Source organism: Lynx canadensis, chromosome D4, assembly GCF_007474595.2.
Source record: "Lynx canadensis isolate LIC74 chromosome D4, mLynCan4.pri.v2, whole genome shotgun sequence".
NCBI classification, from domain to species: Eukaryota; Metazoa; Chordata; class Mammalia; order Carnivora; family Felidae; genus Lynx; species Lynx canadensis.
In genome coordinates this window covers 46976244-47048332 of record NC_044315.2, presented here as the reverse complement: position 1 = coordinate 47048332, position 72089 = coordinate 46976244, and positions in this window count along the sequence as shown.

Below are 72089 nucleotides of genomic sequence, written 5' to 3'. Positions count from 1 at the left end.
AAGTAAGGGGCGCCTGGGTGGCTCAGTTGGTTGAACATCTAACTTCGGCTCAGGTCATGATCTCGAAGTGTGAGTTTGAGCCCTGCATCTGGCTCTGTGCTGACAGCTCAGCCTGTTTTGGGTTCTGTGTCTCCTTCTCTCTCTGTCCCTCCCCTGCTCACACTCTGTCTCTGTCTCAAAAATAAATAAACATTAAAAAAATTTTTAATAAAAAAAAGAATAAGGAAAGTAAAATCATTTATTCCCTTTTCATTCTCTTTTTGTCTTTAGGTAGATCTAAGTTTCTGACTCGTATCATTTTCTTTTTTCACGAAAATCTTCTTTTTGGATTTCAGGCAAATCTGTCAATGATGAATTCCCTTAATTTTTGCTCTGGGAAATACGTTATTTCTCATTCCCTTGTAAAGAATAACTCACTTGCTATAGAATTCTAGGTTGATGATTTTTTCTTTCAACACTTAAAATATTTTACTGCACTCTCTTCTTCATTATGTCATTTTGGTAAGTTATTATTTTTTTTCCTCTGTCACCTTTCAAAATTTTCTCAATGTCTTTTGTTTTCTGCAGTTTTAATATGATATGCCTTGGTGTGTGTGTGTGTGTGTGTGTGTGTGTGTGTGTGTGTAAGCACACATATAGAGGGGTATGATTATTTTACTTTGTGTTTGTTGAGCTTTCCTGGACCTGTAGTTTGGAATCTGTCATCAGTTTTGGAAAGTACTTGGAAAGTTCTCCATTTTTTTTCTTCTCATTCTAATTTTCCAATTATGTGTATGTTATACCTTTTGAAATTATCCCACAGTTCCTGCATGGTTCATTCTGGTTTTTTAAATTCTTCTTTCTCTTTGCATTTCAGTTTGTAATTTCTTTTGTCCTATTTGCAAAATCACTGATTCCTTCCTCAGCTGTGTCAAATCAATGGCTAATCTTATCAAGTGCATTGTGCATTCTTCATTTCTGTACTCTGTTTTTGATCTCTACACTTTCCTTTTGATTCTTTCTTGGATTTTCCATCTTTTGCTTATACTACCCATGTGTTTTTGCATGCTGTTTACTTTTCAGTTAAAATCTTTAACATATGGGGGTCGCCTGGGTGGCTCAATTGGTTAAGCGTCTGACTTTGGCTCAGGTCATGATCTCATAGTTCATGAGTTTAAGCCCCATGTCAGGCTCTGTGCTGACAGCTCAGAGCCTGGAGCCTGCTTCCGATTCTGTCTCCCTCTCTCTCTGCCCCTCCCCTGGTCATGCTGTGTCTCTCTCTCTCTCTCTCTCTCAAAAAATAAACATTAAAAAAAATAAAAAATAAAAAATGTCTCTAACATATGAATCATAGTTACTTTAAATTCCTTTTCTGATAATACCCAAATTTGTGCCAGATATACTTCTGGTTCTGATGATTGTTGTGTGTGTGTGTGTGTGTGTGTGTGTGTGTGTGTGTGTGTGTATATATAATTTTAGAGAGATAGAGAGTGTGGGAGTTGGGGAAAGGGGCAGAGGGAGAGAGAGAATCTTAAGCAGGCTCCACGCTTAGTGCAGAGCCTGACACAGGGCTTGATCCAACGACCCTGGGACGCTGACCTGAGCCAAAATCAACAGTTGGATGCTCAGGGTACCTGGGTGACTCAGTTGGTTAAGTGTCTGGTCATGATCTCATGGTTTGTGAGATTGAGCCCTGCAACAGGCTCTGGGCTGACAATGCAAGAGCCTGCTTCGGATTCTCTCTCTCCCTCTCTGCCCCTCTCCCACTTGCATGCACGCTCTCTCTCTCAAAATACATAAATAAACATTAAAAAAAGAATTTCTTTTTTTTTTTTTAATTTTTTTTCAACGTTTTTTTATTTATTTTTGGGACAGAGAGAGACAGAGCATGAACGGGGGAGGGGCAGAGAGAGAGGGAGACACAGAATCGGAAACAGGCTCGGAGCCATCAGCCCAGAGCCTGTCGCGGGGCTCGAACTCACGGACCGCGAGATCGTGACCTGGCTGAAGTCGGACGCTTAACCGACTGCGCCACCCAGGCGCCCCAAAAAAAGAATTTCTTAAAAAAAAAAGGCAGGATGCTCAACCAATTGAACTCACTCAGGTGCCCCTACTGTTGTTGTTGAAAGCCAGATGTGTTTTAGCAGGTAGCAGGAACTAAAGTATATAGGTTCTATGTAATCTGGCTAGGCTTTTGGTTGGATTTAGTATTTGCTTGAGCTGTAGGTGCTAGAGGTTCAAATCTCTCTTGTGTCTGTGTTTTTGTCTCCCTATTTGGCCTTGGACTTCCCTAAGTAAAACGCACAGAATTTGTCTCTTGCTGCTCTTTCTGCTGCACTCCATTGTTACTATATTGGAGTCTTGGTCTGACATGTGGTCTGATGATATGTTATGGGGACGGGGAACACTGTATAATCCTTTGACTAAATCTCCGTTTGCACAGCCTGTATCTTGGGGCTGTGACTTTTGAAGGGTCCTTCCAGTGGTAATAGCTTCCCCACCCCCCCCTCCCAAACCGCCACCTTCTGTATCTTTGCCTGGCTGCAGTGTTCCCAGTCTACTTCCTTTGGCCCTGGACCCCTCTTCACCATGTTTTCATCTTCTTAGATGAGACCAGAAGGCTAGAGGAGGCCGCAGTGCTGGGGAAGGCCTTTCCCCAGTAGGGAAAATGTTCTGAGAAACTCTTTTCTCCCAGACTTGGGAGCTTTAATTATGGAGAAATCTCTGCTCATATTTCACAATTATTACTCTTTCCCTCCTCCTGCCAGAGTCCTTCAGGGGATCTTTCTCAGAGCTTAACCATGAGAACGCAGTGAGTTTCTCAGTGGTAAAACCCATGAAAGTGTTTCCCCCAAATCCCAAGACTGCAGTCTTCAGGAATTTCTCATTCTTTAGCCCCACCCCCAGCCTCCAGCAGCTCATCAAAATTACCATTTCAGTATTATTGCCATTTAGGCATTCCTACCAGTTTATGGCTCCAGTGGGCTTCTCCAGATAAGATCTTGGCCATGTTTGTCTAGATGAGCCTATTTCTCCTATTTGTTCAGATCTTACCTTCAACATTGTAGCTTGCCCCGTGACCTCAGTTCTCTGATGGTTCCAAGAAAAGTAATTTTCAGGTATTTTTAGGTTTTATTTGTTATAAGGACAGGAATAATGACTTCTAAGCTCTTTACTCTGTTGGGAGTTGAAACTGGAAGTCCAAGGACATAATTTTCATGTCACTGGAACATAGGAGGTATGAAGAAGGCAAGGGGAAGCAAGGCTGGAAAAATAGGTGTGGTCACGCTTCTCCAAAGCATTTTGTGCCAGGCCAAACATTGGGACTGTGTGCTGCAGGCCAGAGAGGGGCAACCGTGGAAGAATCTTAGCTGGGTGGCGACACAGCTGAAGGCTTACATTGGTGGCAGCATAGGAGTGCTTCTCTTGGGGACCAGAGGCTGGGGACAGACATGACCTGGTCAGACTGAGAGAATCGCATCACACATTTATTTCCCATTTGGATATCCGGAGTGGACCTCATGCTATTGTTCAGTTGTTATTTCAACAGGGCACATGTCATTGTTTAATTGAACTAGAAAGAAAACCTTTTATGTTGTCTTGTTCCACACTGCCTTCCCAATAAACTGGGAATAGCACATACTTAAATAGCAGTTGAACTGAGTGAACTGAATCATTCAGGAGTTTTAATGCAATTCTCAGCCCAAGGTATCCCCAGCAGCTATGTTGGTGGAAATACAGGTTAGAGGTGAATTATATATTATTTTCTGTAAATCTTACAGAGTCATGTTAATTTTACACTTACGGTTAAAACGGAGGCAAAAAGAGATAGTTCCTGTCCTGCTGCCTTTTCAGGGATTATTATGTGCAAAGCTATAATGAGAACAATTTATAACACCATATATTTTTATGTTGTTAAAGTAGCACACCTATTTTGGTGCACATGAATCAACAGTTGTGATATAGTGAAACATTATCTCAGAAAAGTTCAGGAAATCATTGTATCAAATACAGGCTGACTTTATTCAATAAGTAATAAACTGGCACCATCAGTGAGTCAGGTCCTGTTCTAGGCACCATGGATAAATATATGACTATCACATACCCGCCTTTAATGACTGAAAACCTAGTGGGTTGGGCAGGCATACAGCTATCAGTATCAATCAGATTGTGATAATAAGATGATAAAAAGCAAGGTAAATACCTTCTTTGAGTTTTCACTATGTAGCCAAGACTTATGCTAAGCATTTTGTATACATGATCACAGTTTTCATAGGGCCCCTGATACGTTGATGTTATTATACCCACTTTATAGATGAGAAATATGAGGCTCAGAGATCTTAAGTGTTTTGCCCAAGGTCACACAGTGAGCAGAGGAATCAGGAATGGAAATGAGATCTTTCTGGCTCTAAAGCTTTCACTTCCATCTGTTCACTCTACATTAAGGTATAAGAGCACAGAAAGTGTGATTTAATTCTATCTAGATGAGTCAAGAAAAGCTTCACAGATAAGGTGGCATTTAAATTAGATTTTGACAGGAGTCGGATACTGCCAGGATGAAAATGAAGAAAGGAGCATATATAACAGAGGAAAGAGCAAAAGCAGAGGTATGGAAGGGTTCAGGAGGAAGGAAGCCAGCAGTGCAGGAGTGTGGCTCATGGATGGGACCTGTGGATAAGGAAGAGGAAGGGCGTTTGCTTCCGTATGAAGGTATGAATTCTGAGCCATGAAGGGATTTTGGAACAGAAGCACTACTGACCTGACCCAATCTGAGTTTTAGCAAGGTTTATACACTGGAGACGTGTAGAAGATGAAGTGCCAAGGTAGCAAGGCTGGAGGCAGGGAGATCGCGTTGAAAGCTGTTACGAAGCACAGGAAAAAGAACTTAAAGACCTAATTCTTAATACTAAGTTAAAAAAAATGTATACAGAGGATCAGAATATCTTAAGTGCCTTTATAAGAAAAAAACTTTGATTCCCCTGAGATTTCTGGACATTTGATCCTGATGGTTGTCTTCAGACTCCTATTGTTGCTTTCTTTAGACAACACTGGAGCTCAGGATCCTGAACTTTGAAAGTTAAAATATGCCTGCTACTCGTATCTTTTACACCTGTTTTTGTGAAAACTTAAATGGATTATATTCACTTAAAGTGTGTTTAGAGAGAGTAGTTAATTAAGCCCATTTCTGTGGCAAAAGGAAGTCGAGACAATTCTCTTATGTTTAACTCATGTCTTTGAAGTTCTTTACAAAGCACAGACACATTTCTTTGTTAGGGATTAAGCTAGAAAGGGTCTGAAAATAAAGTGTCACCTGGAACTGGAGTGAGAATTTGGGAGAAATCCAGATACTCCCTAGTATGTATCCACGGAATATTCCATAGAACTGGCCATGAGGGGCCTCTTCATTTCTGGAGAGGGCAGTGCTGGAACAGGTAGTGGGCAGAGTCTGAGAAAAATAATAAGCTGATTCTGTGTCACAGGAAAATACAGATCCCTCAGCCAAGACCTTTTTTAATTGGCAACTGGTCTGCTTGGGGTTGGAGCCGTCTCTCATCAAGCGAAGGCAGACCATCGTAGATGGGCCATCTGCTCTTTTCCTTAGCAATGGCACTTGTTCAGATCTTACCTTTAGAACCTGCTCCTCTTGATGAGATAAACAATATGTTTGAAGCACCAGAGATGCTGTGCAGCGTAGCAGAGAAATGATGTTTTATGAAGTGTCATCCTGTGCAGCCATCTGCAGAGAATCACATTTGACCATCCTTGGGGACTATTCCATTTATCCCAGGGTTCTGATTCCATCCATTGAAAACTGTCACTTTTTTTGTTTGTTTGTTTAAAGACGAGCATACCCCACTGCCCCTTTTTTAGATGGAGAAAAGTTTCTCCATTATTGAAAGATTTATGGATAAAAGAGTTATTGGAGATGAATTATTTCATGGGAATATGATATAAAACATGATAATGCTTCACACCCAAATAAGAGTTACTAGTCAACCTGTTTACTGTCTCCTGTAAACTCATTGTTCAGAACTATACTCCACCTCAAGATTAGCTAGAAATTGGGTCAGTAAATAAATGTGTCCTGAAAAGAATTATATTTATATTAGCCATTAACACATAATTTAAAACATTTAAAAATTTTAATTCATTCAAAACGATGTAATGAGACAGACAATATTTAGTAGTGATGATGAATACATCATGTTGTTTCAATCCACTACTGTATATATTTATTTTTAAAACCCATTTTCTCACCGAGCCACGGTACCATTATTATACCTAACAAAGTTAATGATAATTCTCTAATAATTTAGAATACTTTGTCCAATTTAAAATTCCTTCAATGGTATCAAAAATATGTTTTTAAAGTTGATTTTCTTTCATAAGGTCCACTCATTGAATATGGTTGCTATGTCTTTTAAGCATCTTCTTAAATATTTCTCACATGCTATTGACTTGTTAGGAATGTTGGCCCAATTGTCCTGTAGAATCTCCTACATGCTGAACTCGCTTCTTGTGGCATAATTTTACTCATTCCTTCATGCTCTACGTTATTGAAGAGTGGACTTTACCTAAGGCTTGATTAGAGCACGTTAATTTTTTTTTTTTTTTTTTGCAGACCTCATAGATGTGTATTTGATTCACACTTGGAAGCGTACAATTTCTGGTTTTCTCATGATGGGTAATGCTGAGTAATTATTGACCCCTTCAGCTTTTCTCCTAATAGTGTACATTCATGACACACTTGTTTGTAAATTATTTTTCATTAGACTTTGCAAAAGGATGGGTTTCTAATTCTAACACACTTCACGTATTTGTTAGCTATAATTTTTCTCTACAGACAAATTGCCGCTCATTGGCTAGGTCAAATAGGGTATGATCTGTGGTGGGCTTGATTTCAACCTTTCCACAAAGAACTCCCCTTCCTTTTAGGAGGGAATGGGACCCAGAGATCACATTCTGGGTCCCAGGGGTGATCACCGCTCCTGACTTGCCACCATTTTCAGACACATAGTAGACAGAACTAGTCAATATAATAATTTTAAACAAGAGAGATAAAATCATTTTATATGAATCTCTAATTCATTTTTAAGATGTAGAGTTTTTTTTACTTCTTGAATTTTTTTTTCTGAAGCCTCCCAAATCCTTGTTCTCATGGACATTAACACAGTTACTTACTCACAATATACCTGTAATAGTTCAAAAGTAGAAACACTAACATTAGTACTAAAATTAAGTCTACAGAATATAGTTTAAGATTTCTGTCTCCCTAATTATGAATGAGCGATGAGGATTAGACACACACACACACACACACACACACACACACACACACACACAACCCAGATGCATCTTAATTTCTTTTTCTGTGCTTTCTTCCCATTTTCTGCCAATTTTTATATTAGGTGCTTGATCATTTTCTTTTCAATTATGAGGATCCTTTTAAATATTAGGGATATCCAAACCCTATGCTGTAAGTTGCAAACATTTTTCTCAGTTTATCTTATTTACCTACTTCTTTTTAAGGTTTATTTATTTAGTTTGACAGAAAGAGAGAGAGAAGTGCGAGTAGGGTAGGGGCAGAAAGGAAGGGAGAGAGAGAATCCCAAGCAGGCTCTGTACTGTTAGCACAGAGCCCTCATGAGGCGAGGCCTGAACTCACAAACCTTGAGATCATGACCGGAGCTGAAATCAAGAGTCGGTTGTTCAACTGGCTTAGGCATCCCTATTTACTTATTTTTTGAAGTGAACATAACCTCAAGATTTTCTTGTCTTCATAATAGGACAGAAGATGAAGCTTAGAATTGGATCACTTGGCCCTTTCTCTTATCTCCTCTCAGTTTAAAATGTTTACATTTCTTGGGGCATCTGGGTAGCTCAGTCAGTTGAACATCTGACTCTTGATTTTGGCTCAGGTCATGATCTCATGGTCCGGGATCTTGAGCTCCACGTTGGGCTCAGTGCGTGGAACACAGAGCCTGCTTGCTCTACCTGTCTGTCTCTGCTCCTCCCCTACTTGTGTGCATGTGCCCTCCTTCTCTCTCAAAATAAATAAATAAACTTAAAAAAAAAAAAAGGAGAAGATGTTTGGCATCTCTTAATAGCCAGCATTCTTTTAGATCTGTATTTGGGGTCAACACATTCAAGCCTTAGCACAATCTTCTTTGTAGTTTTAGCCGCTTGCCAGAAAATTGACTCAGATTGTCCACCATAGCCACTCCGTTCCCTGTCATCATGGTATTTTTCTTGGGCATACAGAGAATTCGTGCCTTTTGTGTACTGTCTCATTTTATGAGGTTGATGCCTGCCATGCTTTTTATAGACAGGCCAGCAGATTTTAAGAACAATTTACCAAGTATGTGGGATTGTTATCAGCATGGAAAGAAAGCTCATTGATATTTTTACTTTGTATACAGTATTTTATGATGCAAACTTTTTTGTTTTTAATTCTTATGTAGCCAAATTTGTTAAGTTGTTCCTGTATTGCTTCAATTTTGAATTAGAAGAATTATCTACCCCTGGCTTATGAAGAATTCATCCTTGTTTTTCCCTATTGTGCTTGTGGTTTCTTATTCTGATCCACTTGATATTCCTACAGGTGTATAGTGTGAAGAGGAACAGATTCAGTTTTCTCTTACTCCATATGGCTTCTTGGTTGGCAACAAACTTTATTAAAAAATTTACTTTAGACCTCTACTTCTAGATGGAATGGACTAGCTTATATCTTGGTAAGACAAAATGGAAACAGTAAAATAAAAATGATAACAATACAAAATGATTTTTTGGCAGGTATTGGTGAAAAGTCATGCCCTTGAGGACTTAAGGGACCCAGTTACTGGAGAGCGGGAGACGCATTGAGAGGAACCAAATGTTCTCTGCTTTCCTTGCCCTTGAGGAATATGCTGATGTAGAAGTGCCCAGGACTGAGAGTCTGAGAAGCTGAGAAGCCAAGCATAAAGCAGTCTAAAATACTGAGAAGATCTGGAGTTCGCAATTTAGTAAGTTTTGACAAATGCATACTATCTTATAATGAACACTCAAACAAGATATAGAGTATTTCATCACCCTAGAAAACTCTTTTGTGCTTCTTTCCAGTCAATACCCTGTAGAAGCTACTACTGTTATGATTTCTTTCCACATGGATTAGTTTTGCCTGTTCTCAGACTTCTTATAATAGGATCATAGAGCATGTACTCATTTAGGTCTTTCTTAATTTTGTTAAATATACTACTTTTGACATTCATCTATGTTTGTATCAGTATCTCTTGTTTTTCAATTGGCTAGTTTACTTTTGAGGAATAAGGCTCCATCCTAAACTATACCCCAGTTGTTCAGTCCTTGGATATCTTGTATGCCTGTCTTACTTATTTACTTACCCTCTGGGGTTAGACTTTTTCTCTGTGCCTCCACCTGGCCTTATGTGTACTTCTCCTGTGGTACCTATGCCCATCGTAGGCAGAGATGAGGGCTTAACTATCCTTTATCTCCAGGTTTAGCAGAGTTTCTATTACATGGTAAGTGGCCGGCATGTGAAAGACTTGACTAGAATTCTGCTTTTCATGGATTGATCGCCTGTCGCTTTGGCACTGCCCCTTCACATTTGGTCGCCTTCGAACCTCCCTTGTCTTGAACAAACCCCAAATGTGTGTCTTAATTTGACCTATTGCACCATTGCCTAACATTACAAATGGGAATCTAATCTCTGAGTCAGCTAAATAAGACTGTAAACTTATTAGCATACTCCTTGCCATGCATTAGTTGCTTAATAAAGTGGGGAGAAAGAAATGGAGAACCCGAGCCCAATCCTTCTTGGGCCAATCGCCAACACCACAGAGGTCCCACTATGTCCTCCAGCTGAGCCTGGCTGAGGCATAAAACTATTCTTATTGTTTCTAAATTATAGCAAGTTTGTTTTCCTTTCTTGTTTTTTATTAAAAAAATCATTCTCTTTTATATATACCATCTTATCTTCATCAGAAAAGAAGTGCTTTGCAGCAAGGAACTATGTTTTCCAGTACTTTTTTTTTTACTTGCCCTAGGACTGAGCTACAGTTTTGTACACACTGGACACTCAAAAATGTAGAGAATGGGGTGGTAATGAGTTCAGAACAGAATAATGAATAGATCTAATCCTTGAGGTGCTTGATAACATACAATGCCACATAAAAGCATATAATAACTATCACTCTTGATGGCAGAGCAAAATGAGCGAAAAGATAAAAATCAAAGAGAACATCTGGATAAAAAGCGAGGGGCATCAACAGAAGAGAAACTTAGCCATAAGAATGTTCTGAGGCTGTGGATTGCCAAACTCAAGGGAAAGGTGTAGAAAAATATGATAGGCTCCGCTTACAGGGAACTCAGTTTCCTTAGCAAATGGATTTGGTAATTGGAATTTTTGTTCCTTTTTTTCCTCTGGGAGTGTGTGGGTGAAAGTTAATTAATGTGGTAAAACTGCCCAGTGTCTTTGAAAATTGCAACTTCTGAAAAACCCATTGCACTACGTCTGTGTCATTTGGGTGATGACATGGCAATGGTAAAGAGGACCCAGACCTACCCGATGTTTTCTCTCTGAGCTTTCCGACTCGAGACTTGAGATCATGTAACTGGAGAAGGAACAAAATGGAGGAAGACGAATACTACAGATTTTTAACGGATGATTGTGAGCCAAATTGCATAGCTTGGTGCATAAATCTCCCCTCTTAGGCTATTGGGGCAACCTTCAAATTTGCATACTCAAGTTGAATTCCACTGTCTCTAAGTCTCCATCCACTTCATTACCTTTTCTTACTTCTCATGTTTTCACGAGTTGTTCAAGTAACTACGGCTGAGTAATAAATTATCCCAAACTTAGTAGTGTAAAGCGGCTATTTTATAATGCTTACAAATTCTGGGGTCAGAAATTCAGACACAATATTACAGGGATGGCTTGTCTCTGCTCTACAATATGTCAGTCTTCATGTCCCCAGGGGTGAGTGGAACCATGGCGACAAATATCTAGAGGATTTATTACTTGCATGTCTGATGTCTTGGCTGGGGACTCAAAGCTGTGCTTGGCTGGGACTGTCTCCACAGGTTCTCTCAGCATTGTGGGTGGGTTCCAGGAAGGAGAGCCTTGAGACCGAGCATTCCAAGAGAGCCAGGCAGAAGCTCTATGTTCTTCATGGCCCAACTGTACAAATCACGGGTCTTTGCTTCTTTTATGCTCTGTCTTCAGAGCAGCCACAAGGGCCCTGAGCATCTAGGGGAGGGAGATGACATAGACCACACTTTCTGATGGGAGAAGTGTCAAAGGATTTGCAGCAATATGGAAACAAAACAAAACAAACAAAACAAAAAAACTACCACATGTGTACATTAGAAAGCAAACACAAACCAAAATAAAATAAAATTAAAAGGTATTTTATTAATACTTTCTCAGGCTTGCTCAGAGGACAGGCTATGCATTTGTTTCTTGTCCTTTTGCTATAATAGTAGTAAGTCCTGTCTAATAGGGTTCTAGGTTGGATTCTGACAATAAGGCATTTGCATGATATTTGGAAGTTGGAAGAGAGGCCATTTTTAGTACCTGACAACGGTGGGCAGGTGGCAAATCTCTGCTTCAGTGCTACCATCAACTGAGTTCATTAATGACAATTTCCTTAATTGTCCACAGATTCCTAATTTCTTAAATTTCCCAGCAGTCTTTTCTCCCACCTTTTCTCCTTGGCTGTTGCATCAGTTCTGTGAGTACTATTTCCCTGTATTAAGTTCCTTCTTCTTTGAAATGCCTAGAGAAAGTCCCCTGTTTTCACACTGACCCTTTAATCTATCTAATTCACTTATGTGTTTTATATTTGATTGGATCAGAAAATTATTTTGCAAGTAGCGGTTTCTAAAGGTCAGACATATTCCATTTGGGGATTTGCAAAAATTCCCTTTATAAAATAGTAATAGCTAATTTTATTTAGTTGGCTAATTTACATGGAAAGTCTTCAAATAGCTATTTAAAATAGCGAGGAAAATAATTTTTGGAATGAAGTTATTAATATAAATCAGATAATTTTTAGTAAGAAAGAAAAGGAAGAATGTTTTGACAATACCTCATTTTTGGGGTAAAATGCCATGAATACAAGGAAAGCTTAAATAATTTAATAAACTCCTAAGTAATATAATACATACTGAATAAATTATGGTAACTGCCCATAGAATTCTGATATTTAAAGAGACATTTGAAATAGTAAAGAAAAAAGTATGTTTTTTTTTTTTAAGTTCATTTATTTATTTTGATAGAGACAGAGACAGTGCGAGTGGGGGAGGGGCCAGAGGAAGAGTGAGACAGAGAGCGAATCCCAAACAGGCTCCGTGCTGCCAGCTGCCGAACCGGACACGGGGCTGGAACTCATGAACCCTGAGACCATGACCTGAGCCAAAACTAAGAGTTGGTAGCTTAACTGACTGAGCCACCCAGGCCCTGAAAAAAGTATATTTTAATTTAGCTTATTTTGTCCTTTTTTGGTGTTCTCTTGCAGTTAATAGTTTTTATCAGAATGTCTGTCCACATTACACTTAGAAGCATAAATATCTATGGCACTGCTCATCTATATTTACAGACCAGAAAGTGGTAATGAGATATTTCATGCAGATAATGATTAAATGTACATAGAATATAATATACAAGAATGCTACTAATTCTGTCAGAGTCAAAGATAGAACCTACACTGTCTTTGTTCCTAAAGATCATATCATTGTTCAGTAATTTTAAAGACAATAAGAACAGGTGTTTTTTTTCAATATATGAAATTTATTGTCAAATTGGTTTCCATACAACACCCAGTGCTCATCCCAAAAGGTGCCCTCCTCAATACCCATCACCCACCCCCCATCAACCCTCAGTTTAAGAACAGGTTTTAAAGAGATTATAGTCAAGCTTGAATTTAACTTAGAGTTGGGCAATGCAAAAGATTTTGGGCAAAATTTCTAACTACTTGATTTCTGACTACTTGAAAGAAATTCCAAAAAGTAACCCTTTATTCTTGATCCTCTTTATATTTAGACCCCCAGAGGGTCAGACCATTGAAAAAATTTTAACCTGGATTTTGCCAGGTAAATATGCCTTTGCAAGTCTCCAGGGACAAGCATCATTGATGCTAGAATTGCTAAGAGCTGAGGGCAACATGCGCTCATGATGGTAGGCGGCTATGATGTCAGTGTTTTTCACCTAAAGCCATAGAGGTAGATGTGTGTGGGGGGAGTGGGGGGGGGAAGTCTTGTTCTGCTGGAGGGAAAATAAGTTTGAGGGTTAAAGGAAGATGAGAAGATAGTATTACAGCCTGGGAAAGAGAGAGAGAGAGAGAGAGAGGAAGGAAGGAAGGAAGGAAGGAAGGAAGGAAGGAAGGAAGGAAGGAAGGAAGGAAGGAAGGAAGGAAGGGAAAGAAAGGAAGAAAGGAAGAAAGAGAAAGGAAAGAAAGAAAAAGGAAAGAAAAGAAAGGAAAGAAAGAAAAGAAAGAGAAGGAAGGAAGGAAGAAAAAGGAAACAAGAAAGAAAGGAAGAAAGAAACCTTGAGTTAGGTAAGCATCTGTGAGGTTTGGTTACTGCTGCTTTTAATTCTGAATAATCTGGACTATTTCTAAAAGTTCTTAATTGCTAACAGTTCATGCGTTGAGCTTCCTCAAGCAAGGAACAAACTCAGGCAGGAACCACAAAGTCAAAAACTGAACCTCCTAGGAGTGACCAGTAGTCTACCACACCTAAGTCCAAAGTTCACAGAAAATGCACAGGTGATGGGACGCAGTGTGACTATTCCTATGTGCTGAGCCAAGGAGAAATTGCTGCATGAAGCTTCCATGTCCATTTGAAAACTTTTTTTTATTTACTATGGTCCTGTGAGACATGAATGCTGAGCCCCATTGACTATTAGAGCTAGGTGACTTGGGGGCCTGTCTCTTGGATGGCAGCCACAAAAGTTGGGGTGCTGGATGTATGGACAAGCTCGTTCCAGGGAGAAGCTGGAGAACTGGTTTTATTGTTGGAGTGACCAGAAGGAGAATTGGTGTGGAGATTATTGGTGGTGTAGAGATGAAATCATCATGCACATATTTCTACAAAGTGCATGAGTACGTTATTGGTTTGTAAACCCACTCCAGAAGCTATTTTATCTACTAAAGGGATCAGAACTGATCGTGTCTTCCGTCGCAGCCACGTGCAGAATTCATGCCCAACATCATCACATGGGGCAGTCAGATGTGGGAGATGCACTGTAGCATCACAGAAACAACATGAGGACAAATTAGTGGCGGATACTCTTCGGGGCGTGTGGGGGCAGTAAAGGTGTTCTAGAAATACAATTATTAGAGCTAGTATTTAACTCAGAGCAGTTTTCATAAGGAGACTATGAATAAGTATCCTGATAAAAGCAAACATTGTTTCAGCCTAGGCTGGAACCAATATACACAGCATGGGGCCCATAAAACAGACTTAGCAGGGACTGCATGTTGCAAGGAGAAGAAACCGTGCCGGTTTAGAACGGAGACTACTTTTTAACACCCCGACGAAGGATTTTCATTAACGATTTAGTGAGAGGAGCTGCATGTGTATTATAGTCATCCTACTCTAATAATTGCATGTGAGTATACTCAAGTTAGCTATATAACAAATTGCATGTAGTTTTCATCTCATGGTATAAGTAAAGCATTTTTAAACCCATACGTTCATCGTTTCACAAAGTGTTAGTTAAAAGCAGCAACAGAGGGGCGCCTGGGTGGCGCAGTCGGTTAAGCGTCCGACATCAGTCAGGTCACGATCTCGCGGTCCGTGAGTTCGAGCCCCGTGTCAGGCTCTGGGCCGATGGCTCGGAGCCTGGAGCCTGTTTCCGATTCTGTGTCTCCCTCTCTCTCTGCCCCTCCCCCGTTCATGCTCTGTCTCTCTGTCCCAAAAATAAATAAACGTTAAAAAAAACAATTAAAAAAAAAAAAGCAGCAAAAGAATAAACAACTATAACCACCAGCTCTGGTATTGCTATCGACGGGCGTTTGGATTGAGCAAACTTGACTGATTGAAATCAAGGCTCTGGATCTCAGTGGGATAAACTAGGTAAGCCATAACAGCTGCAGAATATTGTTTTTACTCAGCTTGTTTTCTTTCTACCTTGAAAAGATTGGGATATCAGAAGCAGTAAGAGCCCAGCACCAAAGCTGGGGACCTGTGAAGGTAGAAGAAAGACTGGCATAGATTAGGGTTTAGGTCAAGGCCATGGGTTGAATGGTGAGTCTGCCATATTGGGCATATATGCTGAAGGCGATGTTGGCATTCAGATGTGTTTCCAGGGCTTTCCCAGGACGCTAAAGAATAAATTCATGCCTCAGCCTTAATACATCAGCTTTGGAACTGTTTTCAGATCTCATCTGGTATGAGTAGGGGATTCCAGTCGGCTGCTGCGTCTGGCTCTCCTTGGCTCTGGGTCTAACATTCACAAAAGCCAGGAAATGGCCACTGTCAGCAGGCCCTAAAGAAAAGTTAGTTCTAGACCTTACCTTTTAGGTGGGCTTAGGTATGGACTCAGGTGGTAATTTTAAAATCCTCAGATTTCACAACGGAGCAGGGCCGGGAAGGTTTGGTCTGACGGCAGACATGAGCATTTTGTAAAACCTGCCTATGACTGCAGCTGATAGCATATGGAAAGTGCTGGGGAACTGATTCACTTGTGCTATCAAGGGCTTAACGCCTTGCTATTTATTATTAATTGTACTCCATAAAACTTTTGTTTACAAATCATTTCAATTAGGTTTTCCTCCCAAGGGCTGCTGATTAACTCACAGACTGTGGAAAAAAGTACAGCTGGAACAAGTTGAAAGACTGCCCGGGGTTACGTGGTGAGGCTGTGAGGGCAGAGCTGGTGTGAAAACAGAAACCCTGGAGTCCCCTCATAGCCCACTGAGTCACTGCGCTGCCGATAGTCCCCATGCTGCTCCCTCCAGCCAGGTTTGGGATTCTTAAAGCAGCTCTCGCCACAGGCAGTTTACAGATCATCCATTTGGTGTCCACAACGATAAATCATCTCTGGCAAAATGTATTTGAGCTGCAGGATAAGTAATACAGCTAAGATGCCTTCATTTGACTCTGGAGTCTGGTAAACACTGGTGTTCTTAAGTTTCCTCTGTACTCGGTGCACAACTTCTCTGGAGGCCCATGAACCTCGAGAATATTCCAGGAAAGGTGGTTTGTATCCGAGTGAACATATGTTCATCTCTGGCCTTGGCAGACTAGAATAGTGGTCTGAACAATGGAAGCACAAGACAGTGAATTAAGACAATGGCCCACATTTGACTCCCACGTTTGACAACCAACCTCCATAAACGGATATGCCTTTTGAATTGCTTTTTTCTTTTAAATCAGCAAGGCTTTGGGGAAGAACATCAGAACATTTAGCTGTTATCAAAATTTGGAATATAAAGATATATGGAGTTTTTTAATCACATAATTGAATTGTGAGATCTGTTTCTGTGGAGTGTGAGGTGATCAAGGCTGCTCTTGACTTTTATCTTTCGGTATAGACTGTTATACTGCTATCTTCTCATATCTGAGTGGTCAAGAGGCAATATGACACTGAAAACTGGGAGCATGCCTAGTCCAGGACACGTGTTTGAAGTATTTACCCGTGGTGTGCCGGGCCTTCCTACTTCTCTGTCTTCTCCTCTGTTCTCTCTTGACTTTGTCAGGCTTCCGGCTCCTCTGCCCTTCCATGTTTAAGTTCTACCTAAGCATGTTTTTACCTAGAGCCCTTCTCATATTCCAATACTGCTCTTCAGTTTTCTCAGTCTCTGCTATTAAAGTACTCCTTACTCTGGGGACATCTCAACTGGAGTTTAGGAGGGAAGTAATTGAAAGCAGCCAGTGCATTCTCCATAAAGGACTTAATTGTTAAACTAATTCTCTCAGAGTTATTTACCTTTCAAAATGGGCTTGTTAACCCAAATGAATCTTGATTTGGTAGAATTTCACACCTGAGAAGAGGGAAAGAGACCTATTCAGGTAGCATGGAGCGGAGCATTTAGGGCCGTGGGAACCCCTTGTTCCTTGTTGTTTACCATATGGACCGGTTTCTATGAGGTTAGAAAGCAGCAAATATTGATCGAATGGTTTATAATTAGATCACCGCCACCCCGTAGATCAATAAATTTTGAGGTAACGTAGATGAGTTAATGAGAGGCATCTGGTTTGTTGGTCTTGTTCCCAACTCAGCCAGTCATGCATAAGGTAGATTCCTTGTTTGGACTCTTAAGCAGTTCCTAAGTGGTCTGTTTTGCTTCAGATGGTACCCTTCTCATCTTGCTTGAAGTTCACTAGTGGGCTATAAAACAAATAGCAATATCCTCTGTCGTTTACAAGTGTTTTTCTCTCTCTTCTACTGGTACATGGTTTAGTTGATGACATTCACCACTTGGTGACTTAGGATTCGTAGGAATGAGATATGAAACAGTTCTAGGGTGTGGCTTTCTCACAGTTGGGGGAGGATGACATCAGATATTCAGAGGAGCTGGTTGGGAGCTGTCAACTGTGGGGAGAGAGAAAAAGGAAGGCTGATGGCAAACTTGATTCTTTTCATATCCAGCCCACCTCAGCTGGGACATGCATATTTGGTCATAGGTGAAATGGAAAACTTTCACTGTTTGCTACATTATGATCTCAGTTCCTTTTTCACATTCCTTTTGAGTTTCTGGGATAACTTCATAAAGAAAAAGGCCAATTTGGATTTCAGGAACTTGAGAAAATTTATAGTGTTTGTGAAGCCAACAAGCTTCATGGGAGGCAGGTAATTAGATAACGTAAGATTATTTCAAAGCTATGTGTGTTGAATAGAAGACCTATATAGGTCACAGGAATCACTTCTTAAATTAGCCTTACTTAAGTGTTTCAGTCTCCAGCCAACATTGTTACTAGAGAGGGTGTGGTGTGGAGGGAAATATTTATATGAGAGACAAGAGGAGTCAATGACTTTGACTTTCATTGGAACATGTTCATCCTAGCAAGTCCCCATCCATGTTTTCCTTATCAGCTCAAGACCCCTTTCAATGTTTGGTTCTTTCCCATAAAGACTAGACATTTCTTAATATCTTGGTAGCAATTTTTATAGAATTTTGTATTCTACCTTATAGGCAACAATATTGGATCAGATGAACACTGAAATCACTTAAACCTTGATTATCTACTCTAGGAAGGTGAAAATCCTCTGAGGCGATAAGGAGTATAGGTCATCCCCAGTTAGCTCTGCTTAACAGGTAAAGAAAATTAAAGATTTAAAATTGCTTGCTTCTAAATGGGAGATATGTTTATAAGGGCCCAATTCTGAAGAAACTAGGGGAAATAATTTTAATTGGTATGGATTTGAATTCAAACCCAGCTACTTTCAGGTAGTAGTCTAGGATAGGGTTCCTAAAAGAACTCTAAAAGTACAGGTGGCTCCAGGAAGACAAACTTTATCCTCCAAAAAAAGTACTTGTGTAGCTTGAGGTACCTCGAAAACACGCTCATGCTTCATGGTCATTGGAAAAGTTTTGCAAACTTGATCGCCCAAAGGAAATCTTGCAGCCTCTTTCGCCGCCACATCTCCCCCTGGATCTCCAGGTTCTTCTGTGAACTGAATGGCCTTTTCTGGGGCAGGGACAGAAACAGCCAATGTGAGAGGAGAGGTGTGGTCAGAGTATAGAATAAGTGACATTTTCTTTCTTGCGTTGCCTGGCAGACTGCCTTCTTGGAACACATACATATAGACAGTTGTCACACATCTTAATTATATGGAGCACAACTGTAGATGACACAGAAAATATATTTGCTTCTCCTAGAAAATATTTGATAGAAAACATGTTAACATCAATCTGAAGAAGCCTACAGTTCTTGTGATATGGTAGAAATATCCCGTGGCATTGGTTGCATCCAGAGAGCTCTGCTCACTTCTTTGAACTGCCCTAAACAGCTTACTTTCTTTTCCTCACAGAGTTAGCAACAGGGCTAGCATCCTAAACGTTGCCTTGACTTCCAGTTAATGAAGGTATCTCCCATTATTGTCTCTGCTCATATTGTTTTCAATGTTTGAAACCAAATCGTATTAGTTATTAAACAACTCAGGGAGAAGCCGATTTTGTTGATAATTACATGCTATCAGACATGTTGATGCCCCTTGTCTCTTTCTAAACCTACACCAGTTGGCCTAATGATGCTCTAACATTTGTCTTTCTTTCTTGATGGCACTTTCTTTCTTGAAATTACCTGGCTTATTCACCTACTTGTTTGTTGTATGTACACTCCAATAGAATGTAAGCTTCATAGATGCAGAAACCTTGGCTGTCTCATTTGCCACCCTATTCTGAGCACCTAGAATAGTTTGGGTCCACAGTAGGCAAAGAATAAATATTGGTCAGATAAAGGAATGAAACAAAGCTAGAATTGTTTCCCGACTGGATAAAGGAAGGAAAAGCTCAATGCTATTGTTTCTGTCCTAATCCGATAGGACTTTCCAGGAACATTTAAACAGTTTATTTTTCCTTCCATAATGAGATACACTCTGCCCTTGAACTCTGTGGTAAGAATTGTTTTGTCCCTGACTTTGTGCCAGCCCTTGTTCTACTGACGGCTGCATATCAGAGCTCTCCGGGACGGGACACTGTCCTGAGCCCTCTCCTCCTCCTTAAATTCACTCTTTAGGTGAGATGTTATCTGTTTCCTTGGCTTTAATTGTCCCATGTATGCTGACAACTTCCAAACATACACAACCGGCTAGGTCACCTGTAGATTCTAGACTTGACTATGCACTTCCTCCTTGATCTGCATTTGCATATCTCACTGCTTTATTAAAATTAACTTTTAAATCAAACTCTTATTTAAATTTGCGCACAGCCACCCTCACTAACCAACCAGCCAAGTAGCCTGCCAAAAAAAAAAAAAAAAATGAACAAACTAAACAATAATCCAACAAAATGAGCCCTTTGCCTGTCTTAATCAGCTCTGTAAATGGTAATACCTTCCATGCCATAGCTCAGAGCACAAATCCAGGAGTTATTCTTGAGTCATCTTTCCCTTAACCCCTAAAGCTCCTCTATCTGAATGTTTTATTATTTCTACCATCAAAATATATCTGGGAATGTATTTGTTCTTTCTTTCTTTAGTGCTGGTGGATTTCCTTCCACTTAAAAAATTGTTTTAAGTTTATTTATTTTGAGAGAGAAAGAGAGGGCAAGCAGGATAGGGGCAGAGAAAGAGAGAGAGAGAGAGAGAGAGAGAGAGAGAGAGGGAGAGAGAATCCTAAGTAAGCTCCACACTGTCAGCACAGAGCCTAGTGGGGGGCTCGAACTCAGGAACCTGAGATGAGATCAAGAGTTGGAGGTTTAACCGACTGAGTCACCCAGGTGCCCCTTCTTCTGCTTTTAATAATGCTGTACCATCATAGTTGCCACTCTTGACCCACACCATTATGTTCCACACAGCGACCATAAATCAGATGATGCCACTCCCTGGCTTAAAGCCCTCCTCAACTTCCCACTCCTAACTATGGCAAATGAAGTCCTTAAGAATCTCATCCCAGCCCTTCTTTCCAGTGCCTTTCTCACTGAGTATGCTTTAATCACGTGACCCTTTTTCTGTTCCTTATATTTGCCTCGTTCTTGTCAGCCTCCGAATTCCACCCATGTTTATTCTGACAGGAATTATTTTCTTCTCATGATCGGGCTGAGTTCTTCTCATCTATTCATGTCTCAAGAGAATTTCCAGACATCCCATGTAAAGGAGTTTCCTCCCCCTGTTTATTTGAAATTTTACATTGTGGTAATCATTAGAGCTATTCACTGAATATTTTTGAATTTCTTCCATGTGAGCACACTGTGGTGCTATATGTCTTCACTCTCTTCATATTTAAGTATGGCCATGTGACTCGCTTTTTGCATAATGAGACACAAGTAGGAGGGATATGAACCACTTTTGAACAGAAATGTTAAGACCACTGTGGGATTTGCCACACTCACTTCCCACTGCCGTGGAGATTGTTGAAAGCACATGTTAAAGTAAAGCATCTATCAGCCTGATTCTCTGACAAAGATATTCAGACCTTTCCTGCAGACTTGCACTGAGCAAACTGCATGAGTGGGGTGTGGAAAGCTTTGCTGGTATGGAGTCATTGAGATTTGGGGGTTGCTCGTTAATGTAGCATAATATGCTAACTTGCTTGCTTTATTTCTTTATCTTCTTTCTCCCACTAGAGTATTAAATCTGTAAGGACAGGAACCATGCGTATTTGATTGATCAGTGGTATTTAGTAAGTGACCAGATGCATAACACAATAGATACTTTAGGAATAATTTTCGGTGTATGAAAGACAAATGAAAACTCCCCCCTTGATTGCTAAATGTGACTCAAAATCATGTTATAAACATTTCAATGAAGTTATCAGAGATAATAATGTTAGCATGCATTTTGACAGTACTTTCATGCATAAAATATATTCATGCATAAAATATATTTATATACATAAAATATAGTCATCCATTTACAAATCTATTGTGCTCAACATTTGGTATATGTGGTAAATGCACAGAGTGTACAAAAGTTTATGTAGATAAAGGGATGATGGTCGCCTGAATAGATTGTTAACGAATGCAGTACAGTGTGTGGGAAATAATTAATTCAAGGTAAGTCTTCTAATATACATGCCGTTACTGCTTACCCTGCTTCTCCATGCTGACCTTATGAGTATATACTTATACTCCTAGTATATGAGTATATGAGTATTCTGTCCCTGGTTTAAAGGGAACAGGATACCTCTTCTGTCAAATGATGGTGACAGAAATGGCCCTGAGAGTGGTCTAAGCATGGTGGTGGCAAAGGGAGTACACCTCGTGCTTTGGTTGGGGGTGAGAGATTCCATCAGATACCTAGAGCTTGACAAATTTTTATAATTTTATAGTTAATTTAAAAAACATTCTCGGGGCGCCTGGGTGGCTCAGTCGGTTAAGTGGCCGACCTCGCTCAGGTCATGATCTCATGGTCCGTGAGTTCAAGCCCCGCGTCGGGCTCTGTGCTGACAGCTCAGAGCCTGGAGCCTGTTTCACATTCTGTGTCTCCCTCTCTCTCTGACCCTCCCCTGTTCATGCTCTGTCTCTCTCTGTCTCAAAAGTAAATAAACGTTAAAAAAAAATTTGTAAAAAAAAAAAAAAAAAACATTCTCAATGAAGTTATTTTGCTGGCATTATCTCATTTGCTTCTCAAAATAAAAAATAATCAGGTAACTCCAGCATGTAGGCGTTTCTAGCTCTACTTTTTATATGAGGAAATGGAGATTCATAAAGAGCACAACATAGGAAGGTTAGTGGCACAGCTGAAGCTCAGACCAGAATTGTGCCTCTCATCCTTCCTTCTGTGAGCTTGTATATACCAAATATTTTAAGTGAATTCAGTAGATAGCACTAGAGTTACTATTGTTTTATAGTTTATTTATTTTTGAGAGAGCGACAGAGTGCGAGTGGGGGACGGGCAGAGGGAGAAGGAGACACAGAATCTGAAGCAGGTTCCAAGCTCTGAGCTGTCAGCACAGAGCCCCATGCGACAGGGGGCTGGAACTCAGGAGCCATGAGATCATGACCCAAGCTGAAGTCGGATGCTTAACCGACGGAGCCACCCAGTCGTCCCTAGGGTTACTATTATACACATTGGGGAATTGTGGTTTGTCTAACCTCACATTTATTTAGTAGCAGAGATGTTTAAATACTACCTCTACTGTCTTCCTCAGTTACTTCCTTGGATAATGGTTTTTGTATTTGGGTGGCTCACTTGGTTTAGCGTCTGACTTTGGCTCAGGTCATGATCTCATGGTTCATGGGTTCACGCCCCACATCCGGCTTTGTGCTGACAGCTGGGAGTCTGGAGCCTGCTTCGGATTCTGTGTCTCCCTTTCTCTCTGCCCCTCCTCCACTCACACTCTGTCTCCCTTTCTCAAAAATAAATAAACATTAAAAAATTAAAAAATACTCCGCCCCAAAATAGCGTTGTGTTACAATGTAGTGGCAATGTCAGGGTGCTTAGTGTAAAAGTCAGCAACATGAAGAGGGAGCTACTCATTGACAGATGTAGTAGTTGCTAGTGGCTAGTTCAACCTTAGTGGCTTGCTCCAGTGGCATTTTCTGGCATCTGTTCATATCTGCCACCAAGAGGCAGAGTACATATGACAGTAGCCTTTTGACTTTCTTTTTTCTCTTCAGCACTTTAATTTTTTAGAAGCAGTTGCATTTATATTTTTATTAAATAAATTTGACATGTCACATTGTATAAATCTAAGGTGAACAATGTCTTTGATACATTTATATATTATAATATGATTGACAGTGTAGTGATATTTATCAAATTATGTAATTGTAGTACATTATTGTCTGTATTCATTATCCTGTGCATTAGATCTCTATGACTTGTTTACTCATTATAAATCTGTGCTCTCAAACACTATTGGTCTGTTCTCCTTACCCTTCTTTCCCTGGTAACCACCATTTTACTCTCTTTTTATGAATTTTAGTTTTTTAGATTCCACATATAAGTGATATCATATAATACTTGCTTTTCCTCAGACTTATCTTGCTTAACATAATGTGCTTAATGTCCATCCATGTTGTTGCAAATGGCAAATATCCTCCTTTCTCATGGCTGAATAATATTCCATTGATATGCATACACATACATATCATTTTTACCCATCCATCCACTGATGGGCATTTGGGTTGTTTCCATATCTTAGCTATTGTGAATAATGCAGTGATAAACATGGGAGAGCATATCCTGTCGAAATTCTGTTTGCATTTCCTTTGGATATATTCCCTGAAGTGAAATTGCTGGCTCCTGTGGTAGATCTATTTTTAATTTGTTAAGGAACCTCCATATTGCTTTATATAGTGATTGAACTAACTTACATTCCCGTTAACAATGTATAAGGGTTCCCTTTTCACCACATACTTGCCAGAACCTGTTTTCTCTTATCTTCTTGTTGATAGCCATTCTAACATGTGTGAGGTGATATCTCATCTTGGTTTTGATTTGCAGTTCTCTGATTAGTGATGTTGAGCATCTCTTCATGTGCCTCTCTACACAGCAAAATAAATAATTAACAAAATGAAAGGACAGCCTACTGAATGGGAGAAAGTTTTTGCAAACCATAAATCAGATAAGAAGTTAATATCCAAAATATATAAAGAACTCATACAACTTAATAACAAATGACCAAACAAACAAAAAAAACCTTACCAATCAGAAGAAACAAGTAGATAGTTTTCTAAAGCGGACATAAAAAGTACCCTTGACTCCTTAATGGCAATTCTGAAGGAACCTAGAGGAACACAGGGTTTTAGAGAGCTTGAAGGCTGTAAACCTTGCTCTGTGGGCCCTATATTCAATAGCTATTTGAGGGGCACCTGTGTAGCTCAGTCGGTTAAGCGTCCAACTTCAGCTCAGGTCATGATCTCATGGTTCGTGGGTTTGAGCCCCGCATCTGGCTCTCTGCTGACAGCTCAGAGCCTGGAGCCTGCTTCGGATTCTGTGTCTCCCTTTCTCTCTGCTCCTTCCCTGCTCATGCTCTGTCTCTCAACAATAAATAAATGTTAAAATATATTTTAAAAAAATAATTGAGATATCATTGCTCTTTTACTCATATTCTTTTTTTCTACTTTAGAATGTTCTGTCAAGGATTAAATATATGTGGTGGGGATGTAAATATTTACAGCCATGGTAGAAAACAGTATGCAGGCTCCTCAAAAAGTTAAAAATAGAAATACTATGTTATCCAATAATTCCACTACAGGTATTTATCCAAGGGAAGCAAAAACACTAATTTGAAAAGATATATGCATCCCATTGTTCATTGCAGCATTATTACAATAGTCAAGATATGGAAACAATCTAAGAGTCCATTGATAGATGGAAAAGGAAGATTGTGTGTGTGTGTATATATATATATATAGAGAGAGAGAGAGAGAGAGAGGGAGATTATATATATATATATATATACACACACACACACATACATACACACACATATACGCATATAAAATGGAATATTATACAGCCATAAAAAGGGTGAGATCATGCTATTTGCAACAACATGGATGGACCTAGAGGGTATTATGCTAAGTGAAATAAGTCAGACTGAGAAAGACAAATACCAGATGATTTTACATATGTGGAATCTAAGAAAAACCCCAAATTAATAAATAAGAAACAGGATCAGATTTGTAAACACAGTATAAGCTAATGGTTGCCAGAGGGGAAAGGGATGGGCAAAATGGGTGAAGGGGAGTGGGAGATACAGTCTTCCAGTTATGGAATGAATAAGTAATGGGACTAAAAGACACAGCCTAGGGAATGTAGTCAATGATATTGTGATAGCTTTGTATGGTGATAGACAGTAGCTACCCTTGTACACATAGCATAAACTTGTCACTATGTTGCACACCTGAAATTAACATAACATTGTGTGTCAATGGCACTTAAATTAATTTTAAAAAGGATTAAATATATCAGTTCAAATTTTGATGGAAGTTTCCAGGAACAATGACTGCAACGGCAAAACAATTTTAGACATTGGCTGCATTAGAGTTAATTAGTACCACTTAGTTTTGGTCCATAAAGGTTCCTTTTCTGCCCCTTACTATCTCATTTCCTAATACCAAACCAGGTACTCCAACTCTTTCCTATATTAGGGTGATCCTTTGAATAAGGGTACTTCTTCAGTAGTACAGATTAGCTTTCATTAATGTTAATGATTACAAAGATCTTGGAAATGATTAAACTCAAGTTTTCTCGTTGGAAAAAAGGGAATGATAATAGTGTCTATTTCACAAAAGGGCAAGTGGAATGATAAATGTAAATATGTTTTGTAAAATAAAGAGTCTATGGTTTTTATTAATATAGTAATGTGTTAAATATAGATATAATAATGAATACCTTTAAAGCTTGTGGAAAATTTGAGAAAACTAATGAGATTATATTTATAACACGCTCAGGCTTCTTCACAAATAATTGGTATATAATGTCATGCATAATTAATGACTAGTTATTTATTTTGTATTTGTACTCAGTTCAAGGAGGCTGTGTCTTTCACTGTTTGGTTAAAAAAAAAAACCAATGTATTGAAAGTGATCAGATTGAAAAATAATATTAATTTGATAGACCACACAGCTAGACATACCAATAGTAGAATTCTCAGAGTGTCATGTTATCTTTAAGATATTGGACGTAAAGAGTGTCTAGTTCTTGTCTGGTATTATTCAAGGCTTTGTGAATTTAATGAAGGTAGGCTCAGCTGATTTGGCATGGTAGAATAGAATTTCAAGTTGATTGTTAACCTTGTTTGAATGACCAAATTAAACCACTATTTTAAAAAAGGAACCTATGTTAACTGGAATAGAACTTAAAAGCACTAGACCAACTGTGTATAATGCTGGTCGATCATGAGAGTCGTTAACACTAAAAAGACTTGGCAAAAGAAGTTGTGAAAACTTCTTGAGTAAACATGAGTTAAGAAGTTTTCACATTCAATGAAGCTGTATGAAAGGTCTCTTATTGTCTTCTGATTCCCTAATCATCAATTTAATAGCTATTTAATAGCTATTCTGTGCAACATCCATACTAGTCTCTGTTTCCTCAAATAATTATAACATGCTGTTTAGTGATATTTCCAAATCTCTCAGTTTAACAGTCAAGGCATGCATAGGTAAGTACATCTAACAATACATGAGAGATGGTCAATGTTAAATGAATGACATGGGAAATAAATATATTATAAGATTTTAAAGAAGAGACCTTTGAACGGTGTGGTAGTCAAGCTTGTGAAGGTTTATAATAATTATTCATATATATTTTTTGGTACAGTGTCTTTTCAGTTCTTTTTTTCTAATATTTTTTCATTGTGCTTATCTTTTTATTATTGAGTTGTAAGTATTCTTTATGTATTGTGGTCACAAGGTATTTATCAGCTATATTATTTGCAATATTTTCCCCAATCTGTGGCTTATTTTTTCATTTTCCCAATTGCACGTTCTGGAGCACAAAATCTTCAATTTGATGATGGCCAATTTATCAATTTTTTCTTATATGGATCATGCTCTGGGTATAGTGTTTAAGATCTCTGCCCAACCCAAAATCATGAAGATATCTTCTCTATGAATTATTTTAAAATTTTAATAGTTTCAGCTCTTCCATTTAGGTATATTATCCATTTTCAGTTAATTTTTGTGTATGATATGAGGTAAAGGTCTAAGTTCATCTTTTTATGTGTGATATCCAATTGGCTCAGCACTATTTGTTGAAAAGACTATTTCTTTCCCCCATGGAGTTGCCTTGGCATGTTTATTAGTGATCAATTAACCATAAATGTAAGGATTTACTTCTGGACTTCTGTTTTCCTTTGATTTTATATATCTTTTCTTGAACCAGTGCCACCTTAATTTGATTACTGTATCATTCTAGTTCTTTTTTTTTTTTTTTTTTAACGTTTATTTAATTTTGGGACAGAGAGAGACAGAGCATGAACGGGGGAGGGGCAGAGAGAGAGGGAGACACAGAATCGGAAACAGGCTCCAGGCTCCGAGCCATCAGCCCAGAGCCTGACGTGGGGCTCGAACTCACGGACCGTGAGATCGTGACCTGGCTGAAGTCGGACGCTTAACCGACTGCGCCACCCAGGCGCCCCCATTCTAGTTCTTCTTAATGGTTATTTATTTTTGAGAGAGAGAGAGCGAGAGCGAGCGAGCAGAGGAGGGGCATAGAGAGAGAGGCAGAGACAGAATCCGAAGCAGGCTCCAGGCTCTGAGCTGTCAGCACAGAGCCTGACTTGGAGCTTGAACTCATGAACCGTGATATCAAGACCTGAGCCAAAGTTGGAGGCTTACCTGACTGAACCACCCAGGCGCCCCAAGTAAGTTTTTAAATTAGAAGTATAAGTCCTCTAACTTCGTTATTCTTTTTGAAAATGGTTTAGGGTATTTTCAGTCTTTTGCATTTCAATATAAATTTTAGGAACAGCTTGCGAATTTCTGCAAAAAAATGCCTGCTGGTGTTTTGATAGAGATTACTTTGAATCTATAGATCAATTTGAGGAGAACTGCCTTCTTAACACTATTGAACATGAGCATAGAATGCTTCTCGATTTATTTATATCTTCTTTCATTTCTCTCAGCAATGTCTTGTAGTTTCTGGTGTACCAGACTTGTACTTCTTTTATTAAATTTCAGCCTAAGTATTTTTTTTCACTTTTTGAGGCTGTAGGGAATGGAATTGTTAATTTCATATGTGGGTGGTTCATTGCTGATATTTAATTGATGTTTCTATATCTATCTTGGCTCCTTTGACTTCACTGAACTCATATGTTACTTCTAATTTTTGGATGTGGTTTTCTTAGTATTTTCTACATACAGAGTCATGTTGCTTACAAATAAAGATGTTTTCTTTTCTAATATGGATTCCTTTATTTATATTGTCTTATTACACTGGTTAGGACCTCTAGTATAAGGTTGAATAGAATGATGAAAGTGAACATTCTTGCCTTGTTCCCAGTCTTTGGGGAAATCATTCTATCTTTCACATTAAATATGATATTAGCTACTGATTTTACATAGATGCTTTTTATCAAGTTGAGTAAAATCCCTTATTTTGTTCCTAGTTTGTTTAAAAATTTTTTCTGAATGAGTAATTTTTTTCAATATTTTATGTGTCTATTGAAAGTATTATATAGTTTTTTCATTTTTTCCATTAATGTAATAAATTACAATGATCAATATAGATGCATATTGGTAAAAAGCACAAAATGTGGGGGATCTAAGTGGCTCAGTAGGTTGAGGATTTGACTCTTGATTTTGGCTTGGGCCATGATCTCATGGTTTGTGGGATCAAGCCCTGCATTAGGCTCTGTACTGACAGAATGCAGCCTGCTTGCAATCCTCTCTTTGCCTCTGTTTCTGCTGCTCCCCTGCTCATGTTATCTCTCTCTCTCTCTCTCTCTCTCTCTCTCTCTCTCTCTCTCTCTCAAAATAAATAAGTAAACATTAAAAGAAAGCACCAAATGCAAATTTTGAAGATAAAAAACATATAACTGAAATAAAAAAATTGGTAGAGGGGCTCAACAGTAGATTTGTGATGGTAGAAGAAATAAATCAGCAAACTTAGAGAAAAACAAAATTGAAACGAGAACAAGAAAAGGAAGAAAAAGCAACAAAGCTTTAGAAACCTGCGGCATACCATGAGTATAGGCCTAATGGACTCCCAGAAGAGGATACAGAGAAAGCGGAAGAAAAAATATTTATAGAATAGCTAAAAACCTCCCAAATTTGAAGAAAAACATTAATTTTGACTTCTAAGAAGTTTACCAAACTTCTTGGTGACGCAAAGAAGTTCACACCTACGAACATCATAGTCAAACTGTTCAAAGCCAAAGACAACAAGAACACCCTGAAAATGGCAAGAGAAAAAGAACTCTTCATTTACAGGAAGAAAAACAATATGGATGAACAACTAACTCCTCACCAGAAATGATGACATTCAAAAGGTAGTGGGATAGCATTCAAATGCTGAAATAAAAAAAGTAAACCAAGAATTCTATATTCAATGAAACTGTACTTTAAAAATAAAAGCGCTCAGGTAATATTATTTAGATATAGAAAATACCAAAGAATCTATCAAAGCTTCTGAAACTAATACATGATTTTAACCAGTTTCCAGGATACAAGGTCAATGTATCCAAATCAACTATGATGCTATGTACCAGCAAATAACATGTAAAAATTTTTAAATGTTTGTTTGTTTATTTGTTTGTTTGTTTGTTTAGAGTGGGGAAGGGGCAGAGAGAGAGGGAGAGAATCCCAAGCAGGCTCCACGCCATCAGTGCAGATCCCCTCATGGGGCCTGAACTCACAAACTGTCTGAGTTCATGACCTGAGTCAACATCAAGAGTTCGATGCTTAACCAACTGAACTGCCCAGGCACCCTGACATGTAGAATTTTTTTAAATGGCATTTATAATGTTCCAAAATGTAAAGTATTTAGGTATAAGTCTAATAAATATGCATAAAATCTCTATGTGGAAGACTACAAAACAGCGATAAAAGGAATTGAGGTAGTTCTAAATATATATGTATATATATACTCAATATACTGTGTATATTGAGTTATTTTAAATAATTTTCATCTCTATTGATACTCTCTGTGTATTGGATCACTGTTACCATACTTTCTTTTAACTCTTTAGATGAGAGCTCCTTTAGTTCCTTGAACATATTTCTATGCTCCTCTGAAGTCTTTGTTTGCTAAATCTGTGCCTTACTTTCTATTGTCTGCTTTTTTCCCCCAAGTATGGTCATATTGCCTATTTCTCTGCATGTCTTACAATTTTTTGCTGAAAGCTGGACATTTTACATAATATATTATAGCAACTCTGTACAGAATCCTCCCATAGTTTTTATTGTTTTGTAACTTGCTTGCACTAATTCTGTAGACATACTCTCCCCCATGGTGTGTGACCATATATGGCCATTGATATTCCTGCTCAAATTAAAAAAGCATCCTTGTGTCAGCATAACTTAGTGGTTAGCCATTAATTGAACAGAATTTCTACTCAAATACACCCTCATTCGAGTCAGTAAAGATTCTACTCTTTGCCAGTGGATCTGTGTTTGGATTGGGGAATGCATCCAAAGTTCAAGCAGTTTATAAGTTTGACCCATTTTTTTCTTTCTGCTCTCATGTTTCTTCTGTGCACGCACAAGTTTTCATGTTCGTTTAGGGCTTGTGTAGTTGACTGTTCCCCCTCAACTTTCTCTTGTTCTTGTGCACAACCTTGTAAATGCACATGGCCTTTCAGACCATCAAAGTATGTAGGAGCTCCTCAAAGCCTCCTATGACTTTCTCATTTCTCGGATTATATTTCTGCCTCTTCAGCTGATCTGTTTCTCGCCACAGTTGAAACTGCAATTTCAGAATAGATGTAACTTGACCTTCCCTTGGGCTGCCAACTATGTGCAGGGACATATTGTTTTCCCATGGTCTACTTCAAAATCAAGTCAGCCACCTCTGTGTGTTTGTCAGAGCTTACTTTCTTGTGGTAGAATTACCATTTTGATGAAGCTAGGGGATGGGTTGTATGATAGATAGCCCCCTGGCTAAAATGTGACACACTCTCATATTCTTATCCAAGGTTCAGTAGCTTTTCTTGAATAAACACTTTTAAATTTGTTGTATGCCTGAGGTTGATTTCCAGAACCCTTAAATGATTATTTTTGACAACTTTATCAAGTTTTATTGGGGAGAAGATTTGATATTCTGCTGTTCTAGAAGTCTCATTTCCCAATTAATCTTTTAAGAAATTAAAACATGAAAGTACATTGTCTATGTTTATCCATATATTTACTGTTTCAGTGCTCTTTATTTATGTTCTTGTGTGTGCAGATCTGAGTTTATATCTGGTGTAAGATTCTCTCCACATTTAAAAGTTTAACTTTTTTTTATGTTGCAAGTTTGCTTGATGATGAATTCTCTCACCTTTTGTATTTCTGAAAAAGTCTTTGGTTATCCTATTTGTGAAAGAGTTTTTCCCTAGATTTAGAATTCTAAGATGAAAGTTTGGTTTTTTACTCTCAGCAAGTTAAAGTTGTTGTCCCATTATCTTATGGTTTTCATTTTGCTAACAGAAAATCAGGGGGAATTCTTATCTACTTTCTGCTATGTGCTGTGGGCCTTTTTCCACTGACTGATTTTAATACATTTTATTTATCACCGATTTTTAGAAATTTGATTATGATATGCCTGAATAGGTGTTCTCTGTGGCTGTCCTCTTTGGGGTCTGTTGATCTCTGTAGATCTATAAGTTTACATTTTAAATCATGTTTGGACAAATTTAGCCATTCTTCACATCTTTTTTTCTGTAACCCCATAACTTCTCTCTTTCTAGGAGAACTTCTTTCCTATTACTATTTTAAACTTCTTGATATTGTTACCCATGTCACTGAATCTTTTTTTTTTTTTTTTCAGTTCTTTTTCCCTCCATGGCTGTTTGAATATTTTCAATTGCTAAGTCTTTTTATTTCTACTGTTGTATTTAATCTGTTGTTAAGCACATCTGTGAGGGGTTTTTTTTTTTTTTTTTTTTTTCAGACATTGTAATTTTCAGCTCTGGAAACTCCATGTGGTTCTTTTAAAAAAAATATCTTCAAGGGCACCTGGGTGGCTCAGTTGGTTAGGTGGCCAACTTTGGCTCAGGTCATGATCTCATAGTTGTGAGTTTGAACCCTGCGTCGGGCTCTGTGCTGACAGCTCAAAGCCTGGAGCCTGCTTCAGATTCTCTCTCTCAAAAATAAATTAAAAAAATTAAAAATATCTTTCATTTATCTCCACATCATATTAAAGTTATAGCCTCGTGTGGATTGAACATAGTTGCAATAGTTTTGTAAATGTCCTTGCCTGCTAATTGTATCATCTCTGTCATTTTTCAGTCTATTTCTATTGACTGCTTTTTCTCTTGGTAATTGATAATGTGTTCCTACTTCTTTCGTGTCTGCAAATATTGGATGCTCAAGACTATTAATTTTACATTGCTGAGTAGTAAATTTTGTGGCATTCAATGCTGGTCTTTGGTCTGGCCAACAATTAAGTTACTTGTATGTGAATTTGATTCTTTTTTTTTTTTTTTTAATTTTTTAATGTTTATTTATTTTTGAGAGAGAGAGAGACAGACAGAGACAGAGTATGAGTGCGGGAGGGTCAGAGAGAGAGAGAGAGAGACAGAATCTGAAGCAGGCTCCAGGCTCTGAGCTGTCAGCACAGAGCCTGACACGGGGCTCGAACTCACAAACTGTGAGGTCATGACCTGAGCTGAAGTCAGATGCTTACCCGAATGAGCCACCCAGGCATCCTGTGAATTTGATTCTTTTGAGGCTTGTTATTTATCTTTTTGTGATCCATCTAGAGTAGAATGACTCTAGAGCTATTTTAGCCTATTAAGATTTTATTCTTCTGGAATCTTTACTAAAAGTCCCACATGCTTATTTGAATCTTTCTATTCTGATTGGTAGAGATTCTAGCCCTTTGTGAGCTCTGGGAATTATTTAACATGTAGTGCCTTGATTTTTTTTTTCCCCTCAAAGTTGTTTTCCCTGCCTCATGAAATTTTATCCTAAGCAATCACAACTAAGGACTCAATGGACATTGGATTTGTAGATGTCTGTTTCCACATAGCTCTCTTCTCTATGGTACTCTGTCCTATAAAGTTTAGCCACCTTTGCTTCCCTAAATTCCAATTTTGTCTGCAGTTTCACTTTGGTTAAGATTTTCTGGAATCTGGGTTCCATTACCCTGAACCATAGTCCAGAATTGCCTCTAACCTGAAAGCTGGGACTGTCACTGGGTTCATCTCATTATATTCCCTCATTTCAATATTCACAGTCCTGTGACTGTTTTCCAGTGTACATAGAATTTCTAGTAAAAATACAGGGCACCTAGTTAAATTTGAATTTCAGATAAACAGCAAATACTTTCTTTTTTAAAAAATTTTAAATGTTTACTTATTTATTTTTGAGAGAGAGAGAGAAAGAGAGAGAGAGAGCACAAGTCAGGGAGGAGCAGAAAGAGAGAGGGAGGCACACAATCTGAAGCAGGCACCAGGCTCCAAGCTGTCAGTGCAGAGCCCGACTTGGAGCTCCAACCCATGAGCTGTGAGATCATGACTTGAGCCGAAGTCACATGCTTAACTGACTGAGCCACTTCAAGCACCCCCCAAATACTTTCTTAGTATCAGTATGTCTCAAATGTTGCATTGGACATACTTTTACTAATTTTTTTGGTCTGAAATTCACATTTAATTTAGCAACTTGTATTTTACCTAGAAATCCTGAAAAAGTTGTTTCATATATTTTTTCACAGTTTCTAATTTTTTAGTGTAGGTGGACATTTCTTCATTGGTAGAAGCAGAAGTCCAGATGTTATTTACGAATGCTCTACATTGTGAATCTCACATTGTTGATGTTTCAAGTTTGTTGTCTTAAAGACTGTTGAAATTTGTTTTCTTGATAGCTAAGTGACTTTTAAGGCTTAGCTTGATCATTTTGAAGCTTTTTTATTTTTGAATTTTTAATTTTTTTTTTCTGGTGGTTCCAGAGTAGTCTGTATTCTAGGGCTAGTTTAGTCTATTATTAAGATGTGACCCTTCTGGAGTTTCTCTTGAGTGTATTCATTTTCAACAAATTCTCTCTGCTTTGGCTAGTCAGAACTCTAATCTCTCCCAGCCCTGTGTGAACTTTGGGAATTGTTCAGCAATAAGCCTCTGATGTTTCTTTTTCTTTTTCTGCCTCATGCAGCTTTTCCTTATAGAAGCACAGATAATATTCAATCAAAGACTCAGGAGGATCCCTATGCAGATATCTGGAGCCCTTTCTCTGTATAGCTTCCTTCTCTCTGGTATTTTACTCTATAAATTCTTGCCACCTCAGCTACCCTAAACTTTAATCTCTGTCTCCTCCACTCAGAAAGGCCACAGTGCTCTCTCTCTGCTTGGAATCTCTCTCCCTGCACTGCAGTCTGGAAAGTGCCTCAAAGCATAACACTGATGTGATCATAGTGTTCATTTTATCTGTTTCCCTCCCCTCAGGGATCAAAGTGTTGTGCTACCTAAAGCACAAAGTGTTGTGCTATCTGAAAGCAGTCATTTCATATAGTTTTTGGTTTTTTAGTTCTCAGGTTGTTTTCGGTAGCCTTCATTATGGCCAGAAGTGGAAGTCTGACTTTTTAAATATCTTGCATCTGTGAGGTACATATAAGTGGTTCTTCAGCCTCTTTATAAATTCTGCATCTGGGGGAATATCTGTTTCATACTTCTGCTGGTAAATTTATACCTATTTTGTCTCTCAGTTGAAAGAGAAACCAGGAAGAGCACTGTTCAAAAATACTGTTACGTGTTGTCCATTGGGCTCTATGCTCTAGGCAGGTCAGAGTGATTTCTTACTCCCCCAGGGTCCAACATAGTGTGAGGAACACAGTAGATGTACAATAACCAGTTAATGATTATAAGAATACATTAATAAATGGCAAGGCACGAGGATGGAAACTGGCATCTTGTTCCTGACTCACAAATTGAATAATATGGATTTTGCCTTGTGGACAGTTGAAAGCAGTATAAATAGGGGCGAGATATGTTCAGAGTGGCAGTCTTTAGAAATATGATCCAGAAGAAGCTTTAGGGAAAGGTACACTAGTGTGATATGTTCAGAAAAATAGAAGGTGGGCAAATAAAAGAGGCCCAAGTGATAAATAATCCATGAATCATACATTTCAGTTAAAAGCACGTTTGGGACGGACCTGGATTCTGAAATCGGATGAAGAGGATTACAGTCCCAAGTGTCCTGTCACAGGATAACGAGAGCCAGAGCAAGTCTGACAGACCATTTGTTGGTTATGCAAGTGCTCCACAAGTCAGTGGGAATCAGGGCTATATGATCTTTAAGACTCTTTCCATTGCAAATATCCATGCATTCATTCACTGATTCATCATGCATTTATGATTGAACATGTCCTATGTCCTAGCAACTGATTAAGCGATACAAATAAGATCAGAACTTCCCCCCTTGTCTTAAAGGAGAACACAATATTAGAGGAAAATAGATGCGTGACTGTTGGCAATAGAGTAAGGAAGTTCTTGTTTGAAGTCTTCATTTTTCTCTTTGGAGGTCACAGCTGGGGGTGGCAGGCAGAGAGGCAACAGTTTAAACAGGGTCTAGGTGGTTCCAAATTAAAACTGCAACACGGTATGTGAATTAGACTCCTATTGCTGCAGTACTTAAACTCTTTGAGTGACTCTTAAATTAGCAGATAAAAGACAAAACTGAGCTGAAATGTTGTGAATATATATTTCTAACTATTGATATTTATTCTGTGCTCTCGCTAGAAACAAGACATGTCTAAGCCATGTTAATTATCATACTATTTAGTATTAATCTGCATAAATATAATCAACTTATTAAAATGCTGATTGGATTAGTGCTATTATCGTGATAATGGCTAGATTCATTTGAAAAATACCACATTTTTTTATTAAAAAAGACCAGAGTCACTGCTGTAGACAGAGTCTGAGAATATATTTATGGGAACCGTTGGTGTTTGGTTCACTCATAATATAGGCAGGAAAACAGTTCATGGGGGAGTATGAAAGAACATTGTCTTATTTAGTATGAGGATTATTTCTCTGAGTTGCTAGTGAATCCAGTAAGCTTTGCTTTCACTAATGAGAACATTAGAATTTATTTTACTCTGAAAAGTTTCTTTTCTTTTTCCATGAAGTTTATTTATGCTTTTCATTAGGAAATTAAATATTAATTATACAAAGATTAGGAAACAGAGAACAGTGAAAAGGATAAATATCTATTCATTTTTCCACTATCCAAAATAATCACTGTTAATAACTATATCCTTACATTTCTTTTCTATTCACATTTATGCATTTTTTATTGCCTTATTGGTTTGACATTGTTTAAATTGTAGTGCACTAAAAACTCTGTATTTTTTTTTTTACCTGTGTTGTTTTAATGTATGATGGCAAATACACAGCAGGTGTATCATGCTTTTGATATCTCCTATTACCAAATCACTTAGCATAAGGAGAAAATAAGGGAAAAAACTAAAATGAATTCTGTGCTTGTTGTTATGTGCCTCTTTAATTAACTCACTTAATTGACATAACTACCATGTAAGGAAAATGTTCTTTCTACTTTAGAGAAGTGATATCTTAGAGAAGGACTTGCCTGAGTTTAGGGAGTAACCTTATAGGGATATACTTAAGATCTGAACTTAGGGCTGCAGGTCTCCTAAAAATGTTCTTATATCTCAACAGAAGCAAGAGAGAGAGAAAGAATCAAGGAACCAACTAGAGAGTTATAGAACGGTTGGCAGAGGAGCAAGGGGATCATGAGACAATAGATTCATTCCCAAGGAATGGAGGTTTTCTCAATTTAACCTTCCTGATCTAAAATTTGAGAAATCACAAGTGAACAGGGGAGAAATGGGACAAAGAAGAATAGTTCAAATTGTAGTACCACTAAAAAATTTATGCAATCGTATGGCCACTTGAGTTATAGTTTTATACTATCTTTGGAACCTGATTATTTTAACAAGTGCTGTCCGAGTGCCATATTATTTGAAAGAAAATCTTCTTACATTTCTAATTAGCATTTATTTTTAAAATATCTGTCATTTTAAGGTCCTGTGAAGATTTATTCTATCTGTGAAGATAAAATATGTTCTTTCTTTAGGTTGATTCTGCTTAGGTAAAGTCAGCAGAGGTAATTTAAATTTTATCGTTTTATTGTTGGATGGTCTGGACACCAGTTTGAGAATCTGAGTTGATAATAAGTTATTTTTCTGAAAATATGATTGAGAGATCAATCCACTTGCATGTATCTTATGAATTTCAGAGAGAAATGAGGTGAAGACAATGCATCTGTTTTAGAGAAGTACTGACCTTGGATTTCTGTATACAGAAATACAGATTTCTGTATACAGAGTATGGTCCATCTTCACATCAAGCCTATAATTGATAAATATCCCAAAACCCAACTCATGTTTGCATTTGCTACAATCATCTGCCTCAGTTTTTGCTTTTCTTTTTTGAATCTAACAAACCCATATCTGCTAGTGATAGAGCAACTGTGGTAGCCTCCCATAGGAACACTGAGAAGATATTAATCCCTTTCTTCTCTGCTTACATCTATTCAACCACTTCCAAAATTCATCATTTTTTTTTCAAATTCATCCTCAATTTTATTCCTTCCTCTTCATTTCTGGGGGTCATATCCAGATCATTATTCCCTTATTTTTTTAATGGCAACTGCCTCTTAACTGGTCTTCCTGGCCCCCACATTTCCCTCTGTTTTCATTGTACACAGTGATGCCCAGATAATCTTCTCCGATCACCACTTTGACCATATTGTCTATCTACTGAATGCTGTACAATGCCTCTAGTGTCACTAATCTGTAAGCTCCTAGAGGGTAGGGTCTTGTTCCGGTAAGTGCCTGTTACAGCGTCTGGTACATAGCAGAACATGGATGTTTATTTGATGAGCAAAGAGTGAATGTCTGCTAAATTAATGAAGATAGGAAGGTGGGAAACTACTACTATAACTACATGGACATTTTAGTTGCCTCGAAATTTTAGGTGTAAAACCCCAAAGCTAAGGACTGCCAAGAAAAGCACCTTCTGCAGCTAACTAGGGCAGTGGTTCTCAGCTGAGACTGGATTTCCCCCCTAGGCTATTTGGCATTGTCTGGAGACATACTTGGTTGCCATACCTCAAGAGGAAGGGAAACTTCTGGCATCTAGTGGGTAGAAGGCAGGGACAACATTATATATCCTATAATGCACAGTCCTGCCTCCACAAACAACAAAAGATCTCATCTACAGTGTTAATGATGCTATGGTTAAAAAACCTCCTCTAAGAAGGACCTTTGAGTTTTTCTTTCACTATGCAACCTATATACTCAGAAGATAGAAAATCAAGGAAAAAATGCATAAGATTAAGGATTAGTAGGCTTAGAATAAATATATTTTTCCCCTCTCCTTTATCTTCAAGTCAAGTGAGGGAGACTCTAAGAGAGTGTCTCAGGGATTTGAAGGTAGTTGCAAGATGGGAGAATGGCATCTCACACACTAACTGGATGTCTGCTGCCTTGCAGAGACTAGTTTCATCACTTGATTCTGAGACAGGAGTAGGGTGAGGATGGGGGAGTTCTCAGAAGTGCTTGAGATGCATTCTGAGCTTTGGAATACACAAGAATCAAGAGGTTGCTATTTGGCTGCTGCCTGGAGAATTCTAAAGTTGAGAAACTGAGTGGAGTGGTCTGCGTCAGCCGGCCAAAAGAAGAGGGCAGTAGCAAGAAGATGGAACCCTTAACTTGGTTTGACAAGAATCCATGGGTCTTCTGTGGGCTAACTGAGCACCTTAAAAGGAAACTGGACTCAAGACACTTTGTTGGGACCATGCGCATGAGGACAGCCTACCTAGGCAAGAAACCCTGAGTAGCATGAAATTGGAGGAGTATCTGCTGGTAGCAGGAGATGAACAGTGGGTGTTGCAAGAGGTCAGGTAGTTATTGTTTTGCTCGTTTGAAGACACTGTATGGCAGGAAGGTCACTGCAGGGCCTATGAAAGAGCTGTGAATGTGGTCTCCAAGATGGGGAGCATTTAGATGACACAACACTTTGTCCTATTTCCCACCCCAAGCCTCCCCCTGAATACCACTTACAGTGGAGGAGGAAGGAGACCAAATAGCCTCAGAGAGGAAAAAAGTGGAGGAAAGCAAGGGGAACAGTGAAGGAAAAGGGAAATAACACTGAAGAGTCAAAGCCCATCTTCCCCATGGAGGTTTCTAAGCCTGGGTCATCTATAAATCGATATGAGGATAGACTGAATTGGGTATGAAATTGCAGTTTTGGTTTCTACGAGGCTGTATAATATCTGAAAGCGAATCCTCAGATACCAAAGTGTGACTTTTTTCTCATAAATGAAGTGACCCGAAAACTGAAGGAATCACTGATAGTGTTGCCTAGGACCAGCAAAGATACCCAGTGTGGCATGTTGGAATGAACTGGCTGGAGGAAAAAGTATTTCTGGATTGTTCCCACAGAGTTCAACGTGATGTAAAAAGAATATCAGGTATGCTAGTCTTTGTCATACACCTCGCGTGAGTCAGTATCATGTTTGTTCAATGTTTACATGCACTAAATCATTTAAGGTTTACAATAGTCCCAAAAGAGAATCATGATTACCCCCATTTAAAGATGGAGTGAAATAATGTATTGTGGTGAAAAAAAGGATTACATCCTTTGTAGGTTCTTGTGTTTTGAATGTTTTCTCCAATACCTAATAATTTAGGAAATAGAATGTCTATTTCTGGAGGTTTGAACATCAGGGAATGGAATTTTAGTATTAGTAAAAAAAAAAATTACTTCCGATACGGAAATTAACAGGGTAGTTTTACCATAAGTACAATTACATTTGTTCTGCTGTTTGTTCAGCTTTTCGTTCAGAGCCCCATGTTCCATGTGAGCTCCTCAGATTTTGCCTTTTTCTGACAGATTTAGAAGTTCGTACTTTACATATTGATATTGCTATCCCCTGAAACATCCTATCCCGTAGTGGCAGGGATGTTTCCATTCTGAATTATTAAATAGGCTAACAACTGAGTTGAGAGAGAAACGAGTTTCTCTGCATTGCATTGGAAACACTGTAGAAGGGAGGAAGAGCTCATTCAGGTGATGATTGGGTAATTTAGCACATACTGGCTGATGTCCATTTCTCCACCTCCAGTTATACGTGTGAGCACACATGTATGGTCAAGAGAGGTACTAAAATACACTAAATTAAAGATTTATTTTTATTAGATCCTGCTGTTTGTTTTCTCTGTTTTGATCTCAAAACTCCCAGAGAACTCTGATTCCAAGGGTGAACTGAAACCATTTTACTACCTTATTTGTCTTTTACAAAGCATACTAAAATGATGATTAAATAAGCATGGATGCATCCAAGGATGTAGTAAGATAGAAGTTAACACTCATGGGGCGCCTGGGAGGCGCAGCCGGTTAAACGTCCGACTTCAGCCAGGTCACGATCTCGCGGTCCGTGAGTTTGAGCCCCGAGTCAGGCTCTGGGCTGATGGCTCAGAGCCTGGAGCCTGTTTCCGATTCTGTGTCTCCCTCTCTCTCTGCCCCTCCCCCGTTCATGCTCTGTCTCTCTCTGTCCCAAAAATAAATAAACGTTGAAAAAAAAAAATTAAAAAAAAAAAAAAAAAAAAAAAAAGAAGTTAACACTCATTATGCCAAAGTCTGAAGTCTAAATTGGGCTTCTTTTAAAGCATTAACAAGGATACCATGATTTATAACTGTTCATCTCCCTGGGAAAAATCAACACCTATAAAGTATGTAAATCTGTGTTTGCATTCTTAAATGAAGCTTTCAGACCTCAGTACTATTTCTGTTATGGATTTTATTTTTGCTCTGCATTTAGCACCTTGAGTACGAGATACCCTGAAACTGGGAGACTGACTCCTTTTTGAGTGTAAGATTTGCCACCCTCAGCGAGGAGAAAGGTCCATCCGGTTCAGTCAACAAACTGTTGCTAAGGATTCATGGGCCTTGACGTCAAGGAGTTTGGCATTCCTATAACTTCTGGAGTTGCAACTCTTTCTGATCCCTTACCCTCAGATTAGTAAAAAGTAACACGGTCTACCCAGCTGTACAGATTGACTCCTGGTATCACCAGGATGTCTCCAAATTTAGTCAATTACCTAATCCCATTGATTCTGCAAGTTATTATCTCAAGAATCCAAATCTGTCTCTGTCATCTCTACTACTAACTTGGTCCAACCCTCTGTCTTCTCTTGTATGGGTTATTATAAGAGCTTTTTAACTGAACTTCTTGACACCTGTCTCTTCCATTTTGCGCTTACTTTACAAAGAGTGATGTTTATAAAATAAAATTGTTGTGGGGTTAATTCCCACCCAAACAACATCTGAGTAGCATTTTATTGCCCAGATTATAAAACTTGAAATCCATAATAGATGTCTAAGTCCCTTTGTGACCTGGCTCTGCTTTCCTCCACAACATCCTCTTTGAACGCTGTTACCATCCATTGTGCTTAGGGACACAAAGAAAGATTTATTGCGAAGCAAAAGGACTATTCTTTTGTTCTGTTATTCCTCTGCCTCCAACGTTCCCTTCCTGTTTCCTTGCAACACCCCTCCATTTCTTTCAGCCTTTACTTAGTCATCATCTTTAAGTGTTCAGCATAGACATTACTTTCTGCTTGGACTGAGATGGGTCTCTGGTTACATGATAGCCATAGCTCTGTACTACTTCCTCGGTCACACCATTTGCCATATACTCCGTGCTCTGGTCTCTCAGCTCTGTGTGGCAGAGGCTGTGTCTTTTTTTTTTTTCCCCAATGAATTCCCAGTGTCTGATACATAGTAGGTGCAAAATAATATTTGCCAATTTAATAAATTTCTCTGAAGTTAGTACTTTTGGGGATTTCCAGTCTAGATTTAAAAATCTTAGGTATTGGGGCACCTGGGTGGCTTGGTCAGTTAAGCGTCCGACTTCAGCCCTGGTCATGATCTCACGGTCTGTGAGTTCAAGCCCCACGTCAGGCTCTGTGCTGACAGCTCAGAGCCTGGAGCCTGTTTCAGATTCTGTGTCTCCCTCTCTCTCTGCTCCTCCCCTGTTCATGCTCTGTCTCTCTCTGTCTCAAAAATAAATAAACGTTAAAAAAAAATAAAAAAAATAAATAAAAATAAAAATCTTAGGTATTGATAGATAAATGTACACACACACACACACACACACACACACACACACACACACTCCTACCTTTCCTCTGGTTATGGCATTTCGTGTACCATTCTCAGGAAACCTGGGAAGAGTACTATACAAGCCTAAGGACGGGATTGGAGAATACTACTTTACTTAATTGGGTTGTTAATCCTACATGCCTGTGGTGATAAACCCCAGAAAATCTGGATAATCCTATATAGTATTCAGAAAGAGCTGGAAACAGCTATAAATACATATCAAACTGTTAAATACCAGTATCATTTAGACAACTCTATGGTCCCTTCCGAATTACATTAGCCTATTCTTGCTTCCCCAAATCTTTCCATGCCTTTTCCTATTTTGTCCCTGTTATTCCCTTCACTTTTTGTTCTTGCTCTGTCTACCCAACTCTCTCCCATTTCTCCCTTTTCCTTCTTCCTTTGTATTTATTTATTTTTTGACACTTTTGCCATCTGCCTCGATGATTTTGCCTTCAGGAATTGTGTCATCCTCTCTCACGTTGTTCTTCCTTTTCTCTCGTGTCCCTCCCTCCCTTATTGCATTTCTTCTCTCCTTCCGTCTACATCCTCTTCTGTCTTCTTTTAAAAATTTTTTTTAAATGTTTATTTAGTTTTGAGAGAGAGAGAGAGAGAATGGGAGAGGGGGAGAAAGAGAGGGAGACACAGAATTCAAAGCAGGCTCCAGGCCCTGAGCTGTTGGCACAGAGCCCGATGCAGGGATTGAAGTCACGAACTGTGAGAGGATGAGCCAACTTCTGAGTGGAAGTCGGACACTTAATCAACTGAGCCAGCCAGGCGCCCCTCTTCCCCATCTTCTTTGTGTCTTGGGGCCCCTGGTGGAGTACTGTGGTACCTGACTATGTGATCCTACATGGAGGGGGAGTTGCCCCATGGCCATGGTAAACCCCAGTATTCTCCTAAAGGGCCCTGTTTATTCTAGATTAGCATCCATATGACTCATAGGCAGGGAAAGTCGTTGAAATTCCATAGATAAGCAAATAATTCTTGGCAGTTTCAAAATGAAAGCAACTGCACTGCCAAAAGGCTTCTGTTTACCACACAAAACAAATGTTGTTACTCTTTCAATTCCAAAAAAGCATCTTAAAAGCATCCTTTCACAAGAACATTGTTCTAGCCTTTATGTCTAATTAGATGTAAAGAAAATCCTTTGTTATTTTTGCTACACAATTTAGGCTTGGCTAATAACCAGAGATAAATAATAGTTTACCCCTGCTGGGTTCTGCAGCAACTCTCTTCTGAATAAAATAAGTGCACATGCGCAGTACAAACTCAGTGAAAGGCCTTTCTTTCCTATATTTGTTTTTCTTTCTTCCTTATCCTGATTCCTTTCACCTCATAACAATCCTCTTTTATTTTTTTCTTCAGGAGCTTTGCAGCATGGTTTCCATAAATATTTTGAGGAAAACAGCCTAGTGTTTGTTTGTTTTTTTTTAATTCATCGCCCCATTTTGTATCTTTTGGACAAGAACGCACCCTGAGTCCATTGGCTTCTTTAGCTGGAACCAAGCTGTTTCTGTTGGGAGTGGATGTAATGGGTGGTAAGTAAAGGCACAGAACACAGGTGACTGGCCTGTGCTGCATTGGCCAGGTAAGCTACACCAGGGGTGTGAGGTTTTTGCTTTTTGGTTTTTTTCCCTCCATACACACAATGTTTTTTCTTTTCTTTTTTTTTTCTTTGTTTTTTTTTTCTTTTCCTGAAACTGAGGTAAATTTCTCCTGGTTTGTGCCTTTGTTGAGATTCCTTTACTCGGTGTGCCGTTTGTCCTCTCTGCTTACACAGTCTTAGGCTTTTGTTGTTGTTGTTGTTGTTTTGTTTGTTTTTACACAAGCAACACATTGTGTCTGCTCTGAACACAGTGAATATCTTTGGTTTTCTACCTACCTGTGTTTCCTGCTGCTCTGATATTCAAGTATAGATAAAAGGCCTACTGTACGACAAGGACCCCAAACCCTGGAACGGATGCCTCCTGGAGCTCAAGCAAAGCATGCATACAGCTAAGTCTGGAGACAGAGCTTTTGTTCTGCCTTGACCACACCACAGGCTTCCATTTGGCCTTGAGAAAACCTCTTGTCTCATCTATGCCTTTGAACTTTTATCCTCTTTACCTAATTGGCACTCTTATTACAGAATCAAGATGCAATGGTGACGTTTTTGAAGAAACTTTTTAAGTATTATTTTAATCTAAGGTTTATGCTTCTGGAAGGCTAAACTTACATATTATTTGACCCTCTGTCAGTGGAACCATGTTGGAGCAATGAAGTTCTCTTCTTGAACTTGGAACTTGGAATTGAGAGAGAGAGAGAGCACATTTGGTGTTGTGTGCCATTAGAGCTGATGGTGATAGATTTGTGCCTCTGTGGCCCCTGAATGACCCTACCTGCTGTGTATCCAGACGGTTGATTCTTGAATTCTTCTTCCAAGTGTCATTCAAATACTCTGCCCTGCCCTCCTCTTTTTTGGTAAATCTAGCTAATTCACGGACTTGCGAACAAAGTTATCTTAACAGTTGGGGTGCTTGAGTGGCTCAGTCGGTTGCGCGTCTGACTTCGGCTCAGGTCATGATCTCACGCTTCGGGAGTTTGGGCCCCATGTCCGGTTCTGTGCTGACAACTCAGAGCCAGGAGCCTGTGTCTGTGTCTCCCTCTCTCTCTCCCCCACCCCACTGGTGCTCTCTCTCTCTGTCTCTGTCTCTCTCAAAAATAAATAAATATTTTAAAAAATATCTTAACAACTACAGTCTTTCCACGATTGAGCTTTTAGTATAAGCAAGCATTAGTTTACCTTGTATTCTGTATCATATAATCTTAGCAATAACCTTATGGAGTAGATACTACTATTATTTTGATTTATTAGATCAGGAAACTGAGGTTGACAGAAGTTCAGTAATTTAGTTTATATTACACTCATAATATGAAAGCTTTCTGATCCTGTGCTGATGACCTTAGCATATATGCTATGCTCATGTAGGGCAGCTTTTGCTAACCAATATGAGGCAAGAGTTGGCATTAGAAATGAAAGCAGAACAAAAAAGGAATTGTGTGTTTAGAGAAGAATTGGTGGTAGGTAGGGCGATTTAACAAGTCTTTTAATATGGTAGGAAGCACAGGATGGAAAATTCATATTAGCTCTTGGGAAGAATTTCTTGACCATAAGGTTTATAAGCAAGGGAATAAGTTACTGAGGGGATAGTAAAATTAAAAGCTCTAATAAAATATTAAATAACTATTCATATGGAGTAGTTTATGTAGACTTTAATGTGAAGGCAGGGAATTGGAATTGAATTCAGCCTTGAAAAATGTTGTGGAGTCTTGCAAGCGTAAAAAATTTAATAGCTAATAAAAATTTTTTTTCCCAATAAGGAGATGCACAGCTTGTAATATTACAAATATCAAAATTATTTATTTTACTTTAAGCATGAATGATCAGGAATAGTAGCTGACTATAAAGATTGGGATTAAATGAAATTTTGAATTCCTTTACATATATATAAACTGACATGGACTCATACTGATTATTACTCTTTGAGAAAATATGGAAACACCCCCCCCCCCAAAGCTGGAAATAAATAATTGTATCATTTTTCAAATTGGATAATATAGGTTCTTTTCAAATTTTTTTTTTACATTTATTTTTTCGGAAACAGGCTCCAGGCTCTGAGCCATCAGCCCAGAGCATGACGCGGGGCTCGAACTCACGAACCGCGAGATCGTGACCTGGCTGAAGTCGGACGCTTAACCGACTGCACCACCCAGGCACCCCTTATTTTTTGAGAGCTAGAGTGAGACAAAGTGAGAGTAGGGGCTGGGAAGAGAGAGAGGGAGACACAGAATCTGAAGCAGGCTCCAGGCTCTGAGCTGTCAGCACAGAGCCTGATGTGGGGCTTGAACCCACAAACCGTGAGATCATGACCTGAGCTGAAGTTGGATGCCTAACCAACTGAGCCACCCAGGTGCCCCTGGATAATATAGGTTCTTAAAACTATAGGTAAATAACCTTGATCTCAGTCCTCCTCAATATTCTAAACTATAGTGAGAAAACTGGAAAAGACTGTGATAATCCCTAGGGACAATCATAGCTTCAGTAAGAAAAATCAAGTCTTGGGGCACCTGGCTGGTTTAATCGGTAGAGCATACAACTCTTAATCTCAGGGTTGTAAGTGTGAGCCCCACGTTGCATGTAGAGATTACTTAAAGAAATTATGATAAGGTAATTATAATAAGGTAAAGAAATTAGAGTAAGGTATTCTCATTTCCTTTTTGGAGACTACACTACTAAGTTTGTAGCAGGAGAAGGCCAGTGCTATGGGATATCATAATCATAGCAATGAAAGAATCAAATGGGAAATGGGAAATTATTGCCAATATTTTATAAACATTTGAAATTAATTACCAGGGTGCCTGGGTGGCTCAGTCGGTTAGGCTTCTGACATTGGCTCAGGTCATGATCTCACAGTCTGTGGGTTCAAGCCCCGTGTCAAGCTCTGTGCTGATAGCTTGGAGCCTGGAGCCTACTTCAGATTCTATGTCTCCCTCTCTCTCTGCCCTCCCCCTGCATGTGCTCTTTCTCCCAATAATAAATAAACATTAAAAAATAAAAATAAAAATGAAATTATCAGTTATTGCAAGAGTATATTATTAGATTGGTCTCTAATTTAGAGGAAGTCATTAGTGGATTTCCACGTAAAGTCTTACTGTTATATCTCCACTCCAAAAATACCATCAAATGATATGAAATGTTAGTTTTAATATATATATTCATATACATGATTTTCTCTCTCTTTTTTTAAATTTTTTAAAATGTTTATTTATTTTTGAGAGAGAGACACACACACAGAGCACAAGCAGGGGAGGAGCAGAGAGAGAGGGAGACACAGAATCCGAGGCAAGATCCAGGCTCTGAGCTTTCAGCACAGAGCCTGATGTGGGGCTCGAACCCATGAACCATGAGATTATGACCTGAGCCAAAGTTGGACGCTTAACCGACTGGGCCACCCAGGCTCCCTTCTCTCTTTTTTTTAATGTTAATTTATTTTGAGAGAGAGAGAGAGAGAGAGAGAGAGAGAGTGTCAGAGCACCACCGGGGAAAGGGCAGAGAGACAGAAACAGAATCTGAAGTAGGTTCCAGGCTCTGAGCTGTTAGGACAGAGCCCGACATGGGGCTGGAACTCACAGACCGCAAGATCATGACTTGAGACAAAGTTGGATGCTTAACCTACTGAGCCACCCAGGTGCCCCCATGATTTTCTCTCTTGACTTTATTCTTCATTTTTAACATAAACTTTGTAAACTGAGGTATAAGTGCTCTACACATAAATATATAACTCAATGATTTTCATAAAGTTAACCCACCCTTGTCACCAGCACCAAGATCGAAAGAAAACTACCAGAATTTCAAAAGGTCTCTCATGCTACCCATTCCTCATTATCATACATTCCTTGACTTCTAATACAGTAGATTACGTTTGACCTATTTCTCAAGTTTATATTAATGGAATCATATAGTTGGTATTCTTTTGTGCATACCTTATTTTGCTCAGCATTATGTTTGTGAGATTCATCTGTGTTGTTGCATGTAGCAATAATTTGTCCATCCTCATTGCTGTATGTAGTGTTTCAATGCACAAACATTGGGACAATATTTATAATCTATTCTACTGTTGATGAACATTTGAGTGGGTATCCAGTTTGGGGGTATGAAGAGTGCTGATATGAACATCTTTGCAATATACATTATGTGAATTGTGTGAACATATTTATATGTTTCTTTTTAAATTTTTTTTATTTTTAAAGAGAGACAGTGAGAGAGGGAGAGAAAGAGAGAGAGAGAGAGAAGGAGAGAGAGAGAGAGAAAGGGGCAATGGCAGGGAGAGAGAGAGAGAGAGAGAGAGAGAGAGAGAGAGAGAGAGGGGCAATGGCAGGGAGAGAGAGAGAGAGAGAGAGAGAGAGAGAGAGAGAGAGAGAGAGAGAGAGAGATAGTTGTAAGCAGGCTCCATGCTCAGTGTGGAGCCTGAGGTGGGGCTCAATCCCAGGACCTTGGGATCTCAACCCAAGACAAAATTAACAGTCAGACACTCAACCTACTGAGCCACTCAAGTGATACCATATTACATATTTCTATAGCATCTATGCTGAGAGAATTGCAGGATATTATACTGCAATTGTTATACATTTTCTATGTATATGTATATATACATATACATATGTATATCATATGTATATATACATATACATATATATATGTATATATATACATATATATATACATATACATATACATATACATATGTATATCATATGTATATGTATATATACATATGTATATGTATATATGTTATACATATATATATTGCAGTTGTTATACATTTTTTAAAATGTCTTTATTTATTTATTTTTAGAGAGGGAGAGAGAGTGGGGGAGGGGCTGAAAGAGAGGGAGAGAGAGAATCCCAAGAAGGCTCTGCACTGTCACCACAGAGCCTGATGTGAGGCTTGATCTCAGGAACCATGAGATCATGACCTAAGCTGAAATCAAGAGCCTGACGCTCAACCAACTGGGCCACTAGGCGCCCCATTGAGCAACATTAGATAGTCAGGCCTTTTCATTTTCATTCTGATGGGTGTGTTGTGACAATGATTGTTGTTTTATTTCATGTTTTTAGAATTGAAATATTATTCAAATTCTATAATATTCACTCTTTAAAAATATACAATTCAGTGCTTTTTAGCATATTCATAATGTTATATAACAATCATCATTATCTAATTCCAGAATATTTTCATCATCCCAAAAGGAAATCCCATGCCTCTTGGCATTACACCATTTCCCTCTCCCCCAGGCCCTGAAAACACTAATCTTCTTTCTGTTTTCATGGCCTTGCCTATTCTAGACATTTTGTATTAGTGGAATCTTAACAATTTTTGGCCTTTTGTGTCTGGCTTCTTTCACTTTGCATGTTTTCAAGGTTCTTCCATGTTGTAGCATGAATCAGTATTCATTCTTATTTATGGTTGGCTAATATTTCCATGTGGATATACCACGTTGGTTAATGCATTCATCAGTTGATGGAAATTTGGTTCATTTCCATTTGGGGTTATTATGAATAAACATTTATGTACAAGTTTTTGTGTGGACATATACTTATGGCTTACTTGAATACCTACCCAGGAGTGAAATTGCTGGGTCATGTGGTAATGTTATGGTTAATTTCTTGAAGTCCTACCAAACCTTTTATGTTTTCTTCAACAAGTTATGAGGGTTCCAACTTCTCAAATCCTCATCAATTACCTTTTGTGATTATACCCATCCCAGTTAGTATAAACTGATATAATATTGTGGTTTTGATTTGTATTTTCCTAATGGCTAATGCTAATGAATATCTTCTCATGTACTTATTTCCCACTTGTATATCTTCTTTGGAGAAATATCTATATAAATCCTTTGACTGTTTGTTAACTGAGTTGTCTTTTCATTGTTGAATTGTAATAGTTCTTTTTTTGTAAATTTTTTTAATGTTTATGTATTTTTGAGAGACAGAGAGAGAGAGAGAGTAGGGGAGAAGAGAGAGAGAGGGAGTCACATAATCCAAAGCAGGCTCCAGGCTCTGAGCCATCAGCACAGAGCCCCATGCAGGGCTCGAACTCACAAACTGTGAAATCATGACCTGAGCTGAAGTCAGATGCTTAACCAACTGAGTCACCCAGGCGCCCTATAATAGTTCTTTATATCTTTTATACTAGACTTTTATTGGATATATGATTTGCATTGATACATGATTTTCTTCCATTTTTTGGAGTTGTCTTTCAACTTTCTGGATGATGTCCTTTGGTGCACAGCTTTAACTTTGATGAAGTCTAATTTATCAAATTTTAGTTTGGTTGCTTATGCTATTGGTGTCATATTGAAGAAAACATTTCCTAATCCCAGGTTATGAAGATTCACACTGTGTTTTTGTTTAAGAATCTTATGGTTTTACCTCTTCCACTCAGTTCTTTGATTAATTTTGAGCCATTCTTTTTTTTTTTTTTTTGTATATAGTGTGAGGTAGTGTTCCAAATATATTCTTTTGCATGTGAATATCCAGTTGTTTCAGCACTATTTATTGAAAAGACCATTCTTTCTCCTGTGAGTTGTCTCGGCACCATTGTTGAAAATCAATTGCAATGAATGTTTCTGTGTTTTGTGGTTTTAATTTTCCCTTGCAAGTAATTATATTTAGCAACTATTCCATATACTTATTACCATTTACAGATACTCTTTTGTGAAGTCTTTTGCAAATCTCTGCCATTGTCTTAACAGATTTATAGGAACCCTTTGTATTTTTGTCAGTATATGTCTTGCAAATATTCTCTGATACTTCATGGCATGATTTTAACCCTCTTGATGATGTCCTAATAAATAAAACTTCAACTTCTTATATATTTTTAAGTTCAATTTATTAGTTTTTTTCCTTTTAGAGTTAGCCATCTGTATCCTTATTAAGTAATTTTAGCCTATGCAAGTTTTTGAAAATATTTTATTTTTCTAAAATGTTTATTGTTTTACCTGTCACAGTTAGATCTCCAATCCATCTGGAATTGATATGTGTGTATAGTATGAAGATAGATTTAGTTTTGATATATGGGTAACCAACTGATTCAGAATGACATATTAAAAAGACCATCTTTTCTTTACTGCACTGTAGCATCACCTATGTTATAAACAAAAGTACCAAATATATATGGATCTGTTTGTACACGTCCTCTTCTATATCATGCATGTCTGTTTCTCATCTCTCTGTCTCTATTCTATCGGTCATTTTTTCTCTCCATTGAGCAATAGCATGCTATCTAAATTACTATTACTTCATAATAAGCCTTGATATTTGGATAAATCTTACACCTTTGTTCTTTTTCAATGTCACATTAGCTGTTCTTGACCTTTCATTTCAGTGTAAGTTTTAGAATCAATTTGTCAATGTCCACAGAAAAATAAATCTCTCAGGGATTCTGATTGAGATTGCATTGGATCTGCAAATCAATTTGAGGAGAATTGATATCTCTATAATGAGCTTCCAATCCATGAGTAGCATATGTTCCTCTATTTATTTAGATTTTCTTTAATTCCTCCCAATATTATTTTAGGTTTTTTCACTGAAAGGGTCTTCTGAACTTTTTTCAGATCAATTACAATGTATTTGAATTATTTGATGCTATTGAAAATGATATCTTCTTGGTTTACCATTCCTCTTTATCATTGAGAAATATCTTCCTTTATCTCATTTATTGCCTCAACTCTGTTTGTTTGATATTACTATAGCTTGGTTGGTGGTGTATCCTTTTGGTTTCAGCTTTTTAGTATTTGTATATCTAAGGTGGTTTTCTTATAAGCAGCATGTAACAAAGTTTTACTTTTTTTATCCAGTCTAATAACAATATACTTTTACTTCAGTATTTAGTTCCCTCTATATGTGTTTATTGTTTCTACCATTTTATTTGTCTCCAATTAGTCCACCTATTTTATGTTCCCTTTTTGTCTTTCTGTTTTTAGTATTTAAATATTTTTATCAATCTGTGTGCCTCCTTGACTAATTTGTCAACGAGACCCTTTGGTTTTACTTTTTTTACTGACATTTTATTGGTTAACCTGGGGACTATAAAATGCATTTTAGCTTACTAGAGTCTAGTGAAAATGATTATTTTGACCACTTGCTTGACAATGTGAGGGTCTTGACACACTTTAACTTCATTTACCACCTGCTGATCACAATTTGTGTTGCCATGCATTTTGATTAGACATATTAAAGATACTGGGATGCTTTTTTTTTTTTTTGGAATTGATATATTTTGATTTATTCTATGTGGTTACCATTTCCATTGCTTGTTATTTCTTCCATGTTTCTCCCCGGGGGTCATTTTTCTTCTGTCTGAGCAACTCCTTTTGCCATTTCTCTTACCGAATTCTCGTTGTTTGTTTTGCTCTCACTTTTGCTTAGATGTAAAGGAACAGATGATATTATCAATCCCCTCTGCTCTTTTACTCTGACTCTAGCTGTAGAAACAGCCTATGGGAAGGAAGTTTTGATTCTTCAAATAAGATACATTTGTCTAGTGTCACTTTCTCATCATCATAGGCAAAGAGGAAATGAAAGAGAACAAATTATTGGTGTTTTGATCTTTGAGGAGATTCAGTCCTAGAAAGTGAGAGGGGTGGGCCAACAGCTATCTCTCACCAACCCAATGGTCACTAGTGCTTCAGCAGGGTGACTCCTCATGAAACCTTGAGGAATGGGGGAGATAAGAGGTCCCTCTTGAGCTATTCCCTACTTTCTTAGCACTTGCTTCTCTTAACCCATTTGTCTGAAATATGAAGCCTGTTCCATTTCATACGTTGTCTTCCCTAATAACAGCTGTTCCCCTGGGCATCCTCCTTGAACTGCTGGTGTTGGTGAGAATTTTGCCTCCAGAAATTTTAGAAATGGATTAGAACAGCATATTGATTAAATCCTATCAAGGCCTCACTACCCACAGGAATGAAAATTCACTGTTTCTCCAGTGACCATTACAAAATTCCCAGCATGTCATCCAGTATAGGTCGACATAGGTTTACAATGAGTTTGTGACAATATTCAGTTATACTAAAAATTTAAGGTAACAATTTATGGGAGTACCACAAGTTTGCATACAAGTTCACTCTTCCTATAACTTTTCCGGAGTGAAATTAAAGCTCCAAAGCTAAGTTGGAAGCTTCCGTTCTTAGAAGTAGAAGTCCAGCTCTTTAAAGTCCCCAATCAAATTTTCTTGAAATTTTGTATCAAAAGACCAGAAAAATTAAACTAATAAAATTCATTCTTACCAATGTATTATTCTGCTTTGTCTCTGCAGCAGGGACTTTAGTGTGATGGTTTTACATTCATCAGAGATGGGAGGCCATGGGAGAAAATTCATAATCTTCTAGGATGTAGCCCTGCAGATGCATTGGTGGCAATTCCCTTTGTGTCAATCCTAGACTGAGGACATAGAATTGTATTACTCCATTGTCTAGTTTTTAGTTGCCAGGTAACCAGTTGTTACATGATAATCAGCATTGTTTTTTACAGACCTAAGTCATCTACCAGTAGGGGGCAAAATGGTCTCCTTTATATGTGTTATTGAAATTGTTCATCTCAACGTTTCTTCCAAATGTATGACATGCAAATATATGTGTATACAATGTGCCAGAGCAAACTACATCAAAAAAATTCTCCCCAGCTACATAGGCATATTCCATTCTACGGAGGATGAAGCAGGAGAATAACATTATTTTCATTTTTATGAAGCCATGTGTAGGGTCAGTGGACTAATAAATGAAATCTGAATTATTCATCAGTCTGTATGTCATTTAGATCTTTAAAATCAATGCTGATGGAGTAGTAGAAATGCTCCAGCTCTCACCAAACCAATATAATTGTCTCCTTCCTTCTCTCCCTTTCATTTTTAACCATTTACTTTTATTTGGGATTTTGAAATCTAGATAAATTTCCATACATTGCCCCTAACAACTGTAACAGACATTAATAATTTATGGGCCTGTAGTGTGGAGGGTGTTTGTGAAGGCACATTTCACACGGATTATAATCTCACAGAAGTAACCCCAGATTTCCGACTCACATTAGTTAACTTAGGCAAAGATTAACTTATTAATTTTCTGTATTAACAGTGTATCTGTGAATTCTTTGGAATCTATAGTGCAGGGATGAGTAGGATTTGTATATACTTTTAGCAAACAGATTATTTGCTTTACTTTTTTTGTTTTTAATAAAAATTTACATGGAAAAATGGAATTCACATGAAAGGATGATTTATTGATTAATTTCTTTACATTTCCTGATGGATGTTTGCCTCTGCCTTTGCCCCTATGGATGTATTTCTCTCTCTGTTTTTTTTTTTTTTTTTTTTTTTTTTTTTTTTTTTTAAATTGCCTGTAATAAATGTTCAGAATTTGCTAAGCAATTCTCTCTCCTTGTGTTGCATTAAAACATGCCAAATTAAAAAGATATTCATAGCATTGGAAAGATTAATTCCTGAGCTACTGAAATGTTATTTTTCATCTTAACTCATTTTTTTTTGGAAAGCTTACTTTCAGGGACAGCTGCAAAAGAAAGACTCCTAATTCAACGAATTACTGAGAATATAAATAGAAGAAAGGAAATCCCTTAATGCTCAAGCATTCACCAACTCTTTGTTGTGGACTTAGATTAACAGCATTTCCTGATGCTAATTATGATAACTGACATTTAGTGAGTATATACTGTGTGCTAGATAGTGTTTCAAGTATTTTGCATTTATGGTACACAATTTTTTTCTTTCTTTCTTTCTTTCTTTCTTTCTTTCTTTCTTTCTTTCATTCTTTCTTGATGTTTATTTCTTTTTGAGAGAAAGAGTGAAAGCAGGGGAGGGGCAAAGAGAGAGGGAGACATAGAATCTGAAGCAGGCTCCAGTCTCTCAGCTGTCAGCACAGAGCCCATCGCAGGGCTTGAACTCAAGAACTGCAAGATCATGACCTGACCGGAAGTTGGATCCTTAACAGATTGAGCCTCCCTGGTGCACCCATGATTTTCATAACAACCAATGAATAAGACCTATGGTTATAATACCTCTTTTATATATGACAATTCTGAGGCACAGAGTGGTTAAATAATCTTAAGAGGAGGAGCCAGATTTCAACCCAATCTGTCTGGCTGCAGAACTTTCACTAAAAGCTGCTGACTCTCGATGTCTAGGGCAGGTGGTGCCCTGTGAATCATACAATGACATGGCATCATTTCCTTTCCAAATAAATAGCGTTAATGTCTGTTTTGGATATTCTTCGACATGTAAATTGGAATGCACTCCATTATGCTCTATTCTCTGTGTCTGAGGATGAGTAATATGCACACGGATGGCATTTTTGTGCAGTCTTTAAAGATTCAAGCTCTTTATTTATTGGGGGTGGGACCTAGAAGTTCATTACTTTTCACAACTTCTCTGGTAGGTCCTGATGCAGTTACTTTTCAGATAAGCCTCTGGGAATGACCACCTTAAACCAAACCTATGAAAGAATATGTCCATGTCTACACAATAACATGTACCGTTCTGGTTAGGAACCAAATGGCACAGATGGGTGTAGGTGGTTATTAGTTCAACTAGAGCTCCCTGTAAAACAGTCATCACACTGTTGGTTCCAAAGCAGTGTCTTGTCCCTGCAGGGCAGAAGCATTAACTGCAAATTTTCTAATGGCTCTGCTCAGCCACTGGGATGGTGTTCTGTTAACAGTGGACACTTAGTACATAATATGATGATGATAATACACACAGACTTAGCACTCACTGCATGCAGGCCGGATGGCGATCTAGGTGCTCTGCATGCATTACTCTTCTAATGCTCTCAGGCTTTCTCTGGGTTACAGTCCTTTTCATGTCCATTGTTCTCATCAGGAAACGGAAAACAGAGACATTAAGAGCAAGAAATAGTAGCAGAACTGGGATAAGATTGACTGTGGGCTTCAAGAAAATGTCTCAAGTGATAGCTTGAAGGCAATCACTGTGCTCATCTTTCCCCTGCCAATCCAAAGATGCAACTGAGATTCCGTATTACTACAGTTTTAGGACCTGTCTGTCCCGATTTAAGAACTTCTCCTTCTTGATAGGCTTCATCCTTCCCCTCTCTCTCCTGCTTCCTCTCCCTCCATCCCTTTTATACCTACCTCTCCTCTCCTTTTCCTTCTTTCTTCCCTCTCTTCTTTCTTCCCTTGTTATTTTTCAAAAATGCTTATCAGAGCACATGTTTAGTAAAATAGAAAGGGAAGCTAATTCCTATGCAAATGCTCTAGCAAATATATTTGTCAATATGACAACATAAACATGACTTAAATATGAGCATAAACTTCAAAATCAGGTTTTGAGACAAATATCCATTTCTCTGAGCAGAGTCATCAGCTTTCCTCGGTGAATAAGGAAGAACTGTGATTTTCTGTACTTGGCTACCTGTATACCTCCTAGGGATATTCAAGATTGGAGGAAGTGTTAGGGCTCTGTAAATATTTCAGCTTGCCTGAAGGCTGTTTTAGGCTCTCACCTCTTGTATTTTTAATACTATGAAAGAAATGGTGACTGGCAGGTAAATTTTTTTCACCGATTTAGAGAGAAACTATGAAATTATTGTCTCAAGCCTCTAATCACCTGGGATTTTGGAAGCACCTAGGGATAAAATCCTGGAGCCATATTGGTTGAGCTTCACATTGCCATCACTTAAAGTATGGAACGTCCATGTCCCTTCAGGGCAGGACTATGGCTTTTATCTCCACATCCTTCGTATTGAAGACAGTAGCTTGCATACTATGGGTAGCCAGTGAGAGATATTTTCGCTGAAAATAAATGTATGAATCTATCCACCTAATTTCCCAAGCACTGATATAGGAGCATTTCCAATGTTTCCTTGAATGTCTTAGTTTAAACCCTCATCATTTCTCATGCAGGCCAGTGTTTCTTAAATTTCATTAGTATAGGGACACCTGGGTGGCTCAGCTGGCTAAGCTTTCAACTTTGGATCAGGTCATGAACTTGTGGTTTGTGAGTTCAAGCTCTGCTTCGGGCTCTGTGCTGGCAGCTCACAGCCTGGAGCCTACTTGGGATTCTGTGTCTCCCTCTCTCTCTCTGTCCCTCCCCAGCTTGCACTCTGTCTCTCTCTCTCTCTCTCAAAAAATAAATAAAATTAAAAAAAAAAACTTCAGTAGTATACGTGTCCCTTTTTAGGAAAAATAAATCCAACAAATGCCAAGTATTGATTTAAAATTAATTTTATCACGCTCTATAACACTAGGCATAAACTCCTTGGGCTTATACTTTCTAATTAAACCTCAAATATAAACAAATTTACAAGTAAATACAAACAAAACAGCAAAATGATAGCATTTGAGATAAGATTTATTTATTACGGAACTTTTTTTTTCCTGCTGAAACCAAGATCCAAAGTTAGATTTGCTATTAGAAATGTATTATTGAATTCTCTGTTGTATTTATTGTCTGCTTAATTCTTTTGACTCTAAATGTAATAAACTAGCATATATGGTCTAGTCACCATCATCATGACCGTGTATGGACCTTTTCTTTTGTTTTTTTTAAAATTTAACATTTATTTATTTTTGAGAGAGAGAGAGAGAGAGAGAGAGAGACAGAGCATAAGGGGAGGAGGGGCAGAGAGAGAGGGAGACACAGAATCCAAAGCTGGCTCCAGGCTCTGAGCTGTCAGCACGGAGCCCGATGTGGGGCTTGAACCCACGAATGTGAGATTGTGACCTGAGCCGAAGTTGGATGCTTAATCGACTGAGCCACCCAGGTGCCCCATCCCTTTTCTTTTTTAACAATGGCATTTTAACAACTAAATAACTATTTTGATAGGTCTATGAACTTAATGGTACTTCATAGATTCATCACCGTCAAAGTGTAATGCGGAGTTCTTTTATTGCTTCTTTACTCGTAACCTTCTAAGTGGAACATATGATGATAGGAATTTTACTTTTGATGCTACTGCACTACTTCTTCTGAGTTTATTATATTTGTACTAGTCTGTGCTCCATGGTAATCAAAATTTCTCCTCATTTTTTCTCATTTGGAAATTCACCTCTTAAAAATCTGTCTTTATCTTGTTATTTTCCCTTAACAATTAAAATAATGGTTTCTCTCTGTTGCATCGTTCTTGTGATATCAAATCTAAGTCTTATTTTATCAAATAATTTAAGAAACCAAAGCCTTAGTCTATGAAAAATGTTTTTTAATGGCAATTATAATGGCAAAAGAGACTTTTATCTGAACTGGTAAGAGAACAGTAGGAATATGGGTTTGTACCTGAGACCATTGTTGTCCTTTTGACATTAGAAATATAAATGCAACAAAAGGGTTCCAATGCACCAATTGGTTATAAGATTGTATTTCATATGCTCAAAACACTAAGAAGAAAAAAATATTTTTTAGATCTCTCAGTTGCGTAAGAATTTTTCCACTTCAAATATCTAGTCTAGTTTGGGCAACTTTGGCTACCTTGTCACCCTGTCTGTGGCTTTGATCCCATTTCATCTACTTTTGGACTAAGATAATTTGGATAATTTATCGAAAATGCAAGGCGGTTCAATTTATTGCCCTATTTAAAACCTTTCAATAACCTCCTCTTGCCTCACACATAAATTCCGAATTCTTGGTGCTCCGGGTATCTTTTATATCTCATCTCCATCCATTCCCCTTTGAGGGAACTTCATGCTGCTTAAATGCATCTCGCTTTTTCATAGTTCCACTCCTCTGCATGCTCTGTTCTTCTACCTTAAATGCCCTCGCCCTTCTTAAACCTCCTCTTCCGATTCCACATCTCTGGAAACTGTTCCCCTCACAATTCTGTCCCAGATTGGATTTCCTCAGGGAAGTCTTTCCTTAATGGCACCAGACAATTAGGCCATCTTTGTATCAGGTATCACAGACTGGGTTGTATTGTTCTCATTTGTGTCTTCCACATACACAGATGTCCTGATGGAAGGTGACTTTCTATCCACAGAGGTCGAGTACTTCTTAGGCAGTAACAGCACCTTCCTTCCCTTTTAAAAGAAACTCTTCAATAAAGGGGATTTGGTAATTATGCCCTCAGGTGTTAATTAATTTCTTGCCTTTAGTTGGCTTCGTCTTTCCATTTGCCCTGACAGGCCAAATAAAGTAGCTGTTAAGGGCGGAGGTTTCTGGTTTCAAGTACGCTTAGATTCAAACCCATGCTTTTTCACTAATTCACTACATAACCTGACTTGTTTATCTGTATCTAGTTGTTGTGCAAAGTTGTTTTAATGATTAGATGAGATAATACAATAATGTTTAGTACATAGTAAGCATTCAGTATAAGTTAGCCATCATGGATAATAAAATATTGATACATAAATTTATAAATCAGAGATAGCAAATCCTGACTTGGGATGGAAAATAAGATCACCATATCAACGACTACAAGAAAAACCTTTTCACCTCTTGGCCATTCCAATCCTGTGCTGATGACAGCCTGGTAAAACAGGCTGTGTGTCGATTTTGTGTTACTGAGTTCATCATTTTAACTGCTTTCTCCACTCCCTCCCTTTACCAAACTCCCATCGTTTTGGATTTGCCATGCAGAATTGTCTGTAAAGTTAGAACTTACAAGTAATTGGTGATGAAAAGGTATCTTTTGTCCTCTACCCATTGAAAATATAATGAATTCCTGGGGTTTGGACTACCAAATATGTTCTGTGACTTTTTCTCAGGAACTGAATGCAAGGCACATGCAGAATGTATCTTGAAAAAAACAACAACAAAAAAACGGGAGAAGCAAAGTTGTTGGGTTCCCCCCCCCCCGCACTTATATCAAGAAGGTGTCATTTGGAATCTTGGATGAATCATCTGTCATTGCTGAATGGCAAGATAATGGTCTTATGTTAGTAAAGAGAGAGACATAAATGATGTGTTGCAAAGTAATAACAGAAGATTGCTTAACAGGTATACGAAAATGGCACTAATGCTTACAGATTCAAATGCAGTGTGACAGCAATCTGTTAGGACACGGTGCTACTTGTGGAATGCACATATGCTCATGCAATGGATATATTTTAATTCTCTTGAATAGTGTGTCTACGCATTTATGTGGGATTTATAAACATGGTATAATATTGTTTCTGAGTACTCCAGTTTGGAGTTAACATGCATTTAATATGCATTCTCTCATTTGTTCCATATAAAAACTCTGTGGGCTAGGTATCCATGGAAAAGGAGACTCAACTTGAGAGCTCAGGGGGCTGAGGGGAGTCACATAGGTAAATAATGATGGATAAGGATTTGCCTTATCCAACTCCCATCACTTTTTCACTATATAACAATCTATTTCTAACATATAACAATCTGTTCTCTATACAAACACTTGTGGAGTATGTAAACTTATAACTGCACTGAGTCATATTTACTCAAGAATTAATATAAAGCATTTTCCTTCTTTTTATTCCCAGAAAGATTTGTGATTTGATTTTTTGTGATGACAGGTTGCTTTGCTCTTCTGCAAGGATATTATTAGAATGCAGGGCACAGCAATTTTCTATACCATGTCTCTAGATTTATAACATGATACTCAGATGAGCTTAATGCTCTATAAATGAATGCTTTTTGGTGATGGACAGAAATGATGAAACATTTTATGGCTATATTAAGACAAAATGATAGCTTTATATTTGGCAGAAAAAAACCCACAAACTGATTTTTTCATTTGTTGTCAAGATATTTATTTTCCCTTTCAATTTTTATTTTTGTTATAATTGAATTTGACAAACATGTTTTAGTGCCTTTATGTGCAAAATATTGGGCTACCCTTTGGGAACTTTATAAGAAAGGCTAAGATCAAGTGGTTTATAGTCTAGTAAGTGATACTGATGCATAAACCATATAATACTGAGCCAAATAAAATGAGATTATGTACATTATTCTATTGCAAACTCTACAAAATTAAAGCCACCATATTACAATTTACAAGACTTGTGATGCAGTTAGTCAATTTTGTCCCACAGATGAAATTTTAATAGTATACTATGTTTAGGCACAGGAAGACCATGCAAGTTCAAGGCTAGTGCAGAGAGGAAAATTTACTTAATACTAAAGCCATGCTATGTCATTTCTGTTGTGTTTCTATTCACATGAAATATGAGTCAATATTTTTCACAACTTTGATTGTTTTAGGGACTTAGAAATATATTAAAATATTTACTTCCTTACTTTACTTTTTACATACTTTATCCATCTGCTGTTCATCTGTTATTTTGTCATCTATATATTATTTTGAATGCTATCTTGAGAATATAATGTAATTATGGTTTTTTTTACAGTTTGGTTTTGATAGTAATAATAACATAAAGATGAACGAAAGTTTAATATCAATTTTTCGTTTGAAAACCTGCATGATTATACTTGTAAAAAGGAAATTAGAAGGTTAGGTATAAATGACCATGTGTTTTTTTAAATTCTTAAGATCTATAGTTAATTTCTCCATGCAGTCTTGTCTTCCTTCAGCACATATTTGTGAAGTGTTGGGTATCAAAGTCACAAAATTGAGCAAAAGTGAGTTTTAGTCCTCAAGAAAATTCTTTGGCTGTCATGAAAGGCAGACAAAAAGTGCACAGTGGTATTATGGCAGCTATAATGGAGGTATTGTACAAAGAGTCAGGACACTGTGCAGAAAAAAAAGTCAACCATCTTCCAGGTGTGATGAAGAGAGAATGGTCTGAGCGATGGTGCAGGGGTTTCATGGGGGAAAAAAAGTAGATTTAAACTGAATCTTAGAGACTGATTTCAATGGCAGAGACACGGAAAAGAGCATTTTAGACACAAAAACAGGCATATACAATGATATTGGTATTGTGACATGGGAGAAAAACTGAAAATTGCATTTGATTCCTTTTGATCACCTTTGCGCATTTTTGTGGCTAGAGAAAACTTTTTATTCCATTAGATCTAAAAAATTATCCGATTTATTCTAGAATCTCCAAAAACATGGCCCAGACAAAAAGGTAATTCAATAGTATTCTCTTGATCCATAATACCAAGAAGAGTTTCTGCTAGGCTATTTTATCAGAAGGGGGATAGATGGGAACAAGTAGAAAAATTATTCCTTGTTGTAAAGACAATCATGGTAATGTATCATTTCTAAAATGTTTGTGTCTCTTGATAGCCTACTTTTTAAAAACTCTGTATCTATCACTCAGTAATAAGTAATATTAAGCAATCAAATGTATGTGTCTTAAAGCTATAGTATTTTAATCTGTGTTTTTGTTGGCTATGTTGCATCTCCTTTTGATAGGCAGTAGAGCCAAATTCAAGTCTAGACTTTGCCATGCCCTGTTACAGCTTAACTTGTTAATGCCTCCAAGCCTTAATTACATATGCACTTTGAAGGAATGATTGGTATCTACAGACTTGTTTTCAGGAAAATTGAGTTTCCTTGTAGTGCCCTGGACAGCTGGTACTTGATAAATATAAATATATCTGTTATCTCTTTTGAGGAATGACTTTTTTATTTTACATGACTTATTTATGCATATTACTTAGATATATGGATGAACCTAAATAGGTTCTAGAATGTTCTGTGTCCATCAAGATTTCACCTAGTGAGCTTTAAAAATACTTACATATTCAGGGTTCAGAGTGAGTAACAATACTCATCTGTGGAAGTCTTCTTTCAAAAGTTACAGGAGAGGACTTTTCCCCCTTTACTTGTATTCAGGATAGTTTTTGTACATCTGAAACACTTTAGTAAGTCTACTCTACAACTCAGTGCTTGTATGCATAGCTAGTAGAGATTTGGCTTTTTTAAAAAAAATGGCAAAATCTGACAACTTATATAATTGTATTCAGTGATTACATGATCCTCGTTGCAAAAAAATGTGTAAGTATCATGTGTACTTAAAAGACCAAATAAGTTACTCTCAGATATCAGGAGACTTTTGGGACATCATTTCTACTTGTTGTTTGGGTGATCATAGGAGATTGTGGCAGTCATGAAGATGTGCTGGTCCGATCTCCAACTGTGAAGAGGAAACTTGAACATCCCAGGCTCCTACTCATCCGGACCCTACACTGTGTTCACTTGAGACCAGGCTTCCTGAGGGCTGCTCTCAGCCAAAGTCTGGACATGGTAGAGATATTAAAGCAGGCCCATTCTGGCAAAACAATGGGCTTGAGAGTCTTTGGCTGAAGATTTCTTGCAACTATGCTGTAATCTAAGAGTTTTTCTACCCAATCCCTTTTCCTTCATTCTTTTTTCCTGTAAGTGTCAGACCTACATTGCAGTCTAAAGGCTCTCTTCACTTTTCCTGCTCCCTCTGCCAATAAATCTTCTGAAATTCTAATCTTTGCCTGTGTTCTGTCTCTTCATGGACCACTTGATCTTTTTCAGCTTCAGTTTCTTCATTTGTACTTTGAACATAGTGGTACTTTACCTACTTATTGTCAGGATCAAATATTAGAATGTGTAATAAAAGTACTTGAAGTTATAAATTGCTATAAATTATTTTTACACACTACTTTCATAACTTTTTTTTTTTCTAGAAGAGACTTTGTTCCCATAATCAATTTATTTTCTTCTCTCTTACAGCTTGGAGAAAATTTTTTGGTCCTAGTTATCATATGAAAGTTCAATCTCAATTCATCTGTTTCTACAGCTTGAACTAGGGATATATTACACCCAACCTTGCTACATTCTGGGATTCTATTCATGACAGAGAAAAATTCATCATAAGACAGGTATTTCTTGGGACCCATCCAAGCTACTGAAATTTCAAAATGACCTCCTTATAAATAAAACTCCCTGGAAATTGTCCCTCCCATAGGAAGCCCAGCATTATAGCAATTCTAAGCATTATAATAATTTACAGGGATTACACAATCTGTGTATTTATTTTGGGTAGAAAGTGTTAGAGATGGGGGAAGAAGAAAAAGTGACTTCACACTCCAAATCATTTTGTTATAAGGTGTAGATGTCACAAATTAGTCCATTTTTTATGAAGTAACCTGTTTTCCAGGATTCTTTTAGGACCGAATCAAGGCAAGGAGCATGGAGGCAAATGTTGGCTTTGAGAGAATGCAATTAATATGGTTCTCATGGTTTTCTGTCTCACGGCACAACCTGAGTTAATAGGCTCTATTATACACATATATGGCAGCATAGAAAACAGGATTGGAAACGGAAGACCTGTGTTATTCTAAGTCCTGCTCTTAATTTTATGTACAGCTTTGGGCAAATCACTTAATCGCTCTTCATTTGAGATTTATTTTTGGTTGAGTATATATCTTATCTGCCCAATAAGTGATAGCTATTTTCCATCATTCATAGAGAAATGATGCTGAGTAGGAAAACCCAAGCCGTTCTCCTCCTGTGCGTATCTTTTACTACTCACACAGAACATATCACTTCTGATACTACTGGTCACCAAATGTGTGGCTTTTTTCTGACACCAAACAATTCTGAGACACCAATTGGGTGTCCTACAATTTCACTCAATTCTGACACTATCTACCTGGAGAGAGCATCACATCCCACAGGGTAAGGACTCAGTCCCACAGCATTTCCCCATCTGCCTTCAGAGGCCAATTTCAAGTCCAAGTTGTCACCTGTGCTTCTGACTGATGGGCTATAAATCTGAAGTTCCCATGACCCCTTCCTATGGTTTGATTAATTTGCTTGAGTGGCTCACAGAACTCAGGGAAACACATTTGCCACCTTATTAAAGGATACGATAAAGGATACAGATCAACAACTAGAGGAAAAGATTCATAGGGTGAGGTCTGGGAGGGTCCTGAGTACAGGAACTTCTGTTCCCATGGAGTTTGGGAGCATCACCCTCCTGGTATGTGGATGTATTCACCCACCTGGAAGCTCACTGTGTTCTATTGGGATTCCATGGAGGCTTTCTCATAGGCATGATCCGTTAGTAAGTCCGTTTATCACCCCTCTCTCCTCTCTGAAGGATGGGGGGGGGGTGGGCTGAAAATTCTAAGCTTTAATTGTGGCTTAGTTTTTCTGGTGACGGTCCTTATACAGGAGCCTGCCCATAGTTGCCTCAGTAGAACAAAAGATACTCCTGGCATTCTTATCACTTAAAAACTTAAAAAAGTTTTAGAAATCTTATGTCAGAGACAAAGACCAAATATTAGAAAAAGAGACACTCTTATTACTTAGGAAGTCACAGGGCTTTTAGGAGCTTTGTGCAGCAGTAGGGGTGGGAGAGGGTAAACACTATAGATGATGATGATGATGATGATGATGATGATGACAGATGATAGAGAGATAGATTCTATTATCTCACAGGTACTATATAATTACAAATTCATGACAGTACTGGGGAGAAAACATTTAAGTCTTAACACTCAACCTTCCTCAGTGTTTAGATTCTTCCAAATAGAAGACTAAAAGGTGCAGCAGCTTCTCACAGTGGACAGAATACGGCACAGGAGTCAGACGTGCTCTAAGTCAAGTCCAGACGTTCACATTTTCTAAGATTTGAGCTGGTTACTTGATCCATTTGAGGTTCCAGGTAACACTAACGTTTGATGTGAAGACTAAAGATAATTCTACAAAGACACTTAGCAATGCTCAATCTCTCACCTCTCTGCATTTCACTAAACATTAAGGAAGGTCTTTCTTGGATGCATAATGCATCTTTCTTGGATGCATAATCATCCTCAGCCCAGTTTTAAAGAGGCTACATCACATCCGAAGAGCCCTCAGTGGATATTTGTAGCCTTGAAATACGTATCTTTAAGTTGTGGGATAACCTGGTGTCAGGTAATATTTCTACTCATAGGTAGAATATTTCTACCTGTATAGGTAGGCTATATATCAATATTTCTACCTGTATAGGTAGGCTATACAGCTGCTAATAACCTTGTGTTTAAGACTCTGGCTGTCTCACCTGAGACAACTTGGTAAATGTCGATTTGTTCACTAACAAAGCATAGACTATGGTAATACCTATTTCATAAAGGTCTTGGAGAATTAAATGACATGACACATACAAAGTGCTTAACAAAACAGAAGGCACAAAGTCAACACCTAATAACTTTTGGCAGAAATGTAATATGGCAGAAGGTGAAATTTCTCATTAAACTTAGAAATTAAATATAGTCAAGTAGATACTTGTTAAGATGTATTAGAAAATTAGAATAACACTTGATGAAATGAAGCAGTTGTTCTGAGCAAAAGATAAAGAAGGCAGCGTGGGGAGAGGGCTTGAAATGGAAATGATAGGCTCCTCATCACGAAATGAAAAATACAGGGAAATTAATCCTAAGTAAAATTTGAGCCAACAGGTGACTCCTAGATATCTCCTCTCATCTCTGGAAGCATATATCCAACTGTCTACTTGACAAATGGAATGGCAATCTAACAGGCATCACAAACAGTATGTCTAAACCCAACTTCCCGATTTTGTCTCCTAAATCTGTACTTGCCTTGGACTTTCCTTTCTCATTAAAACAAACAAACCAAAAAACAAAAATGCACTATAATCTATATCTGCATTTCTTTTCATTTACCTGAATATTGTTGTTGATGGTCTATTCCTCCCACTAGATTGGGTCTCCATTTCAAGAGGGCAGGGATTTTATGTTTCGTTTACCTCTAACACTAGTGCCCATAACTAGCCCAACTCACAGGAGCTTTCAGTGAATGTTTGTTGAATGAATAGATAAGCCCACAGCGCGGTTTACTTGCATAGAAGAATGTATTTTTGCCCCCAATTCTTGCCTTAGTAATGCAAGAGCACAAAACAGTGATATTGACTAAACGATTCATATGTAGGGCTATGAGGAAAAGGAAAAAGAAATGGATGTTATTTGACCCAATGTCTGTGAAAATGCATGAGGATCAGGCTCATTAGCCCATGTGTTCCAACTCTCTGGTGAACAAAATGTGAAGAAATAGTTTTGAATAACAAAATGGGGGATCCCCTTTAGGCATCTAGGTAGGCAACATGGGGTGTTGGGATCACTGCAGATTTCTTTCCTCTGGCTCTGGGAGACAAGTTACACTTTCAGTTCCCTCGGTAGGTTTTTGGCAGGGTTATGTACTTGAATGCCACATGAGCTCTCGAGCCTAAGGCTCCTTGCCCTGTGAGTCTGTGAATTAACACATCTCTTTGAACAAACTTGTTTGATAGTTTGTGAAGGAAAACAGACTTTTAAAGAGTAGTTTGGTAAAATCTGAAGGCATGTGAAAAACCCATTCTTAATCGACAACTCAGGAAAGTCTCCAAAGTAGAACGGTTATGTCCACAAATTGTTTCCCAAATCTGATCTAAAGAGTGGCCTGTTCTTTTCCAAATCTATCAGTTTAACCACTGGGGCATCTAAGTGTAAACATGTACAAGTGATTTAAAGGAACAATGACTGGAAGCAGAAATAGCTTCCAAAGGAAATGGATATTTTTGCCATAATCGTGACATTTATAGTGACATAGATTTAGACGTATATTTAACCTAGGCTGAATATGGATGTTGCCAAGTTGTGAATCAGCTAAGCTCTGAGATAAATCTGCAAGCTGGAAAACATCAAAGAACAGGACTGTTCCATAATTTTAGAAAGCATTACAATTTCTTCTAGATTGGCTTTACTGCTTAACCTGCTTGCCTTATATGAGTTCTGCCTCTTTGTTCAAGGGAAAATTCTCCTCCCACATGACAGAGGGGAGGTTACTGGGAGAGTTTTTCACCTTTATGTTCTGGCTTAAAGACAGTTTTTAAGAACACCTGAACCAATCTTGTCCATGGGAATCCATGCCTCCAAGGGCCGCATTGCATCTCTAAATTGAAATGCCTTTGATCAGACCCAAGCATATTCTAAAAAAGGTCTCCCATCTAAATTCTAATTTAGTGTGCTGCTGGAGACACCAGCTTTGGGTGAGCCCGCTCAGCATGTGTCCCTACTATTTAATGTCAGCCCATGACTATTCTTAGCCTTGACACCTCCAAACAGTTTACCAGAATGAACAGATTTCTCCAACCCATCACATTTTCTATCCATTGAGTTGCAGATGGAAGAGGATAAAAAGGATACATATATGAAAGGGAGCTGGTACACGTTTCCCCCACCCGCACAAGCTCATCTCAGCAACTGAGCCAGTGTTAGTTGCATGTGAAAATAGGTTTTTAATTCTTTATTTTTCCCCCTATGCCTGGTTCTGGGAAAATGAAACATAGGGATGACAATAGTGTATTTCTGCCAGTTTCGGGTGCCTTAGCATTCCAAGTTGGCAGATACTTAACGTCAAGGAAAGACTTTCTAGCTGAAGAGGAAGGACAACTATAAAGAGATAAAAGTAAATGGGCATCGACTTTTTTGGAGGACAGGAAAATCCATTTTGAAATAGGAGCTAATTGATGGTATTGAATGTGAAGAAATTACCCACATATTTTCTGAAGTACATTCTGAGAAACACTACTGCCCATAGAATCTCAGTGAATGTAGAATAGAAAATTGGGTGTCACTAATTATTCTTCAAGTTCTGAGAAACCGACTATTTCACAGAGTTTCTTTCTTTTGGGGGGTGGAAGGTGGGGAGAGGAGTTGCCTGTCAGATAGAATAACATGGAAATATCAGGAAAAATCCAGGCAGTTAGTGGAGGTAGGGACAGTCATAGAAGGATTCACTCTCTTATATCTCACATGTACACTTCCAATCTTCTTTGTTTTTCCAGATGAGTCAGAATTGGAATTTAAGCCCCTCTGGATGCAGGGGGAAGTGGGCGGGGGTGCAAGTGTGGTGTGGGCATAAGATCAGGCTTCAGAGAAGAAGCGAGATTTAGTAGATGCTTTTTACTAGCAAGAGTTTGGTGGGGGGGATGAGGGAAAGGAAGTGTAAGTAATTTTAAAAAGAGAAATAAAGGGGGAAAAAGAAGAACCTGGGTCAAGATAAGAAAGACAGTGGAAATAATTTCTGGAAAGATTTTTGCCTTCTTAGAATTGGAAGACAATCCCCCACCCCCACTCCAAGAAAAATCCTGGCAAGCCCTTTCCTTTCAAGAGCTGCTCACAAAAACAGAAAATAGCCAGTTGCCTCTTTTACTTGAGAGAGAGCTTACCCAGAAAATATTTGAAACCACAGACTTTTCATTTTTCAGAATTCGTGCTGCAATTAATATTTGTTTATTTATTTATTTTTCTTTTACTTGAATCGTTCTTGAGTCTGTGTGGCACTGGCACTCTTTCATGCAATCATAGCTCAGAGAAGGAAAGGATTAGTCCAAGATCATATGTATGGATAGTCAGTGGTGGGACCAGAGCTACTAACTCCTGTGATGTCACTGCCACAACGTACCAATGTCTTTTCCCCAGCGACTCCTTGTGAAGTGTGGTTACAACTTTTACCCAGGGTTCTGTTCTTTTTGATGCCAGGTTCCCTGTGATTATGAATAAGGAATTATGAGATGTTAGCAAGACATCTTTGCATTTGCATACTTATGCATGGCTTGGTATTTTAATTTAGTCTTTGGGTTTTCAGTTGATTGAGTTTTCAAACCAGTCAGGGTAGATGTCTGTAAAATATGACAGGAAATTTTAGAATGAATCATTTTATTATTAAGAGAAAAAACAAAATTTGCAGCTAATTTGTTGATAACACTGGGAATTGAATAATGTGAAATTTGGAGAGTAAATTTCTAGGAAATACTAGTACAAATTAATTCAATTTATGCAGTTCCCTTGTGTATGTGCCTGTGAAATCATGACGGAAAGGTAGAGGATAATAGCAATTTTAGAAGAAATCTGTGTTTTCATATTCAAAATCAGAAATTGCATGTAGTAGTTCCTCATGTATTGGAAGAAGTATAACTATATTTTTATGTGGGAAAAACATGTTATTTCACTCACACCAAGTTGAATATTTTACTAACACAGCCTTACAATCAGTTTTTATAACATTTGGACCATGTTGCGTTTGTAAAATGTCACTACTAGTTATATGCAGATCTCACACACAGATGACTGAATTCTGTTTAAGTGCCCAAAAGTTTTCAGAAGGCTTTGATTTTCCTGCCCATACACATTTTTAAAAGGTTCACTTTCTTCACATATCACCCAAAACTAGGCAAACAGAAGAAAGAGATTGAACTTAAAACACAAGAATTATTTTTTGGATTGGCCCTGAATAAGTGATTAATCCATGCAGCTATCTGGTAAAAAATAAGTTTCTTAAAAAAACGTTTACAGATAGCACTAAGATGTAGAAGCAAAAAGAGCCATGTAATAGGAAACATTAATTACATTTTAAACTATTTTAACTTATGCTGTAGATTCAGCCTATCCTACAAGGCATTTCTTATATGAAAGTATTACACTTTGGGAGCCAAAGATTTTCTCTATGACATTGTTAAAACCTCATTATCTTGGACTTTCCTTGATTTAGAATTGGTGATTACTCTAATGGGACTTGGTACGAGCTTGGAAAATCCTTTTTTTTTTTTTTTTTTTTTTTTTTTTCATTACAAAGATAGTAAAATGCATGTTAAATTCTTAAATCTAAGCAGATAAAAAAAAAAGGAAAAAAAAGTTTTGGAAGGCAAGAAGTGAAATGTTGAACACTGGTTGTGTTTTTGTGGTGGAATTATATGCCATTTCCCCTTATATTCCCTAATTTATGTGATGTATTTGTATTATTTTATAACAAAAACACACACTTTAAAAACAAAACACTCAGAACTTTCGGGCACTTTTAAGTATCTTAGAACTGTGCAGTTCTCTGCAAACAATTGCAATATTCATTGAAAATTTTTCTGGTCTCTCATAACAGTTTTTCTTGTTCTACCCCATAAATATTGAAAATATTTCAATAATTTTGGTCAAAACAAATGATAAACACACTCACTTTCTCTCCAGTGGATATTAGTTTCAGAAAAACTCAGTAGAGAGCAAAACAGTAAAACATGTTTTGAAAGGATGCTACCTTCTTAGTCGTAACTGAACACGTGTCAAAGATGTAGACATAAGTATTATCTTGGACCTTTTATGTGTTAGTACTGCTAAGTCACAACACACATTTTGGATCATTAAAATATGTACTTCCATAGAGAAATGGACGTGATTGAAGTAATGGAGAGGTTAGGACAGAGGAGTGCACCTAGTTTATAATTAATTAGCATCTATCCTTGTGGTTTTTGACTTTATTAAATCATCATATATTCTCCCCTTCCTTTCTTATTTCTACAACCTTCTGGTTTATTTTTAAAAAGTAGTGAAATACCGTTGGATGCATCTATAGTTTTGAGTCTCCTCAAATGTTTTTTGGTATGAAAATACTTCTAACTGAATAGTTAACTAGCTGACTAGATTTATTAATTTATGATGGGGATTTTGTTCTCGAGAATATTGCAATTATTTGTATAGTGAAGGCTGCCAATCTTTTATCATTAAATGTTTAGTGTCATGTTGAGACAGACCTCCTTCGCTTCAGAATTATAAGACTAATGATCTAATTTTCTTTTAATACTTTACATGTTTCAAAATTAGATTTTTATCCATCTAGAATGTATTTTTAATATTTTATAATTCAGGAGTTCAAGTTTGTTTTTCAAATAGTTATCCAATTATCTTCTCTTCATTGTTTGAGTACCATATCCTTTCTAAACTTATTCATACCACTTGTATCTTACATATTTCCATATTTTCATTATCTTGGTTGGTGTGTCTGTTAATTCTATATTGATAGGTCCTACCTAAATTGGGTTTTAATCTAAGACTATCATTAGAATAGGTGAGTGGGTGAAATGGCCATCTTGAAAACCCAGGCTAAAGGAAACTCTTGCCTATACTGAGCCAATGGTTCCCAAATAGCTTTTGTACTGAGTTTGTTTGGATGGTTTCTTCATTTCTTGCTTTTCTTTCATTTTAGGTAAATGCTTTTTCTCTTAAAAGTGGTATGTAAGAAAGATGTTTGTTTCTGATATATATACAGCCTGGCATGCATGAGCTTTGGGTCGCACTGATACTTCCTTTAGCTGTGTTTTGGGTGAAGGATGGGCTTGTCACAGAATCACACTGGTGGCTCCATTTACCTATCATTTTGCAGTGCTGATTCTGCAGATTTAAAAGTCGAACAACTGTCAAGCTATGTACAGAGGCTGTAAGAGAACTAAAGTGTATGGTGTCAACTTTAGGTTATGTAAGTATATCTGAGATTTATTTCAAGAAAAGCGTAAATA